We start from the raw sequence: 72,089 nt of genomic DNA, 5'->3' as shown, positions 1-72,089 counted from the left end.
CTTTCAGACCATGATCTATCTTTATAGCAACCAATCCCACTCTTTGCAATGTTCTGCAATTAATGAAACTGTGAGTGCTACCACTATCTACCAATACATGAATAGATCTGCCATTAATCATTCCTTTCAACCTAATTGTGTCAGCACTTTTGGCACCCATCAAGGCATGAAGTGAGATGGTATACAGTGTAGACTGGGCATCCCAATAAATGTGCTCATAATCCATAGGGACATTACCATTAGCATCACCTCTGACATGAAAAGGCATTGTAGGTTGATGCTCCAACACAAAGAGTGTTGGCTTACGGCCTTTCCTGCCACATGTAGGCTGAATATCAATCTCATGCATCACATGAGTGGTTTGCTCAATAGCCCCACCCGGATCAAAGGGAAATGCATTCCCCTTTGTGGCTTCTGTGTCAGAGATTCATCTACATCATGAGCTCCTGTCAATTCTTGATGAGAGACATCATGGGGGTCTGCTACATCAGCCACTTCATCATCATCTGATAATTCAATTATCATGCTGAGTTTGGTTGAGCTGACATTCTTCATTTTGCACACATCACGGTGCTGAAGTGTCCATTTCTCTCCACACCTAAAGCATAAATTTTACTTTTTTCTACTGTCCATTATGGCCCTGGAATGTTGTTTAACTTCTGATTTGTCAAAACCAGAACTGGGTTTGACACCTGACTTTGCATCCATAGGCCTGTATGGCTTTGCATATGGAATTTTACTCCCAGTAACCATTGGATATTGTGGAAAGGGGATAGCTACTGATTTCTTATTGATCCAATAAGCAAACTTTGTCTTCCTGTCAGCCTCATAAATAGTACCATAGGAGCTACGTGACAAATGCTTGTACTTGCTAGCATATTTTGGCTCAAACACCTCAGCAAGCTGGGCTACTCGCTCAATGGTTTGAGGGATTTAAGCCTTGTATAAAATGCAGCAACTTCCCCTTCTCGGAAATGTCCTGTACAAATAAGGAAAGCCTCCAAAAACGTTGCAAGTACTCCTGGACTGTACCAGAAGAAGTATGGCACTTCTAGTAGGGTCAAAGAGGATGACTTGCAGGAGGTCAATCTAGGGAATGATGTTGAGCCAAAAATGGTAAAGGTTAGTGCCCAAGTAGAAGGCCAGTTTTTGGAGGATTTGATCAAATTGCTATAGGAGTATATTGACGTATTTGCTTGGGAGTATTCACAGGTAAAAGGCATTGACCCTAAATTGCACCAACACCATATCAATTTAAAAGAGGATGCTATTTCAATTGTGCAACAAAGATATCGTATGAATCCAAATTTTGCAAAACAGATCAAGGTGGAAATAGATAAGTTGCTGGCTGTTGGCTTTATTAAACCTGTAAGTGAGGTCACATGGTTATCACCAATCATTGTGGTACCCAAGAAGAATGGCAAGTTGAGGGTGTGTGTGGACTAAAGAAAACTTAATGCCGCTACCATTACAGATTCGTTCCCAATGCCATTTTGTGATGCAGTGTTGGATGCTGTTGCGGGACATGAAATGCATAGTTTTTTGGATGGCTTCTCAGGGTATAACCAGATTGGTGTTGCTCAAGAGGATCAACACAGAAGACTGATCAAGGTGGAAATAGATAAGTTGCTGGCTGTTGGCTTTATTAAACCTGTAAGTGAGGTCACATGGTTATCACCAATCATTGTGGTACCCAAGAAGAATGGCAAGTTGAGGGTGTGTGTGGACTAAAGAAAACTTAATGCCGCTACCATTACAGATTCATTCCCAATGCCATTTTGTGATGCAGTGTTGGATGCTGTTGCGGGACATGAAATGCATAGTTTTTTGGATGGCTTCTCAGGGTATAACCAGATTGGTGTTGCTCAAGAGGATCAACACAGAAGACTGCTTTCATAACAGAATGGGGTGCATTCATGTATACATTTATGAGTTTTGGTCTCAAAAATGGACCACCATCCTTCAACTTTGTGGCCCATAAGGTATTTGAGCCATATCTACAGGATTTTATGAGGGTCTTTGTTGATGATCTCTCAGTGTTTGGTAAAAAAGACTTACATTTGATGCACTTGAAGTTATGTTTGGAAAGATGTAGATAGTTTAGAATGGCCTTGAATCCATACAAAAGTGTTATGGCTGTAAGAAGTGGCATCTTATTAGGTCATGTGGTTTCAATTGATGGGATGGCAATTGATGTTAAGAAGGTGGAAGCCATTCAATCAACAAAATCTCCAACTAATGTCAAGGAGTTGATGAGGTTTGTGGGACAAATCAAATGGCATGCAAGGTATCTCATATATCTAGCTAATGTCTGTGTACCATTGACACATTTAACTAAAAAGGATGTGTCTTTTGTGTGGGCTGAGCCTCATGAAAAGTCCTTTCAGTTATTGAAGAAGATGGTTTCTGTTGCACCTTTTTTGCAATCACTAGAATGGTCTTTACCTTTTCATATTTTTGTTGATGTCTCGGATATGGCAATTGGGGCATTTCTGATGTAGGAGAAGGTGAAGGGCTGGTATAGGCCAGTTTACTATGCTAGTAGGGTTTTTTCATCTGCAGAAAGGAATTATGTTGTGACTGAACAGGAAGCTCTAGGCATGACCTATTCTCTCAATAAAGTCAGACATTATTTACTGGGGAACAGGGTCATTTTTCATGTGGACCATCAGGCTCTGTTATATTTGATTAGAAAACCTCTGCTCACAGGAAGGTTGGCCAGGTGGATGCTGTTATTGCAAGAGTTTGATATTGTGATAGTTCATACCCCAGGGAAACAACATGCTATTGCAGATTACTTTAGTAGGTTGGAAACAGGTGAACCACCCATTGGTGTGGATGATGAATTGCCTGATGCATCACTTTTTGAGGTTCAGGTTGCTGAATCGGATTCTTGGTATGATCAATTGTTATCATTTTTGCTTGATGGAACTATACCAACTAAGTTCACCCCAGATCAAAGAAGAAAGTTTGCTTTGAAGTCTAGGCCTTTTTTGGTGATTGCTGGAGCACTTTATAAGAAAGGCATAGATCAGGTGTAATAAGAAGATGTGTGCCAGATTTTGAATAGAAAGCTGTATTGCAAGAAGCACATTATGGTGCAGCAGGTGGGCATTTTTCTGGTGAGATTACAGGGAAGAAAATTTTGTAGGCTGGATTATGGTGGCCGACTATATTGAAGGATGCATTTGATTTTGCCAAAAGTTGTGTAATTTGTCAAAAGAGTGGTCAGCCAAATAATGCAGACAGAATATCTGATCACCCAGTTTTGACCTTAGAACCATTACAAAAGTGGGGCATGGATTTTGTTGGACCAGTTAAGCCAACCACTCCAAGAGGGAATAGGTATATTCTTATTGCTACTGATTACTACACAAAATGGGTTGAAGCAAGAGCACTTAAGGATAATAAGGCTGCCAAGGTAGCCAGATTTCTTTACCACAATATAATGACACAGTTTGGATGTCTGGTGGAGTTGGTAAGTGATAGAGGTTCTCATTTCCTGAATGTTGTGATTGTTGATTTGACTAGTACTCATATGATTATGCACAAGAAGTCTACAGCCTACCATCCTCAGGCTAATGGTCAGGCAGAGAGTACTAATAAGACACTGATAAGAATCCTCAAAAGAATTGTGGTGGAAAATCAAAAGGTCTGGGATGAGAAATTGGATTCAGCTTTATGGTCTTTCAAAATAGCCTTTAAGGTGACAACAGGTATGACTCCATTTTATTTGGTTTATGGGTTAGAGGCTATTGTACTAATGGAATATGTGGTACCTAGTTTGAGGATAACAGCTGAAAAGATGAGTCCAAAGTTGTCTGTCCAACATAGATGCAAATATCTGATGCAGTTGGAAGAGGATAGGTTTATCAGTTCTTATATCACTGAAGTTATTCAGAGAAGAAGACAAGCTTGGGTCAGCATGAATGTTAAGTTCAAGGTTTTCAAAGTTGGTGATTGGGTGATGGTGTACAATTCTAGGTTGGGACATCATCCAGGTAAACTTACTTTGAGGTATAAAGGGCCGTATCAGATTATTGAAGATTTAGGTCAGGGAACCTTTGTGGTTGCTGATGTGTTTGGCACACGAGTTGAAAAACCTATTAATGGGCTCAGGTTAAAAAAAATTCAGGAGAGACCACCTCATTTGGATCTTCCTACTTTAGCTTTGATATAGCCTGATGTTCTTGAAACTATTACAGTAGGAACAGATGATGCAACCAAGAGTTTTTTTCTGTGTATTACTTCAGATGTGAATATATTTTCAGGGCATTGGATGCAGCAGGTGTAGGAGTTAAAGCATCAGTTGACTATGAAGACAGTAGTGGTGGATGTATCAACACCATAACCAGATATTCCTGATGAGGATGTTGCAGAGCTAGCTTCTATTCCAGTAACTACAGATCCAGCAGAGGTGGAGGAGTTTGCAGGGGTGGATGTTCTTAAAAGTGATGTCACTTCCACTATGCAAGCTGAGCAGGTTTCTGATCTTCCTCCTGAGAACTGATGCATTAGCAATGTTTTGTTATGGCCAGCATTTTGCCTAATCAAGGGATGTGTGGATCCAAGTGTGATTTCTTTGAAATCCACCACCAGGCTGTGCCATGTGTTGAAGCTCAGTCTAGATCTTAGGAAAAATCTGCTTAGTCGGATCTTGCTTAGTCATAGTTCTACTCAATCGGATTCTGTTAGATAGTTGTTGAATCAGATTTTACCCAAGATGTCTTGTGAAATGGAAGTTAGGTCTTCGTAACTGTAGTCTCGTACTCTATATTAACTTCTTGTAGCCGTCTGTTTGGTAGACGAAAGTAATGTACGAAACTGGTTGCTGAATCTGATATATGGTATTTACAAACTATCTTTAAGCTTTCTCTCTATCATTCTCATAGCAGTCCATTTGTTGGTGTGTCTGATTCTTATCTTGAGTTGAAATGGGTGTTGCTCCATCTGTTTGCCCCTCCACTTGAGTGCTTGTCAAAATCTGTGTAGGTGGAATACCCTAAACAATCTCGGTGAGTGGGTGGCATAGAAAAAGGCTGAGAAGACGACTGGACTCTCTCCCAACTACCCTGAAACCCAACAACCAATCCAAGCATGCTCGCCGTGGGCAGAAATATGCTAGTAGGCCGGCCCAAAATGGACAGCTCAGTTAATGAAATCTGTGAGCCAAATGGTAGCCTGGAATCAAAAAAAGAAGTGCTCGACGGCACGGGCAAGGCATCACCTATATCAACATAATCCCCATGCTGGGGTGCATGCATAGAACCAACATCATAAGTGTGACAGCCATCAGCCATAAATCCCCTGCGTGGGTCAGGAAAATCACCCTGGCTATCCGACTGATCCCCGTGCTGGGGTGCGGCCTGCTTACCCTTATCATGCATACTAATGGGATTCGTGATCTCCTGCTCAATGTTCTGACCCATCTGGGTGATAGCTATATTATGCATAGCCATAGCAATGGTGAGCTACTGCCCCAACTGCTGACCCATCTTATGAAAAGCCCCCTGAAGCATCAAGGCCAATGCATCCAAAAACTGTATGTAGGCATAGTAGGAACTGGCTGTGAGGGAGGTACACCCTCTGTAACTAGCATCTGCTCTTGCTGAGAAACATCATCGCCATGCTGAAACGTCTCATCTGATCGGGGTGCACGCTTAGGGGCCATGAGCGCATGACAGAGTCGATGAAGAGGCTTGAAGAAAACTCAGTGAAGAGGATGGAGAGAATTCTCGAAATGAGCCAGAAAGGTGTTGAGATATCGAGCTCCACTCGTGATATGCCAGGGTGACCGTTGTGCATTTATGTCACCGACGTGTCAGTTGCAGATGCGGTTGGTACACCGCCCATGAATAATAGCTAGATGACAGCTATCCTTATCTACTCTAGTTCGTGGCTCAGTTAGTATGCCACCTTAGTTAGTTGAGTTTGGTTTGAGACCCATATATAGGGTTCTTCTATTTCTTTGTACTTGACTTCTTTTTGGCTTACACAACTAAGAAGAGGAAAACTGTTTTCAGCCTCCACCTCTATGTGTATTCCCCCATTGTGCAAGCAAGAAAGCTACAAGTGAGACTCCTTCCTTCTCTCCCACAATCTTGACATGGTATCAGAGCCTTGTTCGTGGTAAGGAGCTCAAGAAAGCAAGCCAAGCTCGCGGTGTTCTGGTAAGAGGAGCAGTGTTGCTTTCATTTTTTTGTTTTGGGAGCAGATCTCTGCAAGTAGCACAACCGAAAATTGCAAAAGTGCATTGTCTCAGGTTGAGACGCCCTTTGCGATGAAGCAAAAGGGCAGTATATGCTGCAGGAGAGGCCTTTAGCCCTTGGCGACCCTGTTTTTTTTATTTGAGGCCATTTCGGGGCGTGTTTTGGAGGCGGAAGTTTTCTGCAACAAGCACTCAAGAAAAGGCCCAATTTTATGCTGTGCGACCACTGTTCTATAGATTGGTGAAAAGTTACTGTAGAAATTGCATCGTATACCTGTGCGCAGAGACATTGGGAGTTACAGAATCATCCCTGTTGCCTGTTGATGCAAAATCATCACTAGGAAGTGACTGTGTGGTTAAATACCACTTTCGTCAGTTTTGCAGATTTGCCCTTGCGAGGATGAAGTTGTGCTCTCTGCAGTAACAGAATTCTTTGCAATATTCTGTAATGGTGTTTGATTCTCTTTCACAGATTGTAACTGAAAAGCTTGACAAGAACAACTTCCAAGCATGGAAGTTTAGAATGATGAATTTCCTTATGGGAAAAGGATATTGGGAATTTGTTGCAGGGAATGAAGAAGAACCAGTTCTTCCTTATGTTCCCAATCAACAGCAAATGCAGGCATTCAAAGCATGGCATGAGAGAGCTAGGAAAGTTACGTACTGGCTGTCTATCAGTATTTCAGACTCTATGATTGTTCATATTCAGGATGCAAGTACGCCAAAGGAGGCATGGGATACTTTGTCAAAAATGTATAGCACAAATACACAAGCTAAGAAAATGCAGCTCAAGCAAGAGTTGCATAATGTGCAAAGAGAAAATATGAGCATCAATGACTACCACATGAAGGTGAAGAAGATTACAGATGCATTTACTTCCATTGGGTCGCCAGTGGAAGATGATTTAGTCTCAGTGACCTTGAATGGTCTAGGAATGGATTATGCACAGTTTCGGACATCCATTTTAGTTCGTGAAAGATTTCCTGATTTTGAGGAGTTGATTGCTCTTCTAATTTTTGAGGAGCAAAGAAATGGTGGTGCATCTTCTTCAGGAGGAACTTTAAAAGAATCTATCTTCTACTCAAATACTAGAAGAGGTAGAGGCAAAGGTAGAGGAGGCCGTGGTAGAAATCAGAATATACAGTAGACTTAAGAAAACCAGTCCTTTGGAGGAGGATGTGGTAACTCTAGAGGCAAGGGGAGCCAAAGAGGTCGTGGTGGATGGCAAAGAGGCCAAAATGAAAATAGTAATGTTGAATGCTACTATTGTGGTAAAATGGGTCATATGGCTAAAGACTGCTATAAAAAGCAGAATGACATCATGAATGGAAAACTGCAACAAGGAAATTATGCATCTTCTAGTAGACAGGATGATGACAGAAATGAGTATTTGTTTATGGTGCAGCACATGAATAATTTTGTGATAAGTGTAGAAGAAAGCAACGATGTATGGTATGTTGATTCAGGTGCATCAAACCACATGACACGTCATGCAGAATGGATGGAGGATGCAAGGAAAATGGAAAAACCAGGATTTGGGGAGACTGGTGATGATACTGCACATCCTATTGTGCAGATTGGAAAAATTCCTTTGTCTATGCAGGATGGAAAAAAGAAAAACCTGTTCAATGTATTTCATGTCCCGAATATCACCAAGAATCTGGTTTCTGTTGGTCAAATGGTTGAGCAGGGCTTGCAGGTCAGATTTAATCCTCATAGATGCTTTGTTGAGGATATGAAAAATAAAGGTCTCTTGATAGCAAAAGGAAAGAAGAAGGGCAGAATGTTTACGTTGGATGCAGACATGCCTGAATTGAGTGCAGCAATGTTTGCACATGGGAGTGGTGTAGTTGTAGATATTGATATCTGGCATAAACGCATTGGTCATGTTAATGTACAGCGACTTAAATCAATGCAGGCCCAAAATATTGTTGCAGGATTGCCAAAATTCAAGGTTGGAGAAATGCATAAGGTATGTGAAGCCTGTCAGTTTGGAAAACAGGCAAGGAAACCATTTCCTAGACATGTTCAAGAGAGTGAGAAGCCATTGGAATTAATCCACTCTGATGTATGGACTACTAAAGCTGCATCTCTTGGAGGCCCTCATTATTTTGTCACTTTTATTGATGACTATAGAAGAAAAGTTTGGGGTGTATTTTATGAAAAAGAAAAGTGAAGTTTTTGGGCATTTCAAAACTCTTAAAGCTATGGTTGAAAAAGAAACAGGCCTGCAAATAAAATGCCTAAGGTCAGATGGAGGGGGAGAGTACCTCTCAAATGAGTTTGCAAGGTTCTTGTAGGAGCATGGCATAAAGCAGCAATATTCATGCAGTCATACCCCACAACAAAATGGAATTGCAGAAAGAAAAAATAGGCATATTGGAGAGGTATCTCGTGCCATGTTCAATGAAAAAGACTTGCCAAATTTTTATTGGGCTGAGGCAGTTGCTACAGCAGTCTATATAATGAACAGGACTCCCACTGCAACAATACATGGGATGACTCCAGAGGAGAGGTATACTGGTAGGAAACTGGATATTTCTCATTTGAAAATTTTTGGTTGCATGGCCTATGTACATGTGCTAGATGAGTTGAGATCCAAGTTGGATCCAAAAGCTGAGAAGTGCATCTTTATTGGTTACTCTTTGCACAACAAAAATGGTATAGATGCTATAACCCTTCTACTCGTAAGTTTACAGTGAGTACAGATGTTTTCGATGAGATGAGTAGCTGGTATAAACCAGTAAATGTGATTGATGATGTAGATGCACAAAATGGTAATGCTGCAAAAAATTCACAGCAGCAGTCACAAAATATTAGTGGACCTGGAGCGTCCTCTAGCAGTGGTTCACATTCTTCGCCATGGATAGACAGATTGAGATCAGGAGAATCTTCTCAAAGCAATGCAGATAGTGGTATGCAGGTATCACGAAAAGGAAAAGAGAAGGTTGATCAGCCCATGTTTGATATGAATGCAGGTCACTCTTATGTGGATGGTGAATCCAGTGGCTCAGAACAGAGCATTGATGATGAGTTGGGTATTCCTTCTATCGTTACACCTGGAGTAAGGAAGACTAGGGATGTTTTGAGAGCACCTGGGAGTGAACCTATTTTGCGCAGGTCTACGAGAGTTAGGTATCCTGTGGATAGGCTGAAATATGATGGATTTACAGCCATTCACTATGCATATATGGTCAAAGTGATACAGGAACCAGAACCTACTTCTTTTGAGCAAGCCATGGGAAAAGAAAAATGGGAGAAAGCCATGGATGAAGAAATGGATGCCTTGGAAGCAAATGCTACATGAGATTTGGTACCTTTGCCTAAAGGTAAGAATGCAATTGGCTGTAAGTGGGTTTATAAGGTGAAGCACAATGCAGATGGTTGTGTGAACAGATACAAGGCAAGATTAGCAGTCAAGGGGTATGCACAAACATATGGCATTGACTATGAAGAAACATTCAGTTTGGTTGCAAGGATGGCAACCGTAAGAGCAGTCATTGCTATGGCTGCATCAAAGGGATGGTCTTTACATCAGATGGATGTAAAGAATGCCTTCTTGCATGGTGATTTGCAAGAAGAGGTCTATATGGAGCAGCCACCAGGTTATGTGCATGCTGTTCATCCTGAGTTTGTTTGCAGGTTGAAGAAAGCCTTGTATGGCTTGAAGCAAGCACCTAGAGCATGATCTGACAAGATAGGACAATATCTTGTCACTATTGGCTTTTAGATTTCCAAGGCAGATTTCTCACTTTATGTGAGAAAAACAGAGAAATGTATTATGCTACTTGTTATTTATGTTGATGATTTGATTATGACAGGTGACAGTGATGAAGATATCCTTCATGTGAAAATGCTATTGAAGTAGAAGTTTGAGATGGAGGATTTGGGAGAGCTGCGTTACTTCTTGGGCATTGAGGTGATTAGATCACCAAGTGGGATACAGCTTTTGCAGAGGCAGTATGGATTGGACATGCTGTCCAAATATGGGATGACAGGCTGTAAGCCTATTTTAGTTCCTTTGGAGCAGAATGTGAAGCTGAGCGCAGATGCAGGTGAGCTTCTAGAAGACCCTACTATGTACAGACGCATAGTAGGAAGCTTGATTTATATGACTATTAACAGGCCAGATTTGAGCTATGCTATTGGACTGGTAAGTCAGTTTATGCAGGCTCCAAGGAAACCGCATTTGGATGCGGCTAGATGCATACTCAGGTATGTGAAGTCCACATTGCAGTATGGACTACTTTATGAGACTGGGGTTCAGATACAGCTGCATGGATACACTGATGCTAATTGGGCTGGTAGTATTTTTGATAGACGATCTACCAGTGGATATGTGTTCTCTTTTGGGAGTGCTGCAGTCACTTGGAGCAGCAAGAAACAGCCTACAGTTGCCTTGTCGAGCGCAGAGGCCGAGTACAGGGGTGCAGCAATGGCTGCATGTGAGGTAGCCTGGTTGCATAAGCTACTTTATGATATGCATCAGCCTACAGATGGGCCAGTTGTCATTTATTGTGACAACATGAGTAGTATACACTTGGCAAATAACCCAGTCAATCATGCTAGAACAAAGCACATTGAGGTGCATTATCACTATGTGCGGGAGAGGGTTTTACTAGGTCTTATTGATCTAGTTTATGTCAGCACAGAGGATCAGATAGCTGACATATTTACGAAGGCATTGGGTGCAGAGAAGCTTGCAAGTTCAGAGACCTGCTTGGTGTGTAGGAATTGGGTTTGAGCTCGAGGGGGAGTGTTGAGATATCGAGCTCCACTCGTGATATGCCAGGGTGACCGTTGTGCATTTATGTCACCGACGTGTCAGTTGTAGATGCGGTTGGTACACCACCCATGAATAATAGCTAGATGACAGCTATCCTTATCTACTCTAGTTCGTGGCTCAGTTAGTATGCCACCTTAGTTAGTTGAGTTTGGTTTGAGACCCATATATAGGGTTCTTCTATTTCTTTGTACTTGACTTCTTTTTGGCTTACACAACTAAGAAGAGGAAAACTGTTTTCAGCCTCCACCTCTGTGTATATTTCCCCATTGTGCAAGCAAGAAAGCTACAAGTGAGACTCCTTCCTTCTCTCCCACAATCTTAATAAAAGGTGGTTGAGAAGGGCCCAGAACACAGCTATAGAAGTGCTCTAAAAGAGTGGTTTGTTTTTTTTTGGAAAGTCCTAGGACTGCTAGGACTGTCCTAGCCTATCTAGGACCGTTAGAACTATCCTAGCCTAACTAGGACTATTAGGACTAGACTAACTAAACCAACTCACAATTAACGAGTTAATTACCCCTCAAGTTAACTAACCTTATTAACCTTAGGAAATAGATTAGAAAATTAGTCTAAGGTATGAAAACAGTGGCGGAAATGGTGGCCAGCGGAAGGCGCAGGTAGGTGACAAAAACGGTGGCGGAGGAACGACGAATTCGTGGCAACGTATGACAATGAGGGGTGCACCGAACAGGCGCGAAGAGATTGTCAGTCCGGTGGAGATGGAACCCGGTGGAGATGGCATATTCCGGTGGAGATGGCGCGACGGTGGGCCGGTGGAGATTGCAGGCCAGTGGAGATGGCGTATTTCGGAGAAGATGGCATATTACTACCTCGTGGTCGAGCAACACTGGCGAAGACGGTGGCAGGTAGTAACGGTGATGTGAACAAAAAAAAAGATGGACGGAACTGTAGCGAATGGACAGAACGGTGAGGGCGACGTGAGGCAGAGAAGTGAAGATTGAAGCGAGGCTACTAGTTTCTCCAAACGAAATGTTGAGTTCGTGATTGGTGGAAGCAAACGGAATGGCTCACTGATGGAATCGGTGCGTGAGGGAGTTTGGCCGCCCTGAGTGCCTTGATTCCAATCGATCTGCACTCTCTTTCACGTGCTGGATTCCGCTTGGTTCACATAGATAACAATAGTTCTGTCCATCGATGCAAAGCTGCTCTGTAGGTGCCAGAATTTTAGGCTCTGATACCAATGCAATGAAGGGGAACTGGGAGATGGAGAAAAGCCACGGAAGGCAAGGGAAGATAGAGAAGGAAGGGGAGATAGTAGCGTGAATTGAGAGAGAGCACAGGTGAGGAAGGAAGTCGATTGAGTTGGAGATTAGATGTCAAATCAAATAGATATCTTACAATCCTTTTGGGGTTGACTTATATAGTGCCCCACATTTCCCACATTTCCCCTACTATTTTCCCATCTATTTTCCACATAAAATCCATGCTTTTCCCACCTTCATTACAGAGAGAATGTAGTGTTCAAGACAACTTTTTTAGTGAATTCAATCACAGTTCTATTGCTAATAATACAACATTGTGAACAAATCATGATTAGTTTTCTTAACATGATATATTAGTGTGATAATGGCTTGTATTAATGATTCCAACTAGTTTTCTTGTAGAGGAAATTTTTTCTATATCTATAGTTTCAACTAGTTTTCTTATCTGGGAATATTTTACTAGATCATCAACTAGGAATTTTAAAAATTTTCTATATAGAAATATTTTACTAGATCACTAACTTGTAAAGTGTTCCACTTTTACTAGTTGAGACTTTTTCTAGATACTTTGATAAGTATCTAGAAAATCTCTCTTTTTTAACTATATGGAAAATTGTTTAAAGTTCCTTGTGCATCTATGGCACCCTTGTGCACTGCGGCCAATCGCTCACCCACACATTGTAACCACTTGAGCAAGCCCAAGAAGGACCATTGGTAAGATGTATTATATAAAAGAAACAACTCTACCATTTTTCATATCATCATCATTAGTAGTACTAAGGACAAAATTTCGTGCATGGACGTGTGCTAAAAGGCCTTTGGTAAGATCTCATGGATGCTATAGCATTTCATTATGGTGGGGGTTGAGATATTTTGAGTAACATAAAAAATTAAGGAACTTCATTGGTTGTTTTGGAAAAATCCATACTAACTAGGGAAAAGTGTCCAACTACTGCCACATTTCCTTTTGTAAAGTTGTTATGTCATTATTTTACAACTTTCTAAGTAGAAATGAATGCGAACAAATTGCTCCCAAAGTAGTATGCATTGTCATTGCCTAGTCAATTTTATCATATATTTTTTTATAATTATGAAGGTTAAGTTGTTTAGTCAATGCTACCATGTTTAGTGTTATCATGCTTTGCATATGTTCATCATGCATCCAAAGTCAACTTCATTATCATTGTTTGTCAAGTGTGTATCATTTGCTTTTGTCTATTGTGGTTCCTATAATTTTGAGTTTTATTCAATTTGTGTTATGGTTTGTAGTTTTACTTTGTACAAAAAGAAGAACATCCACATGAAGAAAAATACACTGGTATGCTTCTACTAAGCCTTGCTATAGAAATCAAATAGTTGTTTTATTTTGTTGTTGTTATCATTTGTTGCAATTTGTTGCCATCCTATTCCTTTGTCTTTTCCTATTTCTCTATTCATCATTATCATCATATACAAAAAACAAGATGTTTTCTTTGTGTCTACTGTCTCCATTTCTACATATTCTTGTCATTTCAAATGTAGTATCTTGGTTTCTTAATTCTATATGAACATGATAAAGAGTTGCTTTGAGTAGCCTCCTATAGTTGCAATGGGCTATTTAGACTTTATAGTGTGCATATCCACAAAAGGAGAACACTTGTATATTTCTATTGCTTGTCATTGAAATCAACCTTTTACTTTGTTAACTTGATTTTCTCATATTGTTAGAATTTTTTGGCTGTGAATGTAATAACCTCTTTCTCTTCTTGAAATCTTTATCTTTTTGTATTCATCATAATCAATATCTTTATCTACAAAAAAAAACTTTTTTTTGTATGTATTATCTTTTTTTATCTGTACTACTATCATGTCAACTCAAGTAGCTTCACTCCTTAATTATATATAACTATAGTGGAAGCCTACTTTCACTAGCTTGCATGCAAGAAACAATGTTATGCTATTATTATGATGACCACTTATGGGATTTCCATACCTCTATCTTTATACCATAGCATCCTTGTGGCGAACATAAATATGTGTTTATCCTTGATGTAGTCTTCTTGCTACTACATGGATGAGAGTAGTGCTTACATGTCAAGATAGTTAACTAAATGTGCATGAATTTATGTAGCTTTGAGGCTATAAGAGCTACAATTCCAATTTGGACATAAATATATGTATGGTGTAGCTTCCATGTTATTCTAAATATAGAGCATTAGAGTTTATGAAAGCTTCATAAAGAGTGGAGCTCGATATGTTTCCGTTACTTTATAATGTAAATAGATACTTGTTTTCTCGTATTGATGCTCTCATATTAGGAGAGTTTTGATGTCTCAAAAACGTCTTTTAAGGTATAGAGAGAGAGCACTCTAGACCAATGGGAGCACAGTGTGTAAAAAAATTTAGTTTAAAAAAAAAAAAATATTAGTAGAAATTTTATTATGAATATCTACTTTCAATATTTCAAAATTTTGATTATGATCTTTACATTAATGACATAGGGTCTCTGATTACTTTACATTAATGATACGTCTAGGATTATATAATAATGACAATTGAATCTAATTGAGATTATGAAATAGCTTTGTGTTTATATTTTCTCACTCCCTTGTTTTGGTCGTTATTTGCATTGGTAAATGTGATGCTGATACCGATGCAAATAGTGGCGTTGATAACGACGCTTTGTGACACCTATTGTGATGCTGATAGTGACATGTGGAGTAAATTTGTGACGCTAATAGTGACAATAACAAGGAAAAAAAATTGTGGCAGGGCAGCACAAATATCACTATGTGCTTTATTTGGGCCATACAAAATAGTTTCAGTAATGTATACAATGCTCGTGTAAATAAAGACAAAGTGTACTTGAATCATAACAATGATACATGAAATAAATACATGATTATATAATGAAAGCGACCGGTATAATCATGGCAAAATACTACTACTACATAGAAAATGTCTACACAAATCACGTGACCAAAAAAGAAGAGTATGTGAGCTCCATGGATCCAAGGGTGAGCTATAGATGCTCGCTATCCGAAAACTCATCCTACCACAAAGGAGCATCGAATGGACTCTACAAAAAAAGAAACAACTACACATCAATCCATCATACAATAATGCATTTTAATTAAACTTAGTAACTATTACAGACAAAAAAGATATGTGACTTACAGGGTCGCCGCATCCATACAATCGGTCGATCAATGCAATGAGACTGTCTCTCTCTGCATATCAAGCCTCTAGGCCGGTGGGATCGCAAATTGTAATGGAGTGCTGTAAAGAAAAAAAAATACAACTGTTAAAAACACGATTGTCAGTACAAGGGATATTGCAAAAAAACAAGCAAGTAGAACAAAAGGAAAAATTACAAAGGTCTCCAGATAGGCCCTCTGGCCGTGACTCCCAAGATGACAAATCACTTTTGCCTCCAGTCATGCCCTCGCCACCTCACGCTGTTGTCTCCAACGCCCTTGAGAATTTGTAGCCTCCTTCGTGAGTCGGTGCCAGTCGTTCGCATCTAGCCACTCAGGCTTTGAGGCCCCACTCTTAAGTGCCTTCTTGCGTGCATCCGATTGTCTTTGTGACATGTACACACGCATGCACTCCATCATCCAACCCATGGAAAACCTATATGTTGCGGCTGGTATCGAAAACTTGTCATGCAAGGATACTACTATGTAGTCCTTGCTCCCCTCTCTGGTATGTTCTTTCAATGATCCAAGACGTTGTGCCAAAAAACTTGTTGACACAACTCTCTCATATGAGCCATCAGTCTCATCCCCTCAACATTCATGATGATGGTTCATGTCCTATCATCTACAAGGTATCCATACCCCTCTAGGGTTTGCCTAAGATGTGTCCTCTCCCACCTGCATATAGGCTCCTAGGCATATCTAGGAGACCCCTGTACATCTGGTGTACCTATGGGGATAGTATCTCTCGGAGTAGCACCCATAGGAATGCCACCTACGGATAGCCGAGCAAAAGTTTGAGTGATTGAAGTAGACGTCTCCATAGGTGTGACAAATCCTACGAGTAACACAACTCGAGCAGAATGACGAGACGGAGACACTACATCGGTACCCCCACAATAATCACCTAAGCCACGTCCTCTCGAACCGCCACGAGAGCAAGGAGTAGCACATGTATCTCGAGCAGACCATGGGCTCACTACATCTAGGTCTCTGCGGCATCCCCCTAAACCACTCCCTTTGTCTGGCCTAAGTTTGGAGTGTCGACCTTCTCTACTAGAAACTGAATCATCAGAGCACACCGAAGTAGATCTAATAGAATGGCCTGATGGTATTTGAGACAACTCCGCCATATGTCTAAATTGAGACATCTCATCTGGACACATACGCATGAAGATCTCTTGTAGCTCCTCATCGCTCATCCCTCGACTAATCGTGCTGATCTAAATATCCACAAAGGTCATCTGCACACAAACAAACATTTATATTAACATAATCAATATAAATCATACAAAGCACGGTAATATAAATCTTTAAAAAATGATCTTACTTAAAATGCATATCTTATGTACCCTTGTAAGTGATTCATTGATAATGAATTGAGTAGGTGGATGCTCCAACTATGTACCCTATGGTCCCATGTAAATATCCTAACACAAATCCACATACATTAGAAGGTTGATAGACATGTCACCACAAAAGGATGAGTGCACCTCATTTTCAAAGAATTCTTGGGCTCCTGTATTTCCATCATTGTGACCCAATGTTGGCTCCTCTACATGCTCCAAGCTTTGGGTGGCCTCCACCCCTTGCAATATCAACCTCTCTATTTGCATATTGTTCTCATCTACGCTTAGAACATTGCTTTGATCATGTACGCTCGCACTTCGAGGAGATGAAGGTATAACATACCACAATCAAGGTTGTCGAGGGTTTGGATAGAAAATTATGTGTTCAAAATCATGTACAAGAGAGATTTAACTTTTGTGACATGTATCATTCCATAATTCAATTTTAAAAAATATGAGTTCATATACCAATGGGCTCCAGATGACAATGGCTCGAATATTGGCGGACTGTCGACCATCACGCTTACTCATATCTTGCACGGTGATCCCCTCCTTCCACAAAGTCTTAAGCTCATCGACTAATGGACGAACATGCATGTCCATATTTTTGACTTTGTAGCGGCTAGAAATGAGCAAGCTAAGGATGAGATGTCTTTTTTTTGTAGGAAGCCACGAAGGGATATTATAGTTGACAAGGACTATATGCCACATACTATAAGAAGTTGAGCGTAGATCGAATGGGTTCATGCCATCCATAGCATGATCGAGCCGAAGATTCCTTGGCTCTCGGGCAAAGCCTTGGAAGGTAGAGTCAATGTGGCTCCATGCGAGTAAATCCATTAATATTCATTGAACTCCATTTGTGGACCTATTCTATGCATGCCACGTTGTCAAGCTTACCATGTTGAATGTACGAAACATGTGGTTTATGTGGGGGATAAGCGAATGTTAGATATGATCAATGCCCCACCCTCATTAGGTACTACCAATGATCCATGGTGCTCAAAGTTGTAAGGCCCCCATTATGAGGAGAAGCCAAGTGTGAGCCCGGACATTGGTGGAGTCCTGACTTGTATATCAGATGAGGTCTATGTGACCGGATGGCAAAAAGGTGACCATTGTGGGTCTAATCTTTGGGTTAGACAGAGTGGTTAAGCTGGTAGCAACTCGAGGCACATTGCATTGAGTTACGTAGTAAGGGAGTTAAAAGGGGTCCCGGGGGGGCCAGCGGCCCCCCTGGCGGGGGTCCGGGGGCAGTGCCCCCGGCCCGATGGTAAAGGGAATATTCCCTGGAATATTCCCTGGTCGACTAGTGCAGGCTCATATGGTAGGTCGGTTAGCAGGCCGACCTAACGACCTTCGCGGGCTATAAAAGCTAAACCCCTTCGCAGCCATCTTACACTGATCTTTCACCCAGTCAGAGTTGTTGTTCCAGCTAGCCTTAAGATCTTCACCTATCTTCTGTCTAGATTGCCATCTAAGCTTCATTTAGTGGAAGCGCACGGGTGGACAGAGCCATCTTTGTATCAGTTGTTTGGAGTTAAAGAATTTTACTGATTCTCCTATTATCTGTTGTGTACTCTCTATCTCTTTCTCAGATTCTGTTTGCTGCGCCGTGTAATATTTTACATGGTATCAGAGCCCAGGGGGCTCTAGAGATCGGAGAGCGTGCAAGAGGCAAAGGCTTCAACAGCAAAGAGAAATGATGTCGACTCCGGGAAGCAGTTCTGGCACATCAGGAAGCGGTGCAGGAGGTGGTGCTGCTGTACCGGCTATTCAAACACTGAGGATTCGTCCACCAACCTTCAGCGAAGGCAAGTTAGATGGTACAAACTACACCTTGTGGAAGTTCAAAATTACAACTATCCTTGATTCTTATGAGCTTCTGGAGACTGTACTGGGGACTGACGCAGAACCACAGCCTATCCCCGACCCATCAAATCCTAGTGTGATGATTCCTCCGAATGCAGATCTTCTACGAGCTTGGAAACGAAGGAATGCAGATGCATTGTGTGCCTTAGTTACAAGCTGTTCTGACAGTGTTTTGACTCTGATTCAGCATACAACCAAAGCGCCAGAGGCTTGGAATGTACTAAGGAGTCAGTATGAAACACGAAACCAAACAAGGATTCAAAACTTGGAGAATCAACTAGCAGCGGAGAAGTTTGCTGAAGGAGAGACGGTTGAAGCATTCATCACTCGGATTAAGAATCTGCGCGACCAGATGGCTGGCGCTGGGATACAAAAGACTAGCGAAGAGCTAGCTCGGAGGTGTCTTCGGATTTGTCCACAAAAGTTTGATGGACTAGTAACTGCCCTTAATACTCAGGTGAGACCTCAAGCTTTGACTTTTGAGGAGTTTTGTGCATTATTAATGGAGGAGGAGTTGAGGCTGAAAGCCCGAGAAGGAAGCAACAATGGAGATGCTGCATTCTCTGCCAATGCAAAAGGCAAAGGTGTTTCCTCCACCAAAAATGATAGTGACAAAAAGAAAAAGGGTGGCAAGAAGAAGTTTCAAGGAGAGTGCTTCTACTGTAAGAAGAAAGGACATGCAATTGCAGATTGTTGTGTCAAGAAGGCAGATGAAAAGAATGGTACCCTTAAAACTAAAGGGAAAGAGACAGCCAATATGGCTGAAGCAGAGTTGGAATTATTCATGGCGACCATTGAGGAAGTGTGCTCCTCGGCGCAAGAAGAATCTACCACTGACTCTTGGGTGTTGGATAGTGGGGCCTCCCGTCACATGACCAACAAGAAAGGTCTATACAGTTCTATGCAGCCTCTACAAGAATCCATCACTGTGACGGTTGGAAATGATGCTAAATGCCCTGCTGCGGGCACAGGTACTATTTCTTTTGTTGCTGCAAATGGTGAAGTCAAAAAGCTTTCAAATGTGTTGTATGTTCCCGAAATCAGGAGAAATCTCTTATCAGTTGCTGCCATAACTGATCTTGGTCATGAAGTGAGGTTCAAGAAGACAGGTGCAGAAATTATTGATAGTGCTGGCACAATTGTTGGCAAAGGAGAAAGAAGGAACAACCTGTATGAGCTAAGTGCTCTTACAGCCACCGCTGGAGTGGGCACAAGTAAGCTTTGGCATGAAAGGTTTGGACACATCGGATTTGCAGTATTGAAGGAGATGCAAAAGCAAGGTATGGTTGCTCACCTATCTACAATAACTGAATTGAAGGAACCATGTGAAGCTTGTATGATGGGCAAGCAACAGAGAAAGGCATTTCCACAAGAAAGCAAGAATAGAGCACATGCTCCTCTAGAGTTGGTGCATGCTGACTTGTGTGGTAAGATGCCTACACAGGCCTTGAGGGGATCTTCTTATTTTATGTTGATTGTCGACGACTACAGTAGGAAGATGTGGGTATACTTCCTTCGTGATAAGGCTCAAGCTTTTGGTAAGTTTAAAGAATGGCTAATACTTGTTGAGAATGAAACAGGGAAAAGTGTGAAGAAATTTAGAACAGATGGTGGTGGTGAGTTCAACTCAAAGGAGTTTGAAGGCTTTTGCAAGAGCAAAGGGATCAAGCGTCAATTGACGACGCCTCACACACCTCAGTAGAATGGTGTTGTGGAACGCAGGAATCGTACCATTGTGGAGATGGTAAGATGCATGCTAAAGGGCAAGGGATTGCCTAACCATTTTTGGGCTGAAGCTGTTAATACTGCAGTCTACATTCTAAATCGGAGCTACACAAAGGCTCTCAAGGGAAAAACACCTCATGAGGCTTACACTGGTAAGAAACCATCTGTTTCACATTTCAGAATTTTTGGATGTGAATGTTATGCACATGTTCCAGATGAGAAGAGAAACAAGTTACAACCAAAAAGCAGAAAATGTATCTTCTTGGGTTATAGTGATGAGCAGAAGGCTTACAAGTTATATGACCAAGAGGCAAAGAAGATCATCGCAAGCCGTGATGTGGTGTTCAAGGAGGAGCCGCATACAGTGGAGGAGGAGAAGGCAAGGTCTTCCACTTTATCATCAAGCGAAGAAGTAGTCCACTATGAACCTGTCCCGAGAGCTATCCCTATCCTTAAGGAGGAGGAAGCATCATCTTCAAATGATGAGGAAAAAGTTCACCAACCTGACATCACCCCACCGGAAAAGCCATTGCCGCGCTGGGTGAAGCAGCTCTATGACCACAATAATCCTATGCCTGCATCTGTTGAGGAGAAGGCAGACGGACCAAGGAGGTCTCAGAGAATAGAGGAGCAAAGGAGGGCTTCTGCTCACATATTCAACATGGCCTTGATGGTTGAGATTATGAGAGAAGTAAAGGAGCCAACTGACTTAGAAGAAGCACTTGCAGATCCATCATGGAAGGCTGCTATGCAGGCGGAGTATGACAGCATAATGAAGAATGACACTTGGGAGCTAGTGGATCGGCCAGCAAAGCGGAAGATTATTGGCACCAAGTGGATCTGGAAGGTAAAGTACAAGGCTGATGGTACCTTAGAAAAGTACAAAGCTAGACTGGTTGCCCAAGGATTTTCACAAGTTGAAGGGTTTGATTTTCAAGAGTCATTTGCCCCAACTGCCAGAATGACCACTATTCGCACGGTACTTGCAGTGGCTGTCCACAAGAAGTGGCCAGTGTACCAAATGGATGTTAAGTCAGCGTTCTTAAATGGTGACCTCAAGGAGGAGGTGTATGTGGCTCAGCCACCAGGGTTTGAGGCCCCCCATTCTGAGAACAAAGTGTGTAAACTGAAGAAGGCATTGTATGGGTTGAAACAAGCCCCTAGAGCATGGTACCAGCGGATAGATAGGTTCTTTTTAAACCTAAACTTCAAAAGATGTGCCTCAGATGCTAACTTGTATGTTTACAGGGATGGTAAAAAGTCTGTAGTGATTGTCCTATATGTGGACGACCTTCTTATTACAGGTGACTATGAAGATATGATCAACCAAACTTGAAAGGCTTTGAGTTTTGAGTTTGAAATGACAGACTTGGGCTTGCTGCACTATTGTTTGGGGATTGAAGTCTGGCAAGAGCTAGGAAAAATCTTCATCTCTCAGAAGAAGTATGCATGGGAGATCTTGAAGGCATTTGGCATGACCGAGTGCAAGGAGATAGCTACACCTATGGAGGTGAATGTAAAGTTATCCGTTGAGGATACATTAGCACTAGCAAACATTGGGAGGTATAGGAGGTTGGTCGGCAGTCTAATCTACTTGTGTAACACTAGACCAGATATCAGTTTTGCTGTTGGTGTTTTGAGCAGGTTCTCAAACAAACCTCATGAGAGTCATTGGAAGGCTGGGATGCGGGTGCTCAGATACTTGAAGAAAACTCTTGACTATGGTATCACATACAGTTTCGGAACTTCTCTTGTGGGGAACTGTGACTCAGATTGGGCAGGAGACATTGATTCCAGGAAGTCAGTTTCTGGTTATTGTTTCTCTTTGGGTTCAGGAATTTTCTCTTGGATTAGTAAGAAGCAACCAACAGTGGCATTGTCTTCTACCGAAGCAGAGTACAAGGCAGCTTGTTTTGCTGCATGTGAGGCCGTATGGTTGAGAAGGATTCTATGGCATATGGGAGTGCAGGATGAAGAACCAACTGTGCTGAGATGTGACAATCAGAGTTGCATCGCCATTGCCAAAAATCCAGTGTTTCATGCATGCACCAAACATATAGAGATCCAGTATCACTATGTGCGTGATTTGATGGAGGATGGGATAGTGGAATTGGTCTACTGTCCAACAGAGGAGAATGGAGCAGATATCTTCACCAAAGCACTTATGAAGGATCTGCTTCAAGTTCATCTTCAGAGACTCAGCATTGGCCCGAGGAGATAGTTCACCTATGGGTGGACATTGAGGGGGGGTGTTAGATATGATCAATGCCCCACCCTCATTAGGTACTACCAATGATCCATGGTGCTCAAAGTTGTAAGGCCCCCATTATGAGGAGAAGCCAAGTGTGAGCCCGGACATTGGTGGAGTCCTGACTTGTATATCAGATGAGGTCTATGTGACCGGATGGCAAAAATGTGACCATTGTGGGTCTAATCTTTGGGTTAGACAGAGTGGTTAAGCTGGTAGCAACTCGAGGCACATTGCATTGAGTTGCGTAGTAAGGGAGTTAAAAGGGGCCCTGGCCGACTAGTGCAGGCTCATATGGTAGGTCGGTCAGCAGGCCGACCTAACGACCTTCGCGGGCTATAAAAGCTAAACCCCTTTGCAGCCATCTTACACTGATCTTTCACCCAGTCAGAGTTGTTGTTCCAGCTAGCCTTAAGCTCTTCACCTATCTTCTGTCTAGATCGCCATCTAAGCTTCATTTAGTGGAAGCGCACGGGTGGACAGAGCCATCTTTGTATCAGTTGTTTGGAGTTAAAGAATTTTACTGATTCTCCTCTTATCTGTTGTGTACTCTCTATCTCTTTCTCAGATTCTGTTCGCTGCGCCGTGTAATATTTTACAGCGAAAAGTGTCTAAGAACTTTTTGAGATATGGTTTGCCCTTGCAACTCTTGTCGATACTTGTGAGCACTACACTTTGGACATGTTTCCATAGTTTCCTATTCTCCTCGAAACAGTATGCAATTGTTGATACATGCATGGATGCTATTCTAGTCCGTGCGAAGCTTTTGTAAACCATGTCGCACATTATCACAAGACTCAGGTATCCTATTTGCAAGTTGTAATATGTGATACTTCAGTAACCTGAAAAAATATCATAAACCACCTTGAAAAAACATAATTATTTTTTATGATAGTGCCAAAAAGTCCCATCGTATAATGGTATGGATTCTTTCTCTCTAAGCAGATTAGATGTCTCAACATCCATGGGCATCAATGCATATTGAATTATCTTGCGTATACAATGCATGATTGATATACACTTTTCTTACCATTTTCTCAAAATCTAAGATCACCTGATCAATGATCTGTGATAGAAACGTGACAAACCGTTGTACGTATTCTATAGACAATCGGCATTTTCATTTAATTGCTAGCTTACATTGTTGATATGGGACACGTTGATTAAGATACACCTCGCGATCTTGAACATCACGACCTTCATTGTTTTCCATTTGGTCTACGTTATGACAAAAAAAAATTCTTGCTATCATTCTTTTTTTCTTTCTGAAATTGTCTAAGAATGGATTTCTTCTCTTGTAACTCAACAAAATTCACGTATGTAAAGTCTCCACCCACCCACAAATTAACATATATCAGAGTGTTTCCTATCTCGTGGTATTGTATTGGACCTCACTGGATCGCGCTACCACCACCACTACTACTACTACAAACAAGAAAAGAAGATGTTAAAGAACAAGATCTTACCCTCTCTTTGTTTTTTATCCATTCATTCCCTTCTCTCCTTTCATCTCTCTCTTTTTCTCTTTCTTTATTATGTTGTATGTTTATTTCCTCTCTCTCATTCCTTCTTTCTTTTTCTCTTTCTCTCCCTCTCTCATTTCCTTTAACAAAACATCTCTCTCTCTCTACTATCACTACCACTACCACTACAATAAACAAGAAAATAAGAAAAAACAACAACAAAAACAACAACAACAACCACTACCACTACCACTACCACTACCACTACCACTACCACTACCACTACCACTACCACTACCACTACCACTACCACTACTACTACTATAACAAACAAGAAAACTAAACAACAATAAACAAGAAAATTAAAAAAAATACTACTACTACTACAATAACAATAACAAACAAGAAAACTACTACTACTACTACTACAATAACAATAACAAACAGGAAAACTACTACTACTACTGCTGGTGCCGCTACTACAACCACGACTACGACGACTACGACTACTACAACAACAAACCACTACCTCTACAATAAACAAGAAAAGAAGAAAAAACAACAATAACTACTACTACTACTACAACAACAAAAAATAAGAAAAGAAGAAAAAATTACTACTACTACTACTATTACTACAACAACAAATAAGAAAACTACTACTACTACTACTACTACTACTACTACTACTACTACTACTACCACCATGACTACTATAACTACGACCACGACCACGACTATGACCACGTTCACGATTAGGACTACCACAACAACAACAAACAAGAAATAAGAAATTAAACAACAACTACTACCACTACTAATATCAGTACCACTACCACCACCACCACTACTACTACTACTACGACTACCACAACAACAACAAACAAGAAAAAAAGAAAAGAAGAAATAAAATAACAACAATAACAACAATAACTAATACTACTACCACTACTACTACTATAAACAAGAAAATAAGAAATTAAAGAACTACTACTAGTACCACCACTACTACTACTATCACTACAAACAAGAAAAAAAGATATTAAAGAGCAACAACAACAAAAACAACAACAACAACAACAACTACTACTACTACTACTACTACAAACTAATCCATAAAGTCTAGCCCACAAGCTAATCCATAATTCGATGAAGGCTATCCAGCAATCCACAGGGATTACTAATCCAAGATTCTACCCGTAGACTAGAATGCGGGCCTCGAGATCCAATCTGAGTCTCATTGGCCTCTTTTGCAGGGCCCGAAAGGCGAGGGATTTACGGCCAGAGCCCCCCTGGCACCCAAGTGTCCTCCTACTCCAAGTAGAGCTCAACGGAGAGACCTCACGCGGGGGTTCAGTTCGCAGTAAATCTACTTGTCTTGTGACAAGGACGAACCATTCCTAGAGATGTTAACTTGATCGAAAGGAGAAAGCTAGTTGTAACATCTCACAGTTCACGTAAACATGTGATTCATTGTTCCTATGTATCGCTAAAATATATTGTGAAACATTTAGAATATTTTATGTCTTCTCATCTATAAGAGGAATGGGCTCTAAAACCTTGAAGAATCGATATCTCAACCTTCTTAAGATAATCATATCCTTATCCATAAGTGTCATCCTATGTGCATGGCTATCATAGATGTATATATCCTAGAAAAACTCAATCATAGATATATCCTTTGGAATGAAAGCATTGGTAATACATTATAAAGAGGCCACATTACCTTTCTTATCTCTCTAATATATCTCATAGCTTATGAAAATCTCCTCTTATGCTTAAAGTGGAGGATACCACACATGAGAGAGACACAAGGCTCGATGAGAAGGAGAAAACAGTTACATAGGAACAAGTAAATAAATAGAGGGAGCATAAGAGGAAGAAAGTAGAAGAGAAAGAAACAGACCAAGTAGAAGCACTAGAGGATTAGCTTTTTGACATATTTTAGGGAATTAACCTATATTTAATGTGTATTTCTCTTTGCATGGTGACATAGACAAGAGAAATGGTATTATTGATGTGGACTAAGAATGTATTTAAATTCTCAAGAATAAAATGAGAGAAGTAAATGAATTTTTTTTTTTCCCATTAAGATATAATATACCCAAATGGGTTTATCTTAAGAATGATGTTTTTCTAGTAATAATTGTATTAATATATACTAAATATCCTATTGATTTTACTAGGTATGTGATGCATGAACTTCCTTTTGATATACAACAAACCATTGAGATTCTTGATCCTTTAATCTCCCATTACATGAGGCTAAGTAGGCTTGAAGAAAATGGATTTGACCATTAACTCAATCAAATAAATTTTGATACTTTAGATCTTGTTTTTATTATATACAATGAAAAATAAGTAGTTTGGCATTTTATTTAGTTTGAAAAGAGTTTATTATACTAAACTATTTGTCTATGATTATTTCTAGATCTCATTGGAGCTTAATTGCCATTAACTATATTGATAAGTAGTGTTTATTTAATAATTGTTTTAAAAAATATTTGGAAATGCTAAGATATAAACTACTATAAATAAGTTACATAATTTTGCTTTGTGCTGCTAGTTGTAAATGTCTCATCAAGATGATATTGATTCTTATACTTGAAAGATAATTGTACATGCCAAGAGATTCCTTAAATTTATTTATCTTAATGATGACAAACATATAAATATAATATGAAAAATCTTTAACTTTAACATAGTGTTTAATTCAAAATATAGTACATTTACAAATAGCACTAGACTAACATTTTTTTCTTTCAAATGTGTGAGAGTTTTACAAGGATTGTTGTACTACTAAACATGTTTGATATATACTAGCAAAGCTTTTCAAGTACATAATTATCAATTGCATATAAGAAGGAAAAAGAAATAAGGAGGGAATAGACAAGGAGAATATAGAGAGTATGGAAATAAAGAAGTAAGAAGAGATGTGCTTAATACTTAAGGCAACCAAAACATCCAAGAAAGGTAAAATAACTGCTAAAAAGGATATTGTTTACACAAAGAAATAACTTTTGCATATTTTATTGTGAGACTCTGTGTATGTAGATCATGAAAAATCAAATAAAAATTTTCTTTGAATATCTGAACTTGTATTTATATTGAAGGTAAAGAGATATTGACTTTAATATCCTTACTTTGTATTTTTTACACTCTTCTCTTTTATATTTGCAAACAAATTAGTATAGATTTTTACCATTCAAGAAGTGGAATCAAATATATATCTACTATGTATAGCCTGATGTACAAGCTATTAAGTTGAAATGCAAATGAACATGCTGATTTGATATCTTTGTTCTGTAAATCTATCCTTAGTTGATGTAGTGTACATGATGATCTAACCTTTCTTATCGTAATAATGTCCTACTTGAGCCAAATATCAAGATCCAATACATGAACTTTCATAAAAATCCTCAAGATTTTGATCTAAAGATACTAAACTGCAACCAAGATAATGCTATCTACTAATAAATGCTAAGGAGAAGACTAAGAAGAAAATTTTGAGTAGCAAGCATATAATTGTAAGCAACAAAGTCGTGATCTATCTTATAAGTTATCTTACCTTCTATACATGGTATCACACTCCTCATTAATAAATTGTAAGGCATGATCATCTGCTAGCATGTTGATTGATAGCATGGTCTTTCATCTTCTTATCTTAACATTAAAAAAGAAATCAATAAATACATAAATATGTATAAACAAAGTAATATTGCTTACCCTACGAGAGATATTAGGTTTTTATTACTCTTTATATCTCAGAAAATATTTTATATTTATAGCTATCACTAGTGGTTGGAGTTGGTAAAGACCACTTAGGGCTTGTAAAACTAGGTAAAGAAAAAAAAAAGTTGCTCTCCTTTGTCCATGCTGCATAAAGATAAGATAAGAACGTTCATTTAAAAAAATGCATTCTTTAGAACGTTTTTTTTTTTCCTACTTTTGTACATTTCTTTTTCAATCAAACCATGCATAATATCAATAACATCAATAATAGACTCAATGGTCTATCATTCCTCAAAATTAGAAGGATAGACATCTAGAAATAAAAGAAAAATTTACAATTATAACTTAATACCTAGTTTAAATTTTAAAATTTATTAAGAATAAAATATTGACAATTCGATCTATGCAATGAAAGATTTGAAGCTCCAAGTTTCAAGTGCAACTCTCTATGCATAAATATATATTGTACTATTCGTGTTTGGTCCAAATTTGAAATTTTGATTCTACCCTTCAAAGCAAAGATGAAAGATCTCTCATATTTGTGTCTTTTTGTACATTTTACTTGTTGCATAGTTAATTTTCTATATTTGCCAACAAGGTAGAAATCCATCTTCCATATGTTTAGAATAAATTAAATATAAATTTATGTATCCATAGCAAAGAGAGAGGGGAGAGAGAGAAACACACTACCACTAAGAAGAAGGAAAGAACGACGCTGATACCGACTATTTTATGGCGTCGCTAATACCCATGTTTTTTATGACAATGGGAAACATTTGTCTTGAAGCTTCAACTCTTAGGGTTGGATCAGAAAAGTTTAGGGGACTTCGACAATCATGACCATACAATGCCTGGAAAGGGGTCATTTGAATGCTCTGCTGGTAAGAAGCATTGTAGGAAAATTCAACTAATGGCAAGTATTGAATCCACCTCTTGGGCTCTCGAAAGCAGTATGCCCTAAGCATATCCTCAATGATTTGATTCACTCACTCTATTTGTCCATCCGTTTGGGGATGGTAGGCGGTGCTAAAACAGAATTAAGTCCCAATAGCTTCAAAGATAGCTCTCTAGAAGTGTGATGTGAAGAGAGAATCTCGATCACTAATGATTCTTTTAGGTAACCCATGTAGCTTGAATATCTCCTTGATAAACAATCTTGCAATGTCAGAGGCTTTATAGTTTGTCTTTACTGGAATCACGTGTGCAACCTTGGTAAGCATGTCAACCACAACCATAATGGAATTGTATCCTCCTTGGACTTGGGGTAAGCCCACAAAAAAATCCATACTGATGAACTCCCATTTCATTTGGGGAATGTCAAGCGGTTGCAGTTTCCCTGGCATCATGACATGTTCGGCCTTGATACGTTGGCAAGACAAACATTCAGTGACATACTTGAGAACATCACCTTTGAGCCTCTCCCAATGGTAGCTCTTCCTAACTGCATTAAGAGTTTTTGCATAGCCAGGATGTCCTGTGAAGGGAGAATCATGAGCTTCCCATAATATCTTCTACTTAAGTGACTGGCTTGCTAGTATACATAGCCTTGTTCTGTAGTAGACAAGTCCATTATTAATGGAAAATTCCTGACACTTAGCTTGCAATTTCTGATTCTGCTCCTTGGTAGATATTTCCTTTATCATTGCTTGGTAGGTCAAATCATGGCATGCTTCCTCTCTAGCTAGTTCAAGTATAGGGTTGTTTGGCATAGATACCTTTGTAGCCAGAGATCTAGCCGTTGATGGATTCTACAAGATTAGGGAATTTAGGAATGCCTTGTGACTGAGTGCATCGGCAACTACATTCTCTTTCTGTGGTCGGTATGTGATTTCAAAATCATATTCCTCCAATACTTCAATCCACCGACGTTGCCTCATGTTGAGCTCGTTCTGGATAAAAATCCATTTGAGACTCTTATGATCGGTTACTAGAGTAAACTTGTTACCCAACAAGTAGTGTCTCCAAAGCTTTAGAGCATGGATGACAGCTAATAATTCCAGATCATGCGTGGCATAATTCTTTTCATGACTCTTTAATTTCCTTGAAGAGTATGCTACTGGATGACCTTCCTGCATAAGTACACACCCCAAGGCAAGAATGCTGGCATCAGTTACTACCTCGAACTCCGTATTGAGGTCAGGAAGTTTTAGAATAGGTGCTGATACCAAACTTTGCTTCAATTTATCGAAGCTATTTTGTTCGGGAGTTGACCATGTAATAGAAGTCTGCTTCTTTAGTAAGTCTGTAAGAGGTGCCGCAATCAAAGCATAGTTTTTGATAAAGACCCTATACCATCCTGTCAAGCCAAGAAAGCTACGTATTTCTTGGATGGATACTGGTATTGGCCATTCAAGCACATCTCTGACTTTGGCTGGGTCTACTGATATTCCTTCTGATGATACTATGAATCCCAGATATTCAATGTGACGCTTGAAGAATGTAAACTTCTTCGTTTTTGCATACAGCTTATGGGACCTCATTGTCTCAAGGAAAATCCGAAGTTGAGGTTCATGATCTTCTTCCTGTTTAGAATAGACTAAAGTGTCATCGAAGAAGACAAGCACGAAATCATCAAGATATGGTCTAAAAATATCCTGCATTAATCTATTGAAGGTGGCAGGTGCATTTGTAAGCCCGAATGACATAACCAAGAACTCAAAGTGCCCATATCTTGTATTGAAGGCCATTTTTGGAATATTTTCTTCCTTGATCCTTATTTGATAGTAACCTGACCTGAGATCAATCTTGGAGAAGATCTTTGCACCTTGAAGACGATCAAGAAGCTCATCTATTCTAGGGATAGGATACTTGTTCTTGACTGTTGATTGATTCAACCCTCGGTAATCAATACATAGTCGAAGTGTCCCATCTTTCTTTTTCTGGAATAGTATTGGAGCTCCCCACGGTGAGTTGCTAGGCCGGATGTAACCCTGATCCAACAGTTGCTTGAGCTCTTCCTTCAACTCAATTGCTTCAGGCATGGACATTCTATAAGGTCTCTTTGCAACTGGTGCAGCTCGAGACACTAGCCTAATTTCATGATCTACTTCTCTTGGAGGTGGAAGTTCAATCAATTCCACAGGGAATACGTTAGCGTATTCCTTTAGGCAAGAAGGTCCTTCATGAGACTCTTGCTTTTGATCTAACTTGTTGAGTTTGATCAGGTAAACAGGTAATCCTTTTCTGAATCCTTTTATGATCCGAGAGACTTTGGCTAATTGGATTCTTGGCACTCCTGCCTCACCTTGAGTTGTGACAAACTCTCTTTCAGAGTTTCAAAAGGAAACTTGACCCTTTCCACAGTGGATGTGGGCGTCATTAGGCTTAAGCCAATCCATCCCGAGTAGACACTCATGGATACCTAAATTCATGACTCTGAATTTGACTGAGGTTTTCTTTCCTCCCAAAAGAATTCTTCCTTAGCGGTTTGCTTGGTACAAGTTACCTCATGACCATTTGCCAATTCCATAAGCAGGGTAGGTGCTTCTACTGTGGCTATTCCTAATCTTTTTGCACATGCTTGTGAGATAAAGGAATGTGTACTGCCACAATCAATCAAGGTTTTGAAACCTTTACCTTGATAGTCCGACGGTGTTTGAATCACCGAGAACTGGCGATTCGGCCCTTTCTTGTGTAAAGCGGCATGGACTGTCGCTCTTTCGAATTCTGCTCCCATAGTTGGATCTTCCTCTTCTTCTGCTTCGCATCTTTGCCTATTGGTAATGTAGGCAGTTCTTCCTCTTCCACGGGTGGTGGCTCCCTGACCGCGGCCTGCACCTTGGAAAGGCGTTTGACGATATCCCCCGCTAAGCTTGGGACATTGCCTCTTGAAGTGACCGGGTTCGTTGTAGTGGAAACATTGGAGGTTTCGGGCATTACTTTGAGTAGGAAAAAAGTTGTTGATGTTATTTGTCCTTGCTTTCTTCCTTTGTCCGTGATTGTGACCTTGAACTCTCTTCACTTGAGGTCTGAATGCTCCTTTGTTCATGTCATTATAGGACCAAGTTTTGTTACCCCTTGGTCTAGCTTGCATCTCCTGAATTATAGGCGTCGCTCGAATGAGTGCATCCTGAAGATCTGATGGACGCATAGATTCGAGACGGGTATTTACGGGTGGATTTAAGCCTGCGCAAAATTTGGACACCTGCTGCATCATGTCCATCTGTGGCGCATACTTTAAAAGTGAAATGAATTTAGAGTAGTATGTGTCCAGAGTGAGTTCTAGCTGTTTTAGCTCGTAGAACTCATTCATTTTCTGTGTACGATATGCAGGTGGCAAATATCTCCCTTGCACGGCTTTCTTTAACTTCTCCCAGGTAACGAACCCCTCTGAAGTCCCTTGGTCCCTGCACCATTGTTTCCACCATAGTCTAGCTTCGCCGGTGAGTTTTAACTTGGCGAGCATGGCCTGATTGGTAGGTGCAGTACCAGTTGCTTCAAAGTAATCCTCCATAGATTCAATCCAAATTTCAGCATCAGACTGGACGAATCTGCCTCTCCCATCAAACTTGGGTGGCTTTATCTGCTTGAGGAGGAACTTCTTTTCCTGGGTCACAGCAGTACTTGATGTAGGGGGCGAATTTGGAACTTGTACCTAGGGTTCTGCCTGGATAAAAGTTTTCTTAACGTTATTATACGATAATTGACGTTAGCTTATATTTAGTTTAGCTATCTCGTAAATCATGAAGCTACTTAACTTTTTAACAACTCTGATGCACAGCCAGATATTGATAAAAGAAGTCCTTATTTATATTTACATGGGCGTAGCCTTATACAACGTCTCGTGTGATGATAATTCAATCATTACATTCAGTTTGGGGAGAACAACGTTATATTGCATTTGTCTACAGGAACTGTGTAACAGTAGGGTTTTGGGTCATGGATCTTTAGGAACCGATAATTCATTGGAAGTTCGAGATACCCTTTTCGTTGGAATCCATACTTCTCATGGCGGCCCAACACTTTAATCCTGTCGGTTGGGATTACACGGGTTACTTCCTCATATACATATGAGTTCATTTCAACCCTCCGACCTTGAATATGTAAAGTTGAATTTACGTGAGCTTCCACAAAAATGAACAGCTTCACGACTTTCAAGTCTTCCAACCACTTGATCCTCTTTAGGTTGGTCTGTAGATAAGCGAACCGGTGGGTAGCTATGTAGTAGATTCCTGAAGACCCCGTCCATCTTCGTTCTATGTATAAAGGTGATGGATTATAAATCTGCTCCAAGATGTTCATCATCCCAATTCTTTGTCTATAAAGCGGAGAATGCATTGCAGTCATAAACATGACCCCGAAACACCAAAAACTTGTTCCACGCTTCATAGTTCTGCAAGACAGCATTGAAGATGACGAAATGTTTGGACAGCAATAATTTATTTATTTCATTTTATTGAGATCTCATAAAAACAATTCCGTTGTTGTTCGGCTCTGATACCAACTGTAACGTGTCCCATAGTATTATCCAGGACACGTCTTAGCAGTCCATCGGAAAAGATGTCTAGAAAGCTCCGCGCGGCACTCCCATGGAATGTTACGGGTTTTGCGATCTAGTTTTTCCCGCGTCTGCCACGTAGTGGAAGTATCCTGGCCATTCCCACTTAGGATCGACCGGAATTAGGGTTTTCCTAATGGATCGTTAGCTAACAGCAACTAGCCTCAGACCTGAGCGAACTACTTTACGCAGAAACACCAGGTCTGAAGCGGATTCAGGCTGCACTTGGTTCAAGGAGAATGGGAAATGAGAGGGATGCAAAGCTCAACCTCTCTGCCATAAGGCATAGTCCCATTCCGTTCCCCTAAAACAGCGTAAATTGGGTAAGACGTAACTCTAGGTCATTGTTCTCGTTATTCTTTTTGATGATGATGATCATTCCGCTGTTCCTCGAGATTTTTTTAAGAAAAGTTCCCGGCTAACCGGGACCACCCAACCATAGGACGGTGTCGTATTGCTGCGCATTTGAGGTGTGAAAACCACCCAAAAGTCATGTGTGTGACTTGATACTTTGTACATACTTAGTTGTTATGTTTGCTCTTTTATTCTATGCTGAAGACAGAGAAGAATAAGGAGTTTTGGTAGACTGATAACTCGAGATGCAATCTCATGGCTACACTTATTTCAAGATATGTTGATTATGGGCTTCGTGAGGATGTTTCTAACATCTACAACTGGATGTTTCTTCAAGGCCTCTATGGATTCTTGGAGATGTTTTCATGGGCCTTTTTGGGAGGTTTTGAAACGCTTTTATGCAATACACTCCAGATAATTGTACATTCTCTTGCATCTTGAAAAGTGGCAGCCAACTAAGAGCAGAAGACCAGGGCAAAGAAATGCACGTAGAAGTTGTCTCCTGTACCAACAGAAGCAGAACAATCATGCTGAGTTTTCGAGAATTGTGTCTAACTTTTTGCAAATGTTGATCTGTGAAGATATGTTTACTATGACAAAGACTTGATACCTATGTTGAGAATGCTCAGATGTTCGGGTCATATGACATTTTTGGTTACAAACAGTCTGTAGGATTACACGCATGGGGTAATGAACTTTCTTTGTGGCAAGTGTCGTGGGCACAATCTGTTTTTTTTTAATATACCAGTTCAGGAAGCTTTTGGAGGGGCTGCTTGATTAGGCGGAAGGCGAATTTAGGAGACGACTGCTATTTGGGGGGAAAAAGGCAGCAAAGGATTCAGACAGTGAATGCGCTAGTCGAGGATGGACACGAGGAGCATTTGGGTGGGGATCGATGAAAAAGGAGGACGGAGAGAGACGTCGATGGGAAAAATTTCTGTATGAGCCGGCTCGCTGATCATCAAAAACATGGCAAAAGCATACGAAATGGAGAAGGATGGCTTATGGCATTATTGAGGAAGAGGGAATTACTGTGAAAGAGAGGAACGAGGAGGAAACAGGGGAGAACGAGAGAGAGTGGAAGGACCTTCGTATTGGAGGAGAGCGTTTCAAGGTAAGCCAGAAACAGAGAGGGAGACCGTTTGAAGATGAAGCTAACGAGGGAGTTTAACGAAGTTGCAAAAGTGATGACATTGAAGAAGAAAACAAAGTTCAATGGTGTCGATCATCAGTGAACATAAAACTCGTCAGAGGACGTTTCCAACCAGGAAGCGGACAGAGAAGATCAAGACGACGAACTGGGAGGGAAGAGCTTTTCGAAGTGTGGAGGAAGGAGACGATTCAGACCTCAATGACGAACAGAGAGAATAGTTCGTCTGCTTGTGTGGACAACATCATCATCATCTTCTCCTTTAATAGTTTGTCCCTCCATCTCCCGTTGTTTGTTGCCAGCACATGGTAAAAATTTGAAGATCTTTTGAGAATTGCAAGAGGTGTCAGTTCTTCTACATCATTGTGCTCTTTAGGAATGCACCCAAAGTAACTATGATCTATGGAAATTGAGGATCAAAAACTATAGGAGGAAGCAGCTGTTGTATATCTGAGTGACTTTGACTGTTGCTTGAGCTGTAATGCCAATTCTGACAATTGTGAAAAGTCTTCAGCTATGAGAATTATGCAGATTGAGATAGACCTTCGGAATTGAGGAATCTTCTATCTTGGAGATTTTCAAGAACCTCTGTGGTCGCGACTTTGCTTTCGAAAATCCTTCGACAACGGACTCATGGCCCATCCTCCGCACTTTCCTTGGTTTGTTTTTAGTTATGTAATTATCTAACACATTAATTTGACATATAACAATCAGCTTATTTAATTAATCTTGTTAAGCACTGGTTCCTTCACGTAATCTTATTACGTGACATATAAAAGCAACATCAAGCAAGTTCTTTTAACATCTCATCATTTTATCTTTGAAATACAAGAAGTTTCGCCCATAGGCTTTTCCATAATATGCCCGAAGGTTAACCAGTAATCTCCAGGGGATCACTATTCCAAGCTTCCGCCCGTCAACTAGTATGCGGGCCTCGAGATCCAATCTCGAGTCACGTTAGCCTCTTGTGCAAGACCTAGAAGGCGAGGGATTTACGGCGAGAGCCCCCCTGGCACCCAAGTGTCCTCCTGCTCCAAGTAGAACTCAACGGAGAGACCTCTCGCGGCGGGTTCGGTCCACATTCCCGGCGCGGTCAACAACCCCCTTGGTTAGGGTCAGGCAGGCAGTCGGGGGTAACTGAAGTTGCCTCTCCCTTCAGGCCTTTAACTTGAAGTATAGGTACTTGTTTAATTTGTAATTCATAATTCAAACTGAGCCCTAAAATCTCTAGCAAGCACAAACATTTCCATTAATCAACCGAGTTGTATGGAAAACTGCTAAAGAAGTGTTCTTTCCTTTATGAGTGTATCAACAGTCGTTCTCAAGATGTCTTGTAAGTTGGCAAGATCCTTTATATTTGGGTGTAGGGTATACCCAACTTGGTTAACCCTAAGGTACCATAGATATGCTAGTTTCTGGTTTACAACTTTCCTTATTTAGAAGGATACCCAAAAATACGTCTTTTTGCAAGATAGCTTGCATAAGGATCTGCCGTCCTTGATGAGGGTTTTTCCCTTTTCTCCTTGTGAATCAATCACAAAATGATTTCATACATGTTGCGCAAGTCCTGCGATGGAATAATCTGTTTAGATTCCTTAAGCTAACGTATGTCAGGCCTAGGGTTTCCTAGTTTCTTATTTTTATCAAAATTATTGTCCTTACGGTAAGGAAAGTAGTCAAGTGTTTAGGGTATGAATGTTTCTATGTTTAGATTGGTTCGGTTAGCTTTTGGAAAGATTGGTTCGGTTAGCTTTTAGAAGTAATCTTACTCATCTTGTCATGGTTTTACTATCCTTGTGACAATTAACTTTCCCAATCAATACAATTTAATTTGGCATATAGCATAATGCCAAGATTATACAAAGAGCGACGATACTTCTTGGGACAAAGGCCTAGCTGAGGAATTGGTGTATACACACTTTATTAGTCCCAAGTCCTCAAATAGCAGGGGGAAAGTGTTAATAGAGTGTCATCCAACAATTCCCCATTACATTTTCTTTTCAAATGAGTTCGTATATCTAATTTTTATACTTGTTAATTCCTAACATTTAACTTCCGTTTTCTTTAAAGATGAACTCATGCCAAATAACAACATTTGCCTTGCTAAGATGTGCAACTAGCAAAGATAACTCCCTAGTAATTTGAGCATCGAAAGAAACCTTTCATGAACTTAGCCATTTTACCATGATTCGTTGTGAAAGGAATAAGACTAATGGTGGAAGATATAATCTCTACACTTTAGGAATAAATTACTATAGTAAATGGTTAATCTTGCCTATAATTTTATGATGCTTGATGCAATTTGAAGAAAGATAATTTGTATACATTGTCATTCATAAGCTAAATCGTTCGTTAAAATTAACTCGAACAAATATATCTTTTCTTAACAATTTTCCTTTGCATAATTGACTTAAAACCGAATTGACACCAAGAAGAAAAACCTAGCTTTTAGGGGAGATATCCACATGGATACCGGGAGATGACCCTCCCGCCGCTACACCTTGGACTTTCTTCGGCGGCATCGTAGTTCGATTGTGAGATAGCCTTTTTCCTTTTTCTTCTTGGAATTCCACCGTCTTCTCCTTCCTTATCTTTTACTTTTTTTTTTCCCACTCTTCCTCCTTCACTCCCTCTTTTCGCTCCCTCTGCTTCCCTCCCTATCTTTTATCTCACAGCTATATTCTTCCTTACAGGATACCATATGAGGCCATGATGATGACTTGGATTTTTAGGACATGGGAGTGTGTGGACACCGGCTTGTTTGATAAGACTAATAACACAAAGCTCAGCTACAAGAGCACTTGCACAAAAAGATTTTTTAAAAAAGTGAGTGAAGGAATTTATGCAAGAAAAATGGAAGTCTGCAAGGTAGCCTAAGGACAAAGTAGGCTTATGGGTGTGACTTGAATAGTTTAAAGAAAAATCCGGAGGGGAAAAGGGCAAGAGCTTAGGGGGGAAAATTTAAACTCGGGGGTAATAAGGGATTTGGAGAGATTAAAATCGAGAGGGGAAAAACAAGGCTTAGGGGGGGGGGGGAGGGAGAACAAGGGCTTTAGGGGGGGGGGGAAGAACAAGGGCCTTGGGGGGGGATTTAAAACCCCGGGAGGGGGGGGGGGGGGGGGGGGGGGAGAACAAGGGCTTAAGAAGCCCACCTTGGAACCTTCCAAGGAGCTTTTGGAAGGGCCACGTGGGGGGGGGCAAGAAAAGCTAATTCAGCCAAAACGGCGGGACTAGGCGGTCTGCAGCAATGGATGGCGATGTGACAGAGGGCAGATGTCGGTGTGGTAGTGGCGATTCGTCTCCCTTTCTTCAGCTCGGAGCTATGGCGGCGTTCGGTTCTTCTCTCACGGCCCCCAGCCTCTCTGTACAACGACCCCCTCCCCTCATTTAAATAGTGGAGGGATGGGAACCTTTGCTTCTTGCGTGTCGACACGCATGCCCCCCCTTGCCTCCAAGGCTCCACCAAGGAGCTTAGCTCCTTCTATTCCCCTCCCCCTCCAGCTCGTCAGTTGGCTGGAGGGATAAAGGGGGGAAATTTTTTTTTCTATTAGTCCGATTTAATTTCACCACGCGGAATATTACAATTTCTATGTTTAGTAATGTGTGTGATTGAATAGTTGAAATCTACTTTAAATCCATCAACAAAAATACTTTCCAAACTCATCAAATCAATGGTTGCATGAAGACATGAAAAAGCTTGCTAGAGCTCCCAATCACATTTTTATAGCTAAATGGGATAAATAAAATTGGTATAACTCCAATAAAAGAGTTCTTTCCAACATTGAGAACCTTGAACTCAACAACTCCACAACTCTTTTGGGCTGTCTTTGAGGCTTGAAACCTATCCTAGTGTAATAATGAAGAAAACTTTCATGGATCACCCTATTCATTAAAACAAAAAAAATATGTATTTTAGTAATCTATATCAAAGACTATTCATGGGATTTTAAAAAAATTTACATTGCAATAAAGTGTACATTATAGAGCCTTTTGTCCTTGTATGTGAGTCTGACATGATTTACAAATAGACTTGTAGGTTTTCTCTGTCTCATCCCAACCATCTACAAGCGTTGATGACCTTTGGGAAGGAGACCATGCTTTATATAATTGCTTGCAATGTATACTATTATATATCACTAAAAGCTCAATGTATGATTCTTGATCCTATAAATATTTTACACTCTTGAAATTTGTGCCATCCCAAAATTCATTTATCCATGAAGTACCAATTGCATTATCATCTATTATCATTTTTTTATAGTTCTTTACATTTCCAACAATTCATGATAGAGGGTTCTACTTTTGGTTAGTAGTTGTAATTGTTTAGTAATGGAGATATAATCAAAAGAATGTATATATTTCCTAGGTAGTGGATAGTTGGAATACTTTTCACAAGATTGTGACCAAGCACACTTTCACTTCTTCCTTCCCATGGCATTGAAGTTACATTGATATTTAAGAGTGTCTCGAGTATAGTTATCTTCCTTGCTTGGTTGGTATAGCAATGGTGTATGAGAAAAACTCTCACATCCTTGGCATATTCTACATCATTGAGAGTTAATCATACCAAGTTGTGTTAACATGACATTGAGTTCCCCTCGACAAGTAGGAATACTTATACCACCTAAGTCTCCATTCCATTTGTTGGGTAGCTACACTAGTAGTTTGCCTCTTGAAGCAAACATATTGTTTGTACAAGTTTGAGAGGGCTTCCTCCCAATAATATCACCAAACAATATCTGAAGCATCTTGTCCTGAAACTCAATGGGAGCTTGGTGTTCATCCCAAAGTGCTTGCATTTGAATTAGTCTTTGAATGATTTTATCAAGCAAAGACGGTTCAATATCATCCATCTCAACCTCATCATCTACATGTTCATCCAAGCTATCAATCTCATATGAGAACTCATTTTGGGCTTCATTATCCAACTCAATGTGACACCCTTCTAGAATGCCATCCAATAATAAATCATGAGAGTCATATAGAGCTAGATGGGTTGTAAGGCTCTTGAATCTCTCCTCAATTTTTTGGAGGCATGCATAAGCTAAATGAGGAAACAAACTTTCGCCACCACAGTTTGTTTTCATCTACACCATGCACATCTACATCTAGGCAATGATTGAGATGATACATGACTTGCAATAGGGTTGTCATAACTCATAGTAGCATTATCTCTCAAAGAGTTTTGACTAGTTTCATAAGCCATAGCTCTGATGAATGTATATTTCCATTAATATCATGACAACTCTATGCATTATAAGTTTGTCTTGTAACATCTTGATAGTGAAGAGATGAATGTCTGCCTTGTAATTGCATTGACATCTCATGATACAATTCATTATAACTACCTAAAATATAGAAATTAATGAAAGAAAATCAGTCCATATATTCAAAATTTATGTCAAAGGAAGAAGCTTTGTTACATAAGGAAAGCATTTTCATGAACACTTACGTCAAAAAGACCAACACAATTTTCAATCATTATTGTTGCTACATAAATATAAGTTATCCTAATACTAGAGATGAAAAACCAAAATTGCATACTAGATGATTTGAGATGCTAAACCAAATACAAAAAGGAAGGTCATGTCCTTGGAACTTAGTACTTCCTCACAATAATTATCCATTCTGATGTAGTTAAACATCATCTTGTATGATGATAGTATAATTTCTATTGCACAATTCTTTCAAAGCTTAAAATTATTATTATATTCATGGTTATTACTACACATGCAATATGAGATTTTCTACAAACTCTCTTATTTATATAAAAGCATAGCCATGGCCAACATGTGAGCTTAAGTTTGAAACCCTAGCTTGAGTTTGATTAACTAGTGGTCAAGCTTATCTCAATGTTCTAGTGTAACTCCACAAATACAAGAAGAAGATTCATTCAAAACCTTGCCTTTGATTGCAATGCCTAACAAATATACTATGGTTTTTAAGCTTTAAAATGCTTTAATCATGCATCAATCTATAAGTGCTTGAGAATATTATCAAAGTTATTTAAAAAGGTGTAACTCTTTTTATTCTTAAAATGAGGCACACCTCTTTGTTTGTAACCTAACCTTGGAGGATTCTTAATATTTCACATCTATTTAACACTTTAATAAACTAAATCATGGTTTGACACCTTAATATGTCACATCAGTTTATATAAGGCATATAAGATGCTGATACAACGACCAAGTACTTCATGAAAATACACTTAGTAATCAAATTCAAAAACATTTAGCTCTATCTAAAGTGAGTGGTCTAAAAAGCTTCAAAGCCTTGAACATGCTTGCATATTAATATTTAGTATGCCTTAACATATATATGCTTGCATAATAATATTTATTATGCCTTAACATATATATTAGATTTAAGGCTAATTCAAGAGCCATAGCACACCTCAATGTTTAGGGACTTCCCTTACTTTTTCTTATATGATACCACAAATTCAAGAAGAACATTTATTCACAACATAATATATGACATGAGACTAAGTCTCAGTGGTAACATATGTTTTGGTGTATGAAAGGGTTAATGACAACAACATAAGAAATGTACACAAAGGAAAATATAACCAACTATATGAAAGCATGCTTAGAATAAATTAGTTATTTGTTCTTTGTGTAAGTGATTATGTTAATTATTTTTTTAAAAAAACCATATCATTTTAACTAACAAAGAAATATTTGCATATAGTGATTGTGACCAAGAAGCACTTGCATATGCTTGAACAACATTCTCTATAAAAGTGCTTCAATTCATGATTGAAATCAAGAGATTTCCATATAGAAGTACTTTGCAGTTTGGGATGTCAAAGTGAAGCTATGATATTGAGCATACCTGGAGGTGCAAAGTTGCCAAAGGAAGCAACACATGCTAGTGAAGCTATAGGAAGAGGCACTCTCTAGTGTACCCTGCAAGTAAATGTCTATATTTCAATTATAATTTGCTGTGACATCTCATAATGTAGTTCAATGTAGCTACTTGAAACATATACATCGATTAAACATAAGAAATATATTTATTCAATCTTTATATTAAAGGAAGGGATCTTTGAGAACAAATTTAGAGCCAAAATATGTATGCAAAAGAGCCATGTCTATTCAATACTAGCATAAAAATCAATGATCTAATTTGCACATCAAATTTAAGAAATGTCTTGATAAGAAATGACATCAATGAATCTATGCATTAGCACGACATACTTAACATGTACTATAATGTACGTGCAAGATAAAAAGGCAAAGCTTTATAGAGAGGCCTACTAAAGAAAGAAAGACTATCCAATGTACATGTCATCTCAGCTTTGTTTCTCAACTGTCCCCTCTTCTCTATAGTCTTTGAAAGGTTGACACATAGCATAAGTGGCTATGGGAATGAGAGTGTACATCTATTCTATCTGGTACTCCATTGATACCTGTACTCCATATAATCTGACTTCTTGTGTAGAAGCTCACATCTAACTATGTTTTGTAGGTTGTTTCTACATCAAGAGCTCACTTAGATGGACTCCATTTAGAAAGTAATGGAGTTGGATCTAGTAAGAGTAGCACTCATCAAAGATTATAGCTAGTGGCATCTCTAGAGAGTAGCCCTAAATCTCATGTGGATATCATGGAAGGTAGATTGGAAGGAGATGACACCTTTATGTGCAGTATGATATGTAGTTTTGAGACCTTTATCTCAAAAATCCTTGCTTGACATTGAAACCTATGTTGGAAAATGTTGCAATGGAGACAGAAAAAATAGAAAGTGTGGTGTATCAAACTAATATAAACACAAAGAACAAATTGGAAGATACTCTTAAAACCTATGGACAATGTGGGGTACATAAGGAGCAACTGAGCATGGACCAACATAAATATAGAGTCTACGAGTGTAGATCATAATTACATCTCAAATATTCACTCAAGACAATATTTAAGGACTTCAAAGATATGCAAATGCCAATGAGATGTAGATTGAGGGAGTTGTGAGAGAGATTTGTTACACATTTACTCATGGTTGGTTGACTAAGTGAGCTCATCAATGGATTATGTGGGGCGAAGGCATATCCCTAGCACCTCTTATAAGGCTTCCAATTATTCCACAAAGATGCCAAGCTACTAAGCACTTGTAAGAATTTGGTTGGAAGTCTAACAAGAAAGGCTATATGTTTCTCTCACCTCCATTCATTTGGGCAAGCACTTACACTACCCATGGACAACTATTCATTCAATAATTGGAAATCAAAGGATAAGATCTAATTTCAAGGTTTGATATTATTCTTGAAGGCTTAGCTTCTAAAACATGAAAGCATCTTTTAGGGTGAGGCTTGTTGTATGGAATGGAAACCATTAAACTTGTGGCCTTCATGGCCTAGAAAGTTGTTTTTTAGGATTATGAAGAAAAATTTCAATAATAAACACTTATTTCTCAATCCACATATGGTTACTCATACTACTATGGTAGATTGTAGTCAAAAGCAAGCAACTCTTTGCTCAATGAAAGAAGTTATACAAATAATGACAATTCTATCTAGCAAGAGCATTAGAATATCTTACAAACACACTACAAGGATTTGAGCTAGTAGCGACGCCGACTAGCGACAGCGGGTAGCGGCGTCGCTACGCAAATAGCTATGCTATTAGTGACGCTCCATAGGGAAAAAAAGTGGGCCAAAACCGAGCGCGGTTTCATTTCGCGTTTGCGGCTTGTGTATGTTGAGAGCAAGAGTGAGGGAGAGAGCGACCGTCGTGAGAGAAGGAGAGGAAGAAAACTTGCCGCCGCCCCCGCCGTTGTTCGCGAAGGAGAGGAGGAGCCTTCATCGCAAAGAGGAGCCACCCCACACTCGCCATATCTCATCGGTGAGTCTCCCTCTCTCTTTCTTTTGCTTGTTTAAGGTTTAAATCACTTTCTCTTTTGCTGGTTTTGGAGAGGGAATGAGAGAGAAAGACAGGGAGAGGGAGAGAGAGGGAGAGAAAGAGAAAGAAAGGGAGAGGGAGAGGGAGGGAGAGTGCATTCTCTCTCTCCCTCTCCCTTTTGCTTGTTTAAGGTTTAAATCACTTTCTTTTTTGCTTGTTTAGAAGTGGAAATGTGAGAGAAAGAGAGAAAGAGAGGGAGAGGGAGGGGGAGGAAATGAGAGAGGGAGAGAAAGAGAAAGAGAAAGAGAAAGAGAGGGAGAGGGAGAGGGAGGGAGAGTGCATTCTCTCTCTCCCTCTCCCTTTTTCTTGTTTAATGTTTAAATCACTTTATTTTTTTCTTGTTTAGGAGAGGAAATGAGAGAGAAAGAGAGGGAGAGGGAGAGAGAGGGAGAGAAAGAGAGGAAGAGGGAGAGGGAGGGGAAGGAAATGAGAGAGGGAGAGAGAGAAAGAGAAAGAGAGGGAGAGGGAGAGGGAGGGAGAGTGCATTCTCTCTCTCCCTCTCCCTTTTACTTGTTTAATGTTTGAATCACTTTATTTTTTGCTTGTTTAGGAGAGGAAATGAGAGAGAAAGAGAGAAAGAGAGGGAGAGGGAGAGTGAGGGAGAGAAAGAGAGGGAGAGGGAGGGGAAGGAAATGAGAGAGGGAGAGAAAGAGAAAGAGAGTGAGAAGGAGAGGGAGAGGGAGGGAGTGCATTCTCTCTCTCCCTCTCCCTTTTTCTTATTAAAGTTTTAAATCAGTTTCTTTTTTGCTTTTTTAGGAGAGGAAATGAGAGAGAAGGAGAGAGAGAGAGGGAGAGAGAGAGAAAGAGAGGGAGAGGGAGAGGGAGGGAGAGTGCATTCTCTCTCTCCCTCTCCCTTTTGCTTTTGGAGAGTGTTAAGATATATTGTGAGAGGGAGAGGAAATGCGAGAGAAAGAGAAAGAGAGGGAGGGAGAGGGAGAGAAAGAGAAAGATAACATATATTGGAATGATAGAATATCCATGATTATGGTAATGGTATCCACTTTACTTTTTTTATGGGTATCATTACATCGACTCCTTAAGAGGGCTAAAAATTAGTCATACACTTTATAAAGTCTAATTAGGAGATTTAAGATGCAGGATAATAGAGTTATCGATAATGGTATGCAATGTGCTTTGCCATGGGCCACGTACATTGGTGACTCTTTAAGATGGCTTAAAATTGGTCATGTCCTTTAGAATGTCCAAGTAGGGGATCTAATTGTGATATGCATAATTCATTGTTTTTGTATTAACTTTATAGGCATAACAAATTAGAAATCATGCCAACTAGTCAACGAAAGGACTAAAAGAAAATGATACCCTAGCTAATGGTCATTACGGTACTTCATCAAAATGAACCTAAAAGTATTGTTATAGAAGAAGAATCCCTTAAATTGAGTATAGGATATTTTCTCTCAGGTCTTATGACTATGAGTAGAATTGATTGAAATAAATTCTATTACTATAGTTGATAAATTTCATAGATGGCATTTTTTTAAATACGCGATCCTAGGACAAAAAAACCACATTTCTAAGATGCTTTTTGTTGAGATTGATTTATTATTAGACTAAGAGATCCTCAATGATGCTCATAAATGGATTACTTATACTCAAAGCCCTCTAGTGTAGTTTTTTACAATAACGAATAATTATCTACCGGGACAAACAAATCCTTGAGCATTATACAAGGCTGAGATATAACATCAATAAATCTCTCAACTACTATGTACAATGCAAGATTTATGGTCAACTTACAACTTGACATACATCTCCATAAAGCTATCCATTTAAGCCTCGTTTGCTATAATGTAGATAAGATGGAAAACGAAGAAGGTCTTATTGTTCAAGATTGTGAGATGTATCTTAATCAGTGTGTCCCATGTCCTTGCTCTCAATGCAAGTTGGCAATTAGATGAAAACGCCGATTGTCTATAGAACACATACGACGATTTGGCGAGTTTCAATCTGAGATAATTGATTAGGCGATTGCGGATTTTCAGCAAACACTAATTTGAAGTTAATATTAATCGTGCATTGTACTCGCAAGCTAATTGAAAACCATACACAATAAGATAGGGTCTTGTTGGCAAATTTTCTATCTCGGGGGGTGATGTCTCGACCTAAGGGGGAGTGCACCCTTTGCGGCCAATTAGAAGAGTTCGTGGACGTGCGATGGATGGATTTCAGGAGCCAATCCACCACTCGCAAGGCCCATCTATACCGTCAATGCCAAAGGAGATAGACAACCTTCCCGACCTACCTACAATCTTGGAGCCTGAGATGGAGGCAATGATCGATACATTGATTCGCATGGATGTCGAGACATCTGACCCGCTTAGAGAGGAAGCATCCATACCATTATATGATGGGTGCCGAGTATCTCGGTTGAAGACATTGCTTGCACTCTTAAGTGTGCAAGCAAAATACGGGTGGAGCGATACGAGTGTGACCGAGTTATTCAGGTACCTTGCACATAGGCTTCATTGATTTTTTTTTTGACACTATTATTACAAACATATGTGCTTTTTCAAGGTGTTTTATGATTTTTTCCAGGTTATTGAAATATCATGTATTACCACCTGCAAATATCATGCCTGAGTCTCGTGATGATGCACGACATGTTTTACGGAAGCTTGGCATGGACTACAATAACATCCATGCATGTATCAACAACTGCATACTGTTTTGAGATGAATACGAGACTATGGAGACATGTCCAAAGTGTGGTGCTCATAGATATCGACAGGACTTGCAAGGGAAAACTATCCCTCAAAAAGTTCTCAGACACTTTTCGCTCATCCCCTGCATAAACCACATGTTTTGCACGTCCGGCATGGCAAGCTTGACAATGTGGCATGTGCAGAATAGGTCCACGGATGGAGTTCAACAAATATCAGCAGATTCGCATGTATGGAGCCACATTGACTCTACCTTCCTAGGCTTTGTGCAAGAGCCAAGGAATCTTCGGTTTGGTCTCGCAATGGATGGTGTGAACCCATTTGTTATGCACTCAACTTCTTATAGTGTGTGGCCTATAGTGCTTGTCAACTACAACATCCCTCCATGGCTTTCTACGAAAAAAGGACATCTCATCCTTAGCTTTCTCGTCTCAAGCCGCTACAAAGTAAAAAATATTAATGTATATCTTTGTCCATTAGTTGATGAGCTTCAGATTTTGTGGGAGGAGGGGGTCACTGTGCAAGATATGAGCAGGCGTGATGGTCGACGGTCAGCCAACATTCAAGCCATTCTCATGTGGACGATGCATGACTTTCCAGGATTGGGAGAGTGCTCAGGTGAGAAGACCTCCATTCTCGCTGGTAATATCTATATTTTATCTCATTCAATCAAGTATTCACTAGGTCCTGGCTCGCCTTACAGGTCTGGTTACCTCAGGTTATCATGCATGTCCATTGTGTGGGCCACAATTAGACTACCGAAGGTTACGAACCATGAATAAGATCGTATATCAAGGACACACCGCTTTCTTGCCGGCAAAACATGAACTCAGGGAAGGTTTTCTTGGACAACCTCCAACACGTATGAACGCCGCAAGCTGGTACGAGCTGAAAATGGTAATCCCGAAGTCACATCCAAATGGAATGCGACAGTTCTCTGTTTTCTACGAGTTGCCATATTGGACCCACTTACAAGTCATCCACTTGTTGAATCCCATGCATATTTTCAAGAATGTGGGCAGCTTGCTATGGGACCACATCATAGGAAAGAGAGACACTATAGGGTCACGAATGGATTTGAAGGAGGTAGGTAAGATGGAGGCGCTTTGGCCGCAGTCGAGTGCTGAAGGGGGAGTGTAGCTTCCTCGCGCTCCTTGGGTTTTGTCCACCAAAGAAGAGCGCATTGTGAAGCAAGTAATCAAGTCTATCTGCACTCAGATGGGTATGATGCGTTCTCTCAGGTCCGCATTTTCTAAAGATGACCAATTGTCGGGGCTAAAATCCCATGATTGGCATAATATATGTCAGGTTTGTGACCAGAATGGATTGTAATTAGCATGGGCATTTTGCAATTTGAAAAGTGGCCATTATTCATAATGCTTTCTCATTTGTGGCAGTTTGTCCTACCGATCGCGATCGCAGGATGCCTTACTCCAGAAATTCGCGGGGCCATTTACAAGTTGTTGACTTTAGTGCAATGGATCTCACAGAAAGAGATTAAGACGTCCTCTACTGAATCCGTGAGGCGAGGAGTAGTGGAGACGGTTTGTCTCTTTGAGAAATACCTGCCCACTAGCATGCTCACAATACAAGTCCACCTTCTTGTGCATCTTGTGGACGAAGTGGAGATTGCTGGACCTGTCCATACGCGATGGATGTTCTTCCTAGAGCGCTTCATGAAAACCCTGAAAGGCTTTGTGTGACAATGAGCTCAGCCAGAAGGTAGCATGGCCGAAGGTTGGTTGGTGTCACAAGCGTTAGTGCATATCTCACAATGGCTACCAACGGTGGAACCAGACAATGAAATGTCAAGATTGTGGGAGAGAAGGAAGGAGTCTCGCTTGAAGCTTTCTTGCTTGCACAATGGGGGAAGACACACAAGGGTGGAGGCTGAAAACAGTTTTCCTCTTCTTAGTTGTGTAAGCCAAAAGAACTCACATACAAAGAAATAGAAGAACCCTATATATAGGTCTCAAACCAAACTCAACTAACTAAGGTGGCATACTAACTGAGCCACGAACTAGAGTAGATAAGGATAGCTATCATGTAGCTATTATTCATGGGCGGTGTACCAACCGCGTCTGGAACTGACAAGTCGGTGACATAAATACACAACGGTCACCCTAGCGTATCACGAGTGGAGCTCGATATCTCAACACTCCCCCTCGAGCTCAATCCTAATTCCTGCACACCAAGCAGGTCTCTGAACTTGCGCAGCTTCTCTGCGCCCAATGCCTTCATAAATATGTCAGCTACCTAATCCTCTGTGCTGACATAAACTAGATCAATAAGACCTAGTAAAACCCTCTCCCGCACATAGTGATAATGCACCTCAATGTGCTTTGTTCTAGCATGATAGACTGGGTTATTTGCCAAGTGTATACTACTCATGTTGTCACAATAAATGACAACTGGTCCATCTGTAGACTGATGCATATCATAAAGTAGCTTATGCAACCAAGCTACCTCACATGCAGCCATTGCTGCACCCTTGTACTCAGCCTCTGTGCTCGACAAGGCAACTGTAGGCTATTTCTTGCTGCTCCAAGTGACTGCAGCACTCCCAAAAGAGAACACATATCCACTGGTAGATCGTCTATCAGAAATACTACCAGCCCAATCAGCATCAGTGTATCCATGCAACTGTATCTGAACCCCAGTCTCATAAAATAGTCCATACTGCAATGTGGACTTCACATACCTGAATATGCGTCTAGCCGCATCCAAATGTGGTTTCCTTGGAGCCTGCATAAACTGACTTACCAATCCAACAGCATAGCTTAAATCTGGCCTGGTAATAGTCATATAAATCAAACTTCCTACTATGCGTCTATACATAGTAGGGTCTTCTAGAAGCTCACCTGCATCTGTGCTCAGCTTCACATTTTACTCCAAAGGAACTGAAATAGGCTTACAGCCTGTCATCCCATATTTGGACAGCATGTCCAATCCATACTGCCTCTGCAAGAGATGTATCCCACTTGGTGATCTAATCACCTCAATGCCCAAGAAATAACGCAGCTCTCCCAAATCCTTCATCTCAAACTTTTGCTTCAATAGCATTTTCACATGAAGGATATCTTCATCACTGTCACCTGTCATAATCAAATCATCAACATAAATGACAAGTAGCATAATACATTTCTCTGTTTTTCTCACATAAAGTGAGAAATGTGCCTTGGAAATCTGAAAGCCAATAGTGACAAGATACTGTCCTATCTTGTCAGACCATGCTCTAGGTGCTTGCTTCAAGCCATACAAGGCTTTCTTCAACCTGCAAACAAACTCAAGATGAACAGCATGCACATAACCTGGTGGCTGCTCCATATAGACCTCTTCTTGCAAATCACCATGCAAGAAGGCATTCTTTACATCCATCTGATGTAAAGACCATCCCTTTGATGCAGCCATAGCAATGACTGCTCTTACAGTTGCCATCCTTGCAACTGGACTGAATGTTTCTTCATAGTCAATGCCATATGTTTGTGCATACCCCTTGACTACTAATCTTGCCTTGTATCTGTTCACAGAACCATCTACATTGTGCTTCACCTTATAAACCCACTTACAGCCAATTGCATTTTTACCTTTAGGCAAAGGTACCAATTCCCATGTAGCATTAGCTTCCAAGGCATCCATTTCTTCATCCATGGCTTTCTCCCATTTTTCTTTTCCCATGGCTTGCTCAAAAGATGTGGGTTCTGGTTCCTGTATCACTTTGACCATATATGCATAGTGAATGACTATAAATCCATCATATTTCAGCCTATCCAGAGGATACCTAGCTCTCGTAGACCTGCGCAAAGTAGGTTCACTCCCAGGTGCTCTCAGAACATCCCTGGTCTTCCTTACTCTAGGTGTAACAATAGAAGGAATACCCAACTCATCATCAATGCTCTGTTCTGAGCCACTGGATTCACCATCCACATAAGAGTGACCTGCATTCACATCAAACATGGGCTGATCAACCTTCTCTTTTCCTTTTCGTGATACCTGCATACCACTATCTGCATTGCTTTGAGAAGATTCTCCTGATCTCAATCTGCCTGTCCACGACGAAGAATGTGAACCACTGCTAGAGGACGCTCCAGGTCCACTAATATTTTGTGACTGTTGCTGTGAATTCTATGCAGCATTACCATTTTGTGCATCTACATCATCAATCACATTTACTGGTTTATACCAGCTACTCATCTCATCAAAAACAACATCTCTGCTCACTGTAAACTTACGAGTAGAAGGGTTATAGCATCTATACCCTTTTTGCTGCAGAGAGTAACCAATAAAGATGCACTTCTCAGCTTTTGGATCCAACTTGGATCTCAACTCATCTGGCACATGTACATAGGCAATGCAACCAAAAATTTTCAAATGAGAAATATCTGGTTTCCTACCAGTATACCTCTCCTCTGGAGTCATCCCATGTATTGCTGCAGTGGGAGCCCTATTCATTATATAGACTGCTGTTGCAACTGCTTCAGCCCAATAAAAATCTGGCAAGTCTTTTTCATTGAGTATGGCACGAGATACCTCTCCAATATGCATGTTTTTCCTTTCTGCAATTCCATTTTGTTGTGGGGTATAACTGCATGAATATTGCTGCTTTATGCCATGCTCCTGCAAGAACTTTGCAAACTCATTTGAGAGGTACTCTCCCCCTCCATCTGACCTTAGGCATTTTATTTGCAGACCTGTTTCTTTTTCAGCCATAGCTTTAAGGGTTTTGAAATGCCCAAAAACTTCACTTTTCTTTTTCATAAAATACACCCAAACTTTTCTGCTATAGTCATCAATAAAAGTGACAAAATAATGACAGCCTCCAAGAGATGCAGCTTTAGTAGTCCCCACATCAGAGTGGATTAATTCCAATGGCTTCTCACTCTCTTGAACATGTCTAGGAAATGGTTTCCTTGCCTGTTTTCCAAACTGACAAGCTTCACATACCTTATGCATTTCTGCAACCTTGAATTTCGGCAAACCTGCAACAATATTTTGGGCCTGAATTGATTTAAGTCGCTGTACATTAACATGACCAATGCGTTTATGCCAGATATCAATATCTGCAACTACACCGGTCCCATGTGCAAACATTGCTGCACTCAATTCAGACATGTCTGCATCCAACGTAAACATTCTGCCCTTCTTCTTTCCTTTTGCTATCAAGCGACCTTTATTTTTCATATCCTCAACAAAGCATCCATGAGGATTAAATCTGACCTACAAGCCCTGTTCAACCATTTGACCAACAGAAACCAGATTTTTGGTGATATTCGAGACATGAAATACATCGGACAGGTATTTCTTTTTCCCATCCTGCATAGACAAGGGAATTTTTCCAATCTGCACAATAGGATGTGCAGTATCATCACCAGTCTCCACAAATCCTGGTTTTTCCATTTTCCTTGCATCCTCCATCTATTCTGCATGACCTGTCATGTGGTTTGATGCACCTGAGTCAACATACCATACATCATTGCTTTCCTCTGCACTTGTCACAGAATTGTTCATGTGCTGCACCATGAACAAATGCTCATTTCTGTCATCACCCTGTCTGCTAGAAGATGCATAATTCCCTTGTTGCAGTTTTCCATTCATGATGTCATTCTGCTTTTTATAGCAGTCTTTAGCCATATGACCCATTTTACCACAGTAGTAGCATTCAACATTACTATTTGCATTTTGACCTCTTTGCCATCCACCACGACCTCTTTGGCTCCCCCTGCCTCTAGAGTTACCACGTCCTCCTCCATAGGACTGGTTTTCTTGAGTTTGCTGCATATTCTGATTTCTACCATGGCCTCCATATCGGCCTCCTCTACCTCTGCCTCTACCTCTTCCAACATTTGAGTAGAAGACAGCTTCTTTTGAGGTTCCTCCTGAAGAAGATGCACCACCATTTCTTTGCTCCTCAGAAATTAGAAGAGCAATCAGCTCCTCAAAATCAGGAAATCTTTCACGAACTGAAATGGATGTCCGAAACTGTGCATATTCCTTTCCTAGACCATTCAAGGTCACAGAAACTAAATCATCATCTTCCACTGGTGACCCAATGGAAGCAAGTGCATCTGCAATCTTCTTCACCTTCATGTGGTAGTCGTTGATGCTCATATTTTCTCTTTGCACATTGTGCAACTCTTGCTTGAGCTGCATTTTCCTGGCTTGCGTATTTGTGCTATACATTTTTGACAAAGTATCCCATGCCTCCTTTGGCGTACTTGCATCCTGAATATGCACAATCATAGAGTCTAAAATGCTGATAGACAGCCAATACATAACTTTCCTGGCTCTCTCATGCCATGCTTTAAATGCCTGCATTTGCTGTTGATTGGGAACATCAGGAAGAACTGGTTCTTCTTCATTTCCTGCAACAAATTCCCAATATCCTTTTCCCATAAGGAAATTCGTCATTCTAAACTTCCATGCTTGGAAGTTGTTCTTGTCAAGCTTTTCAGTGACAATCTGTGAAAGAGAATCAGATGCCATTACAGAAGACTGCAAAAAATTCTGTCACTGCAAAAACCACAGCTTCACCCTCACAAGGGAAAATTTGCAAAACTGTAGAACAGTGGCTGCACAGCATAAAACTGGGCCTTTTCCTGAGTGCGTGCAGAAAACTTCCGCCTCCAAAACAGGCCCCGAAATGGCCTCAAATCAAAAAAACAAGGTCGCCAAGGGCTAAAGCCTTCACCCGCAGCATATACTGCCCTCTTGCTTCACCGCGAAGGGCGTCTCAACCTGAGACAATGCACTCCTTCACTTTCCGGCTATGCTACCTGCAGAGATCTGCTCCCAAAACAGAAGATGAAAGCAACACTGCTCCTCTTACCAGAACATCGCGAGCTTGGCTTGCTTTCTTGAGCTCCTTACCACGAACAAGGCTCTGATACCATGTCAAGATTGTGGGAGAGAAGGAAGGAGTCTCACTTGAAGCTTTCTTGCTTGCACAATGGGGGAAGACACACAAGGGTGGAGGCTAAAAACAGTTTTCCTCTTCTTAGTTGTGTAAGCCAAAAGAACTCACATACAAAGAAATAGAGGAACCCTATATATAGGTCTCAAACCAAACTCAACTAACTAAGGTGGCATACTAACTAAGCCACAAACTAGAGTAGATAAGGATAGCTATCATGTAGCTATTATTCATGGGCGGTGTACCAACCGTGTCTGGAACTGACAAGTCGGTGACATAAATACACAACGGTCACCCTGGCGTATCACGAGTGGAGCTCAATATCTCAACATGAAATGCTATGGACGCTGAAGGACGATGATAGTCTGACTGGAGATGTGGTGGTTGAAAATGGGGTAGAAAAAAGAATGGATGCCTCAATGGAAGAGAAGGTGAACCGCTTTTGTATGTTGCACCATGCCTCCATGGAGACGTGGCTCGCCAAGTACCAGATTGCAAGGCAAGATTGAGAGGAAGCGCGAGCTGAATTCCGACATAGTATGCGTCATCAACCGATTCGATATCGCGAAGGCATGGGGAGATGCCATGGTTTGCATGGAACCTTGACCGTAGCATCCAACGAAGGGACAGAGGTCTCAATGGAGGAGTGGAAATTCTTGAGGGGATGTAGTCCAAAGGTGGTGAGGGGTTTAGAATATGTCGTATCTAAATTTTATGTGACATCTAATTTGAGTGTTTCAATGTACAATACAAAATATATAGTGCAGTGTGGTCACGGGGACGACATTTTCGCATGGAGTGTATTGACAAAATGCGCTCCACAATGGACTATGGTGTCATGGCAAGGTTTGAGCAAGAGAGCCGACGACGAGCAACGGATCCGAACACAGTTGTGGATGAGATGGAGTATTTTGGGAACTTGCAAAGTATTATTACGGTGGATTACTGTAGCTTCTCCATGATACTATTCGATGTGCAATGGTTCAAAGTGGTACTTGGAGGAGCTAGAGCAACAGCTCGACAACGTCCATCTGGATTTCTCGAAATAGATTCCAAAAAAAAATGGGCGAATTTGCACGACACCTTTGTGTTGCCGGCCCATTGTGAACAGGTGCATAGAGTCATTTCCTTGCTAATTGTAATACGACATGGTTTATGTCACAATGGTTTGAACTCGCTTTGTATGTGTTTGTGAACAGGTAATCTTCTATCCAAACCCCCGACAACCTCGATGGTGGTATGTTCTACCTTCAACTCCTCGAAGTGTGAGAGTATATGATCAAAGCGATGTTCTGGGCATAGATGAAGATAATATGCAAATAGAGGGGTCGATATTACAAGGGGTGGAGGTCATCGCAAGCTTGGAGCCCGCATCGGCTAACAATGATGGAAATACAGGAGTCCAAGAATTTTTTAAGAATGAGGCAGACTCATTATTTTGTGGTGACATGTCTATCGACCTTCTAGTGTATCCAGAGTTGTGTCAGGAGATTAACATGGGACCATAGGATACTTCATTCTTGGAGAATTGTATTACTCAATTCGTTGTTTAGATCTCTTATAAAGGTACATAAGATATGCATTTTAAGAGGGATTTTAAAAAAATGATTTATATTACTGTGCTTATTCTCGTTGTCAAACTTCAAGAATATTTGGACTCAATAGTTTACTACTCAGCTTTGTAGTCATATTTGGTTCAGCCTCACAATCTGCATCAGCACAACTGATTAAGAGCAATGTCTTTTATTTGGATGGGGAGGGAGATATTCCTCAACATTGCATAAGCTTTGTTTGATGCGAACTAGGAGAGCTGATCATTGATTGTCCATCATCCCTCTTGTCGCTTGGTCAATGCATATCCTTCTTCATCAAGAAACCCAAAAGGCTCCAAGAGAAGCTCATCACAAAAGTGATTTAAATTGATGGATGGAGTATTGATTAATGAAGATTGAGATCTTGTGAAAGTTTATTGAATGGTTTGTGAGAGTTTGGAATGATTTGAGAATGAGTTATGAGGTTTTGATGACCTTCTGTAACCTTCTGTAGGTCTTCTGTAGAGCTTCTGCTTCTGTTCTGCTTCTGTTCTGTTCTGTACTATAGCTGTTCTGGTACTGTTCTGTAGACTGTTCTGTATGCTTCTGTAAGCGAGCACTTCAATCAAGGCACCACAAGACCAAAAAACAAAAAGATAGTGCGAAGATGGGACCACTCTGACCGCCACTGCTAAATTTAGCAAAGCATTTAATGAAACAAAAAGAAAGAGAGAAGCCACAGCCAAAAAAAGGGAGAATCCATAGCCAAACAACCAGACACAAAAAGAGCACGCCTCATTCTTGAGAATGAAAGAGTAGCAATTATCGTAAGGTAGCTAGTGCCGTATCCAAAGTTAAACTTAAAAGAGGAACTTGATGCAGAAGTAGAACTGTAGGAGAGGTGACGATTAAGAATGAGAAACAAGCAAAGTAAAATGCATGATTACAATAAGAATTAACACGTGGCAAAAATGCTTACCGTGCATGCACTCACAAAGATAGAAAGAGGCATCTTCAGAGTCTTTCAATTTACTAGATGAATGGTGTTGCCATACCTCATGGAGTAATCATCCATACGCAATTGTGCTCATCTCTATGATCTTTTGACTTTTACCTTTGGCTCTGTCTGCGCCGACTGCATCAGCTCCTTCCTCCATTTTTGATCCTCTTCCTTGTTGATCTCTCCTGCTTCTTAATAGGCCAACAATGGGTTTTTGATCCTCTTCCGAGTTTTGAAGGTACGCTTTTATCATTGCTGGCCTATTAAGAAGTAGGAGAGATCGACAAGGAAGAGGATCAGAAATGGAGGAAGGAGCTGATGCAGTCGGCGCAGATAGAGCCGAAGGTAAAAGTCAAAATATTGGAGAGATGAGCACAGTTGTGTAAGGATGACTACTCCACGAGGTATGGCGACACCATTCATCTAGTAAATTGAAAGACTCTGAAGATGCCTCTTTCTATCTTTGTCTATGCATGCACGGCAAGCATTTTTACTAGGCGTTAATTCTTATTGTAATCTTGTGTTTTAGTTTTCTTGTTTCTCATTCTTAATCGTCACCTCTCTTGCACTTCTACTTCTGCATCAAGTTCCTCTTTTAAGTTTAACTTCGGATATGGCAGTAGCTGCCTTATGATGATTGTTGCTCTTTCATTTTTGAGAATGAGGCGTGCTCTTTTCGTGTCTGGTTGTTTGGCTATGGCTTCTCCCTTTTTTTGGCTGTGGCATCTCCCTTTCTTTTTGTTTCATTAAATGCTTCGCTAAATTTAGCGATGGCCGCTGGAGTGGTCCCATCTTCACACTATCTTTTTGTTTTTTGGTCTTGTGGTGCCTTGATTGAAGTGCTCACTCTTCGTTTTTTTTCCTTTTTACTTTCAATCAATTTAAATCACTTTTGCGTCCTTCGCCTACCACTATTGACCTCCTTTCTTCACGTCTAATGCCATCTCCTTCTCCTCTATTTTCCTTCTCTCCTTTTTCTTCTTTGTCCTCACCTCTCTCATATTATCGTGCCTTCATATCCTCAATCCATACCCATGGAAGTAGAAGGTTTGCCTGATGGCTCGTAACCTATGTGCCAAACCAATTTTGTGCATAGATTTTGGTTTCTTTGAACACAATTTCTGACGAATTGTTCATATTTAAGCTTGTGCCTCTATTTTATTTCTTACAATCACTGCATCTTGCATTATGCCATCTGAGTATGTGAATTCCTTTCTAATTTTCCCCAATTCTAAACATCAGGTCCTGTTTTTCTGACCTGAACCGGATTATTTGTTTGTGTATTTCTGTATCCCTTCTTGCTTTCTTTTTAAGAGCGCACAGAGTGAGGGTGTTTTTTACCTCAAAACACAATATTAGTGAGCTTGGGAATCTCCCAATTCCCATTTTGTGAATGCTAAAAAGGTGGCACCCAAATAACATGTTCATAAGTTTTTCAAAACCATATGATGTGACCTATCATTGGAAAGCACTTGAAAAATGGAATTTATTGAGCTATAGAGCACTCAATTTGGAGTTATAGTGTGCAAGTTATGATAAATCTAAAGATTCGACCATGTGTCTCAAACTTATGGAAAATTCCCATATCCCTCAATATGGTGTTTCAAGCCAAGTTTCACAGAAAGCATGTGGCTTTCACAATGAGTTTACCATGAGCTTTCATGAATCATTCACAAATGGGGGGTAAAAGGCAAGACATGATGTTTACTTGCTTGAGAACTTGAGATCTATGATTTTGAATGTTTTAACGAGAAGGTTTGACAAGGAGTACTGTATGTAAGCACACGTCTATACAATATCCCTTTTTTATATCCCTTCCTATTTCCTTGGCATCCTGTAGGAACAATGATAAAAGGATGAAGTTTTGAATGGTTTTACATAATCCTTGTTAGGAGCTCACCAATGTCTTGTGACTCGCTATTCAAGTTGTAACTTTTGGTTCTTTGGCATTTTCCATATAAGAAGTGGTGCATAGGACATCCCTATGGTTGTAGCTGTAATCTGGCCATTCTAGGGGATATAGTGTTTTTTCCCTTGATGACCTAGGACATGCAAGCTATCCTTGCATTGATTTGGCTTGTAAGCATTTTTGTCATCTAGTCCTCAAAAAGGAAAGAGTTACCCTACTCATAAGCATTTTACTTATGTAATTGACTTTTAGTTCAGATGCCATCTGGCATCATATTACTTTTATGTACATACAATTTCAACCTTGGAGTGGCCTGAACATCCCATGCTCTGTAAGGTATCCAATATGATATAAAATGTTCAGGTTGCTGATTGATTCGAATAACAAAAGTACTGCCTATTTTGCTGGTCATTTGCTCCTAATGTATTGGACCTAGTTTGTCACAGATGTATTAGGTGAGTAAATCTCTGTTCCTTTTTTTTGGGTGCAGTAAATTGGTGTCAGTCTTCATTGTTGGGAAGGCATAGATGGTTGTTAAAAGTTGATGTGCATACTAAGGGAGCTTGATTTGTTGCATACTCTACAGTTTTGTAAGGCCACAATGAGTCCTTTTGTAGTCTGAGGAGAAGGAAACACTTGTATTGATAGAGTTATACCATCAAGGGTTGGAATGCTAGACACTTCTTACCGAGAAATTATCTTTTAGTCAGTTTTCAATCAGGATGGCACTTTCCCATTTTCCCATACTTGTTGGAATTTAAAATTTTCCTTTTTATTGTGTCTGGCTAGTACAAAGGTAAAACTCAAGACTTGCAAATGGTTGTAAATCTTTTTTTCTAACAAAGCAAAATTCTCCAGACTTGGGCAGGTGGAACTTAGTACTCAAATTGCAAAGTCTAGTGGAAACACACACACATATATATAGCTATCTCTCTCTATTATGAATTTAGCATTTCACTCCGCCCAATTATGCAAGACCTTCATTTACAGGATGCATTGCTAAAACAGGGATCAATGATGAGCCCAACCAATGTCCTACTTCAAGAGCATTATCCATGTCCATTTATTACTAGATTCTTGTTTGCATGTTGCTATATATACTTGTCTATGATGCCTAAGGCATGGTATTTGGAAGCTAACATTGGACAACCCAAAATGAAGGTAATTGAGTTGAGTGTCTAGCAGGAGCCACAATTACCTTGACTTTGGACAGGGCTCTTAATGCTACTGTCACACAAATATTTTTGAAAAAAAGGAGTAATCCATTGAATTGTGTATGTTCAACCAATTAAACTTGTAAGGAAAGCATAGAATTAGATAGCAAATAGACTCAATAAAAATATTCTCAGCATATGGATGAGTTGTTTATCTACTTTGAGTGCCTCGAATCCATCACCCTAAAGTACATAAGGTTTGAAACATGCTTTGTAATAAATCAAGTATTCGTTGAAGACTTTGGGTGGTGGGTGGTACCAAGCGTGTTGGTTGCTACTATGATGTGACAAGACGTGACCTATTTGTTCATTGTTATTATGTTGCATACAACGTGTGGCTGTGAACTCCAAGCAAAGTGGTTGTCGCTACTACTGGTGGTGCATTTTGGGCTACAAATCATTGCAAAGCATTTACAAATATATTGGCTATTGGGAACTCAAAGAGAGAGGATTGTTTTAGAGAGAGAGAGAGAGAGAGACAGAGAGAGAGAACCTTAAACTAGGGCGACATGCTAATGGAGGTCATTGATGCCTAAAATTTGCACGAAAGCATCGATATGACACTTTCTAAAAAGTCCAAAGGTGTCATCAAATTGTAATAACATCACATTGTAACCCGCCTTCATTCATCATTGGGCTTAAATATGTCTACAAACTGCTTCTCAAACTAAACAGATAGTTTGTTGGCAATCTCATACAATCATGGAATGTTACTATAATTTTGCATTCGTTCTCTAAGTTATTATTGTAATGTGCATATGTATTTGCAGGTAGGTAGGTGTGAATCTATATATACACATTTGTATGACGTACATTGTTGTGTTATATGTAGTCAACTTTAAATAGCGTCACGACAAGAGTTTCCATGAACTACCCTTGCCTTGATAGGTATAATAGCTTCAACTAGCAAAAGAATCTAGTAAGTCTTTGTGTGTGTGTGTGTGTGTGTGTGTGTGGGAGCTTTTGCTCAATCACCAAGACCCACGGACTGTTTATTGCTTCAAGTGTTCCAAGCGAGCTCTCATGGCTATCTCTCACCTAGCCAATGCATCGTCGATCCTCTCAAGGTGTAGTAAGCCTACCTTGATGCCGAAATGAGTTGCGTCCTCCCTTACACAAGTCGGTAGCCCCATGATCCTAGATGCTAGCTCAAGCATCCTCAAGCCTCCTCCATCTCCAAGCTCCATTCTCCATAGCCACATGCAAGGTAAGAGAAGGGAAGGAAAGAAAGAGGAAAAGATAAGAGGAGATGGTGAAGAGCTTCACCCTCTTGATCCCTCACTTCTACACGCACACTCACTCCCTCACACTCTCACACTCCCTCCCTCAAGAGCACACACACTAGTAAGAAGTAGAGAAGAAGAGAAGAAGAGAAGAAGAGAGGACTCTTGTTAGCCACACACCAAAGAATGAGCTTTCATTCACTTTTTGAACTTTATATATCCCTCTTTTTGCTTCATGCCTATACCCGTCTATTCCTTTACAAGTGGCACAAGAGGGAGCCTGGTGCTCTTTTACAAGAGTTTTTAGAGTTCTTTGAGGTGCCTTTCCTTTCAAATTGCTCTTTTTGCTTCACTTAAATTTTCGAAACCGCCTCTATGCCTTTGCTCTATTTTTGTTCTTTTTGATTTTTTTTCTTTATTTTTTCACCATTCCAATTTGAGGTTAACATTACCCCCCTCCGAGACGGGTGCCAATCCCATGGTACATCGAGCTGTTTGTTGGGGAAGGGCAGGCGGTCAGCAAGTTGTTGGCGAGGCAATGGTAGTGCCATAGGCGGGTTGGGCTACCGTGGGAGTGTGGGAAATACTATAAAGTGGGTGATGGGGCCTCCGAAGTTGATGGTTTGGCACATCTTGCAATGGCTGCGAGGAGAAAGTGCGGTGCTCTTACCTAAGGGGAGTGTCTTCTTTATTGTGGGGTGCCCTATGCATGGGATGGTGGAACGGGGAGCTGGGTCTAACCATAGGTAGGCCTGGGTGATGTCCCACACTTGAGAACCCCATTCATGCAGTAGGGAGGTGCAGTGATGTAACGTGTCCACTAGAATCATCTAGGACACGTCTTAGTAGTCCATCGGGAAGAATGTCTAGAAAACTCCGCCCGGCACTCCCTCGGAATGTTACGGGTTTTGCAATCTAGGTCTTCCCGCGTCTACCACGTAGCGGAAGTATCCTAGCCGTTTCCCACTTAGGATCAACCGGAATTAGGGTTTCCGTGTTAGGTCATTAGCTAGCAGCAACTAGCGTCAGACCCGAGCGAACTACTTTACGCAGGAACACCAGGTCCGAAGCGGATTCACGCTGCACTTGGTTCAAGGAGAATGGGAAACGAGAGGGATGCAAGGCTCAACCTCTCTGCCATAAGGCATAGTCCCATGCCGTTCCCCTAAAACAGCGTAAATCAGGTAGGATGTACCTCTAGGTCATCGTTTCGTTATGATCATCTGGTTGTTTTTCAAGATTTTTGAGAAAAGTTCCCGACTAACCGGGACCACCCATCCATAGGACAGACCCATGGTCCATCCTCCGCACTTTCCTCGGTTTGTTTTAATTATGTAATTACCTAACACATTAATTCTACATATAACAAACAGCTTCTTTGATTAGCCCTGTTAAGCACTGGTTCCTTCACGTAATCTTATCACGTGACATAGAAAAACAATATCAAACAACTTCTTTATTATCATATCATCATTTTATCTTTGAAATACAGAGGATCCCGCCCGTAGGCTTGTTCATAAATCCGCCCGAAGGCTATCCAGTAATCCACCAGGGATCACTATTCGAAGCTTCTGCCCGTAGACTAGTATGCGGGCCTCGGGATCCAATCCCGAGTCACGTTAGCCTCTTGTGCAGGACTCGGAAGGCGAGGGATTTACGGCCAGAGCCCCCCCTGGCACCCAAGCGTCCTCCTGCTCCAAGTAGAGCTCAACGGAAAGACCTCTCGTGGCGGGTTCGGTCCACGTTCCCGGCGCGGTCAACAACCCCCTTGGTTAGGGTCAGGCAGGCAGTCGGGGGTAACTGAGCTGCCACTCCCTTCAGGCCTTCAACCTGAAGCATTTATATATCTTTCATCCTTTAATTCCTTGAACAAACAATGCAAACAGTGCTTTCTAAACTGTTACAAGCACAATCAATTCCAGTGGTCGTTTAGTTGGCAAACTGTTAAGGAGTGACTCCTTCTCTCCGAATGCATCCCGCATTCGATCCGGAATCAATTGCAACTTGGCAAGATTCCTATCGTCCTTGGGTTAGGGTCATACCCAACTTAACCAATACCTTAGGTTTTATTAATAGTAGATCCCGGCGACCATGTCGCTTTAATTTATTGACTAATCATTTGCGCCGAGCAATTACTTAACTTCCCTTAACTTGGCAATTTTTCCCTAATGAGGGCGATGTAACAGGATGACTACCCATCCCTTTTCAAGTTAAACTTGCGCAAGAACCTGCCAACCTCATTCCAAGGAATGGCAAAACTTTCTTACGATCAAACCACAAGGCTATGCGACGTTGCAACTAGTTGCACAAGTGTCGCCTCCATTCCAAGAGATCATTTCACCTATTGAATGGCATTTTCTGGTCACGGAATTATCTTTAGACGAGAAGCAGGGTTTAGGGTGTTTTTTTACCCGTCCCATCCCCAATTTCACTAGATCGACAACGTTTAGTCCTAGGGTTCCAACTCAATTCGAGTTTCATCATTTTGAGCGATTGGTCCTTAAGGTAGGAACCCTAGATTATTGTTTGCATGAGCATTCAATTAACTCAACATTTTGGGAATGTGGGTAGGACTATTGGGCATGAAGGTTTCGACTTAGCGACAATTGGAAAACTTGGCCGAATCCTTAACGTGCTAATCCCTAGTTAGTGTTTGGGGTATCTATCGTATTGACTGAACCATGCCCATACGAATCCTTTGCGGCTAGGTGATTTGGGTAATTCACTATGCTTGTCTCGCGACAAGGATGAATCCTTCCCTAGAGACAATAAACTAGATCTAAAGAAGAAAAATGGTTTCGACTACCACAATACATGTAAACATGCGACTCACTCTATCTTTTATTGGTAAAGTAAAAATACATGATAAGCTGGATACCAACTTTCTTAGGACCTACTAGGACTTACTTCAAATAATCATGACTACTACCTTGTTATCTACACTTTAGAATCTCATGCTTTGTTTAAATTCTGCAACCTTTCCCAAATGCAACACTTGATGAATCAATTTTATGCACGATGAAAGTGCAACATGCAACCCTTTCATAACTACAACATAGTTAAATGAGGTTATTGTAGAGTTAGTGTTGGTATATTCTTTCTTGCAAGCACATGCCACATGCCAATCCCTAGATTCATTTTTGATACACCACCATTACTTTTCGGACAACCTCCTACGGGTGTTAACAGCTTTTCCCCATGAACCATTACAATAAAGATTTTTCCTAAATTGTGACATAAGCTTATTCTTTCCATGTCTAGTCAAAAATACACTTAATAACTTCAGCCTTATAATGATAGGCGGTAGGTGTTCTAGGCTCGTCACTTTGAAATGCATGATAAGGCAACATAATACTAGGGTCGTAAGATGGATAGACAACTCATGTTCATCATATTGAAAATGTTAATAACTCAATTTCATGTCATGAGCTAATTCTAGTAATCGATCAAATAGACAAATTTTCCTCAATTGCCTTTTTAATTCGGCTTGGTAAATTTGAACATGCATATGTGCTTTCTATTCCGTGAGAGTTATTATACCTAATGCATTACTTTTGCGTAGAATCAAAAATCATAAAAAAAACCTGGGTCTGTGGGCTCGGGGAGATGTCCACTTGAATGCTAGGAGATGAACCTCCCGCAGGTGCGCCTTGCGTCTTCTTGGGAGCCATTGTAGACGTGAATACGGACTTCGCAGATTCCCTCTAGCCTTTACTCTTGCTCTTCGAGACGGCTAGGAGGTCGATACCTTCTCCTTGCGTAGGAATAGGAGTTTCCCGATCCCGGTTTTAAAACTGAGAAGCCCGCATAGGATCAAGGCCTATGGCCTTATCCTTAGAAGCTTCTTAAAGAAGCTTCTGGGCAACAGCAGCAACGTCGGGGGGTCCCAATGATTGGGAAGGAGGTCGTGGTCAAGAAGAGGATGGGCGGCGGCCTAGGCCTTTCAGTAAGGCGGCGGCGTTCCTAGTCGCGACAGCAGACGGTGGTCACGGTAGCCTCCTCCTCCTTCGAACCTCCCTCACGCAGCCTTCCAACTAGCATTCCCCTCTTCAGCACGGCGACGTGTATCCCACCTTCCCCCCTCAGCACGTAGGGGATGATTTTATAGGCATGGGGGGGGGAGAGAAGGCCTCCACCACGTGGCCCCCTTGCATGGGTTCCCCCCTCCCATGCAGGCCACGACTTTCCCATGTCCCATCCCCCCCACACTCCATTTTCTCCAGTCGTGCATCGGCTGGGGAAAAAGGGATAAAAATAAAAAAAATTTCCTTGAATATTCAAATTACCCCTCCCAAGAGGGTGTTTATGTAAGACTTGCGGTTTCGAACTTCCGGGTTTAATTTACCAATGCGGAGAACCCCATTTCTCGCGTGCGGGTCACACATTACACCGCCAATAATTTCAATACGAGAGATAACCTTTGCACAAGGTTTACGTCGTGTGCGGGAAGTCAATATTCATGGGTGGGAATATTACATTCTCTCCCCCTTAGAAGAATGGAGATGTCCTCATCTCGAGGTAAATTGGGGATATTGAAGGTTGAGAGAGCTTTCATCCATCCAGGTAGCATCCTCTTCGGGATAATCCTTCCACTGGACGAGGTATTCTTTCAAGGTTCTAGATCTCAACTGTCTCTCCCTAACATCTAAAATCTTTTCCGGTCTTAGTTCAAGGACTCCTTGACTAGGCATTACAATTTGTTGGTCATCGAGTACATGATTAGGGTTGGGCACATATTTTTTTAAGAGACTAATATGGAATACATTGTGAACTTTTAGGCTATCCAGAAGTTGCAGTTTATAAGCATTGGGTCCCAGGCATTTGAGGATTCTATACGGCCCACAATACGTTGGACTTAGCTTCTTGCATTGTCCTAGAGATAGAGAACTCCTTTTAGGGTGTACACGAATGAAGACCATGTCTCCTTCTCCGAAGACCCTCTCTTGGCGTTTCAAATCCGCATATGCCTTTTGTCTATCTTTGGCTGCTTGTATGTCTTGTCTTATTGACCTTATTTGGTCATCCATGTCCTCCAACATTTGTCCTGAAGCTTCAACTCTTAGGGTTGGATCAGAAAAGTTTAGGGGACTTCGACAATCATGACGATACAATGCCTGGAAAGGGGTCATTTGAATGCTTTGCTGGTAAGAAGCATTGTAGGCAAATTCTACTAACGGCAAGTACTGAATCCACCTCTTCGGCTCTCGACAGCAGTATGCCCTAAGCATATCCTCAATGATTTGATTTACTCGCTCTGTTTTTCCATCTGTTTGGGGATGGTAGGCAGTGCTAAAACAGAGTTGAGTTCCAATAGCTTCAAAGATAGCTCTCCAGAAGTGTGAAGTGAAGAGAGAATCTCGATCGCTAATGATCCTTCTAGGTAACCCATGTAACTTGAATATCTCCTTGATAAACACTCTTGCAATGTCGGATGCTTTATAGTTTGTCTTTACTGGAATCAGGTGTGCAACCTTAGTAAGCATGTCAACTACAACCATAATGGAGTTGTATCCTCCTTGGACTTGGGGTAAGCCCACCACAAAATCCATACTGATGAATTCCCATTTCATATGGGGAATATCAAGTGGTTGCAATTTTCCTGGCATCATGACATGTTCAGCCTTGATACGTTGGCAAGACAAACATTCAGTGACATATTTGAGAACATCACCTTTGAGCCTCTCCCAATGGTAGCTCTTCCTAACTGCATTAAGAGTTTTTGCATAGCCAGGATGTCCTGCGAAAGGGGAATCATGAGCTTCCCATAATATCTTCTGCTTAAGTGACTGGCTTGTTGGTATACATAGCCTTGTTCTGTAATAGACAAGTCCATTATCAATGGAAAATTCCCGATACTTAGCTTGTGACTTCAGATTCTGCTCCTTGGTAGATATTTCTTTTATCATGGTTTGGTAGGCCAAATCATGGCATGCTTCCTCTCTAGCTAGTTCGAGTATAGGGTTGCTTGGCATAGATACCTTTGTAGCCAAAGATCTGGCCGTTGATGGATTTTGCAAGATTAGGGAATTTAGGAATGCCTTGCGACTGAGTGCATCGGCAACTACATTCTCTTTCCCTGGTCGATACTTGATTTCAAAATCATACTCCTCCAATACTTCAATCCATCGACGTTGCCTCATGTTGAGCTCGTTCTGGGTAAAAATCCATTTGAGACTCTTATGATCGGTTACTAGAGTAAACCTGTTACCCAACAGGTAATGTCTCCAAAGCTTTAGAGCATGGATGACAGCTAATAACTCTAGATCATGCGTGGCATAATTCTTTTCATGACTCTTCAATTTCCTTGAAGAATATGCTACTGGATGACCTTCCTGCATAAGTACACACCCCAAGGCAAGAATGCTGGCATCAGTTACTACCTCGAACTCCCTATTGAGGTCAGGAAGTTTCAGAATAGGTGCTGATATCAAACATTGCTTCAATTGATCGAAGCTATTTTGCTCGGGAGTTGACCATGTAATAGAAGTCTGCTTCTTTAGTAAGTCGGTAAGGGGTGCTGCAATCAAAGCATAGTTTTTGATAAAGACCCTATACCATCTTGTCAAGCCAAGAAAACTGCGTATTTCTTTGACGGATACTGGTATTGGCCATTCAAGCACATCTCTGACTTTGGCTGGATCTACTGATATTCCTTCTAATGATACTATGAATCCTAGATATTCAATCTGACGTTTGAAAAATGCACACTTCTTCATTTTTTCATATAGCTTATGAGACCTCATTGTCTCAAGGACAATCCGAAGTTGAGATTCATGATCTTCTTCCTGTTTAGAATAGACTAAAGTGTCATCGAAGAAGACAAGCACGAAATCATCAAGATATGGTCTAAAAATATCCTGCATTAATCTATTGAAGGTGGCAGGTGCATTTGTAAGCCCGAATGACATAACCAAAAATTCAAAGTGCCCATATCTTGTATTGAAGGCCGTTTTTGGAATATCTTCATCCTTGATCCTGATTTGATAGTAACCTGACCTGAGATCAATTTTGGAGAAGATCTTTGCACCTTGAAGGCGATCAAGAAGCTCATCTATTCTAGGAATAGGATACTTATTCTTGATTGTTGATTGATTCAGCCCCCGATAATCAATACATAGTCGAAGTGTCCCATCTTTCTTTTTCTGGAATAGAACTGGAGCTCCCCATGGAGAGTTGCTAGGCCGGATGTAACCCTGATCTAACAGTTGCTTGAGTTGTTCCTTCAACTCAATAGCTTCCAGAATGGACATTCTATAAGGTCTCTTTGCAATTGGCGCAGCTCCAGGCATTAGCCTTATTTCATGATCAACTTCTCTTGGAGGTGGAAGTTCAGTTAATTCCTCAGGGAATACGTCAGCGTATTCTTTTAGCCAAGAGGATCCTTCATGAAACTCTTGCCTTTGATCTAACTTGTTGAGTTTGATCAAGTAAACAGGTAATCCTTTCCTAACCCCTTTTATGATCCGCGATACTTTGGCTAATTGGATCCTTGGCACTCTTGCCTCACCTTGAGTTGTAACAAACTCTCTTTCAGAGTTTCGAAAGGAAACTTGACCCTTTCCACAGTGGATGTGGGTGTCATTAGGCTTAAGCCAATCCATCCCGAGTAGACACTCATGGATACCTAAGTTCATGACTCTGAATTTGACTGAGGTTTTCTTTCCTCCCAGATAGAACTCCTCCTTAGCAGTTTGCTTGGTACAAGTTACCTCACGACCGTTTGCCAATTCCACAAGTAGGGTAGGTGCTTCTAATGTGTCTATTCCTAATCTCTTAGCACACGCTGGTGAGATAAAGGAATGTGTACTGCCACAATCAATCAAGGTTTTGAAACCTTTACCTTGATAGTCCGACGGTGTTTGAATTACCGAGAACTGGCGATTCGGACCCTTCTTGTGTAAAGCGGCATGGACTGTCGCTCTTTCGAACTCTGCTTCCATAGTCGGATCTTCCTCTTCTTCTGCTTCACCTCTTTGCCTATTGGTAATGCAAGAAGTTCTCCCTCTTCCACGGGTGGCGGCTCCTTGACCGCGGCCTGCACCTTGACGGTGTCCCTTGCTGAGCTTGGGACATTGCCTTTTGAAGTGACCGAGTTCGTTGCAGTGGAAACATCGGAGGTTTCGGCCATTACTGTGAGTAGAAACAAAGTTATTGACATTATTTGTCCTTGCTTTCTTCCTTTGACCCTGATTGTGGCCTTGAACTCTCTTAACCTGGGGTCTGAATGCTCCTCTGTTCGGGTCGCTATAAGACCAATTCTTAATACCCCTTGGTTTAGCTTGCACTTCCTGAATTATAGGTGCCGCTCGAATGAGTGCATCCTGAAGATCTAATGGTCGCATAGATTCGAGACGAGTATTTACAGGTGGATTTAAGCCCGCGCAAAATTTGGACACCTGCTGCATCGTGTCCATTTGTGGCGCATACTTTAAGAGTGAGACAAATTTAGAGTAGTATGCGTCAAGGGTGAGTCCTAACTGTTTTAACTCATAGAACTCATTCATCTTCTGTGTGCGATATGCAGGCGGCAAATATCTCCCCTGCACGGCTTGCTTTAACTTCTCCCAGGTAACGGACCCCTCTGAAGTCCCTTGATCCCTGCACCATTGTTTCCACCATAATCTAGCTTCACCGGTGAGTTTTAATTTGGCGAGCATGGCCTGATTGGTGGGAGCAGTACCAGCTGCTTCGAAGTAATCCTCCATAGATTCAATCCAAATCTCAGCATCCGACTGGACGAATCTGCCTCTCCCGTCAAACTCGGGTGGCTTTATCTGTTTAAGGAGGAACTTCTTCTCCTGGATCACAGTAGTACTTGATGTAGGGGGCGAATTTGGACCCTGTACCTGGGGTTTTGCCTGAGTAAAAGTTTTCTTAACATTATTATATGATAGTTGACTTTAGCTTATCTTTAGTTCAGCTATCTCATAAGTCATGAAGCTACTTAACTTTTTGTAACAACCCTGATGCACAGTCGGGTATTGATGAAAGAAGTCCTTATTTATATTTACATGGGCGTAGCCTTATACAACATCTTGTGTGATGATAATCCAATCATTACATTCAGTTAGGGGAGAACAACGTTGTATTGCATTTGTGTACAGGAACTGTGTAATAGTAGGGTTTTGGGTCATGAATCTTTAGGAATCGATAACTCATTGGAAGTTCAGGATATCCTTTCCGCTGGAATCCATACTTCCCATGGCGGCCCAACACCTTAATCCTATCAGTTGGAATTACATGGGTTACTTCCTCATATACATATGAGTTCAATTCAACCCTCCGACCTCGAATATGCAAAGTCAAATTTACGTGAGCTTCCACAAAAATGAACAGCTTCACGACTTTCAAATCTTCCAACCACTTGATCCTCTTTAGGTTGGTTTGTAGATAAGCAAACCGGTGGGCAGCTATGTAGTAGATTCCTGAAGACCCAGTCCATCTTCGTTCTATATATAAAGGTGATGGATTATAAATCTGCTCCAGGATGTTCATCATTTCAATTCTCTGCCTATAATGCGGAGAATGCATTGCAGTCATAAACATGATCCGGAACACCAAAAACTTGTTCCACGCTTCATAGTTCTGCAAGACAGTATTGAAGATGAGCAACAATTTTATTTCTTCATTTTATTGAGATCTTATAAAAACAATTCTGTCGTTGGTCGGCTCTGATACCAACTGTAACGTGTCCACTAGAATCATCTAGGACACGTCTTAGTAGTCCATCGGGAAGAATGTCTAGAAAACTCCGCCCGGCACTCCCTTGGAATGTTACGGGTTTTGCAATCTAGGTCTTCCCGCGCCTACCACGTAGCGGAAGTATCCTAGCCGTTTCCCACTTAGGATCAACCGGAATTAGGGTTTCCCTGTTAGGTCATTAGCTAGCAGCAACTAGCGTCAGACCCGAGCGAACTACTTTACGCAGGAACACCAGGTCCGAAGCGGATTCACGCTGCACTTGGTTCAAGGAGAATGGGAAACGAGAGGGATGCAAGGCTCAACCTCTCTGCCATAAGGCATAGTCCCATGCCGTTCCCCTAAAACAGCGTAAATCAGGTAGGATGTACCTCTAGGTCATCGTTTCGTTATGATCATCTGGTTGTTTTTCAAGATTTTTGAGAAAAGTTCCCGGCTAACCGGGACCACCCATCCATAGGACAGACCCATGGTCCATCCTCCGCACTTTCCTCGGTTTGTTTTAATTATGTAATTACCTAACACATTAATTTGACATATAACAAACAGCTTCTTTGATTAGCCCTGTTAAGCACTGGTTCCTTCACGTAATCTTATCACGTGACATAGAAAAACAATATCAAACAACTTCTTTATTATCATATCATCATTTTATCTTTGAAATACAGAGGATCCCGCCCGTAGGCTTGTTCATAAATCCGCCCGAAGGCTATCTAGTAATCCACCAGGGATCACTATTCGAAGCTTCTGCCCGTAGACTAGTATGCGGGCCTCGGGATCCAATCCCGAGTCACGTTAGCCTCTTGTGCAGGACCCGGAAGGCGAGGGATTTACGGCCAGAGCCCCCCCTAGCACCCAAGCGTCCTCCTGCTCCAAGTAGAGCTCAACGGAAAGACCTCTCGCGGCGGGTTCGGTCCACGTTCCCGGCGCGGTCAACAACCCCCTTGGTTAGGGTCAGGTAGGCAGTCGGGGGTAACTGAGCTGCCACTCCCTTCAGGCCTTCAACCTGAAGCATTTATATATCTTTCATCCTTTAATTCCTTGAACAAACAATGCAAACAGTGCTTTCTAAACTGTTACAAGCACAATCAATTCCAGTGGTCGTTTAGTTGGCAAACTGTTAAGGAGTGACTCCTTCTCTCCGAATGCATCCCGCATTCGATCCGGAATCAATTGCAACTTGGCAAGATTCCTATCGTCCTTGGGTTAGGGTCATACCCAACTTAACCAATACCTTAGGTTTTATTAATAGTAGATCCCGGCGACCATGTCGCTTTAATTTATTGACTAATCATTTGCGCCGAGCAATTACTTAACTTCCCTTAACTTGGCAATTTTTCCCTAATGAGGGCGATGTAACAGGATGACTACCCATCCCTTTTCAAGTTAAACTTGCGCAAGAACCTGCCAAGCTCATTCCAAGGAATGGCAAAACTTTCTTACGATCAAACCACAAGGCTATGCGACGTTGCAACTAGTTGCACAAGTGTCGCCTCCATTCCAAGAGATCATTTCACCTATTGAATGGCATTTTCTGGTCACGGAATTATCTTTAGACGAGAAGCAGGGTTTAGGGTGTTTTTTTACCCGTCCCATCCCCAATTTCACTAGATCGACAACGTTTAGTCCTAGGGTTCCAACTCAATTCGAGTTTCATCATTTTGAGCGATTGGTCCTTAAGGTAGGAACCCTAGATTATTGTTTGCATGAGCATTCAATTAACTCAACATTTTGGGAATGTGGGTAGGACTATTGGGCATGAAGGTTTCGACTTAGCGACAATTGGAAAACTTGGCCGAATCCTTAACGTGCTAATCCCTAGTTAGTGTTTGGGGTATCTATCGTATTGACTGAACCATGCCCATACGAATCCTTTGCGGCTAGGTGATTTGGGTAATTCACTATGCTTGTCTCGCGACAAGGATGAATCCTTCCCTAGAGACAATAAACTAGATCTAAAGAAGAAAAATGGTTTCGACTACCACAATACATGTAAACATGCGACTCACTCTATCTTTTATTGGTAAAGTAAAAATACATGATAAGCTGGATACCAACTTTCTTAGGACCTACTAGGACTTACTTCAAATAATCATGACTACTACCTTGTTATCTACACTTTAGAATCTCATGCTTTGTTTAAATTCTGCAACCTTTCCCAAATGCAACACTTGATGAATCAATTTTATGCACGATGAAAGTGCAACATGCAACCCTTTCATAACTACAACGTAGTTAAATGAGGTT

The 72,089-nt window shown here is 40.8% G+C and overlaps 1 pseudogene; it reads right to left on the bottom strand.

Annotated features, from left to right (window-relative positions):
• Positions 1-1,248, bottom strand: part of LOC148022248 (uncharacterized) — a 1,607-nt pseudogene extending 359 nt beyond the window's left edge.
• Positions 1,249-72,089: the final 70,841 nt, after the last annotated feature.

Source organism: Lygodium microphyllum, chromosome 17 (genome assembly GCF_053477565.2).
Source record: "Lygodium microphyllum isolate KBCC chromosome 17, Lygodium_microphyllum_v1.1.10, whole genome shotgun sequence".
Lineage (NCBI taxonomy): Eukaryota > Viridiplantae > Streptophyta > Polypodiopsida > Schizaeales > Lygodiaceae > Lygodium > Lygodium microphyllum.
Note: the sequence above shows the minus strand (reverse complement) of the source record. Positions and strands in the feature narration are given on the sequence as shown.